Raw genomic sequence first — 72,089 nt, 5'->3', positions numbered from 1 at the left:
TGGAAGGAGAAGTGTGCTCATTGACATTTATACTGGGCCCACAACTTGTCCTTATATCCTTTCTCTTTTGCTCGCATGAATTCAAGCATAAGAGGGTTTCTAGAGAGGCATATAGGTTTCTGAATAATGATATGAAGAACCGCACTACTGCATGATATACTTCAATCAACCTTTATTACAACACAGCTCTCTAGAAACTTATTTTCCCTCTGTTTAAAACTATACTATGCTCATCTATTTAAGCTTCATTGCGGAGTCTATCTAGTGATGGTAGCTGAGTTGTTCACTACTTTGATAGTGAACTAAGAGCACAAGAGAGGGATACTAGTATAGAATTTGGTCCGAGTTCTTTTTAATCGTTGATTAAAGCCACTGTACGTTGCCAACTTCCCATAACATGCTCTTCCTCTCTGCTATGATTGTATACAGAGGGAAGTAATATTAGGATGTGGCACCTAGGTCCTTGAAGAGACTCTCATATCTCCATCAACCCACTGGCTTCTGTGTTGCGCCCCGTGTTCGTTTAAGTAATTTTTAAATATAATTAATAAAGAATTATTTTAGATTTGTCTAAACTGTGAAAGTTGCAGTTAATAACAGTGCAACACTCTGCAGTTCTGTGACACACTCCAGGGACAGAATTGTGGAGGCAGGGCCAGAAGACATATATTATTGATTGAATATACGCAGTGGTCCTTTTCAAAAAAATATTGGGCAAAAAATCTATTTGGCCTGACTGTCACTGTGCTCAGTGTTCTGGGTCCGTGTATGCTGGGTGTAGTACTTCAAGAAAATCATACGCAGCCAGCTAAGTGTTACAGCAGGCTTGCGCCAAATTATTTCCTGGCTGTGAAATCACCGCTCTGTTGCAGTTAATAACAGTGCAACACTCTGCAGTTCTGTGACACACTCCAGGGACAGAATACATATATTATTGATTGAATATACACAGTGGGCCTTTTCTAAAAAATATTGGGCAAAAAATCTATTTGGCCTGACTGTCACTGTGCTCAGTGTTCTGGGTCCGTGTGTGCTGGGTGAAGTAGTTCTACAAAATCATACGCAGCCAGCTAAGTGTTACAGCAGGCCTGCGCCAAATTATTTCCTGGCGTTCCGTAAACGAAGTCAGCCTCCAACCACAGGCCAATAAGCGGCACATTTAATTACAGCATTCTGTTTCTGCACTACTGGTAATACACCATGCTGAGGGGTAGGGGTAGGCCTATAGGACGTGGAGGCTCAAGTCAGGGTGTGGGCACAGGCCGAGCCAGTGCGGTGGCCAGGGGTAGAGGCAGGGCCAGACCGAATAATCCACCAACTGGTTCCCAAAGCGCCCCCTCGCGCCATGTCATCCTGCAGAGGTCAAGGTGCTCTACGGTGTGGCAGTTTTTCACAGAGACGCCTGACGACCAACGAACAGTGGTGTACAACCTTTGTCGCGCCAAGATCAGCTGGGGAGGCACCACCACCAGCATGCGCAGGCATATGATGGCCAAGCAACTCACAAGGTGGGACGATGCCCGTTCACTGCCTCCGGTTTGCACCACTGCCTCTCCCCCTGTGCCCCAACCTGCCACTGAGATCCAACCCCCCTCTGAGGACACAGGCAGTACCGTCTCCTGGCCTGCACCCACACCCTCACCTCCGCTGTGCTCGGCCCCATCCAGCAATGTCTCTCAGCGTAGCGTCCAGACGTCGCTAGCGCCACTGTTTGAGCGCAAGCGCAAGTACGACGCCACGCACCCGCACGCTCAAGCGTTAAACGTGCACATTGTAAAATTGATCAGCCTAGAAATGCTGCCGTATAGGCTTGTGGAAACAGAGGCTTTCAAAAGCATGATGGCGTCGGCGGCCCCGCGCTACTCGGTTCCCAGTCGCCACTGCTTTTCCCGATCTGCCGTCCCAGCCCTGCACGACCACGTCTCCCGCAACATTGTACGCGCCCTCACCAACGCGGTTACTGCCAAGGTCCACTAAACAACAGACACGTGGACAAGCACAGGCGGGCAGGGCCACTATATCTCACTGACGGCACATTGGGTGAATTTAGTGGAGGCTGGGACAGAGTCAGAGCCTGGGACCGCTCACGTCATACCCACCCCCCGAATTGCGTGCCCCAGCTCGGTGGTGGTATCTGCGGGGGTGTATGCTTCCTCCACTAAACCATCCTCCTCCTCCTCCTCCTCCTCCTCCTCCTCCTCCTCCGCAACCTCTGTCTCGCAATCAAGATGTGTCAGCAGCAGCACGTCGCCAGCAGTCGGTGTCACGCGGCGTGGCAGCACAGCGGTGGGCAAGCGTCAGCAGGCCGTGCTGAAACTACTCAGCTTAGGAGAGAAGAGGCACACGGCCCACGAACTGCTGCAGGGTCTGACAGAGCAGACCGACCGCTGGCTTGCGCCGCTGAGCCTCCAACCGGGCATGGCCGTGTGTGACAACGGCCGTAACCTGGTGGCGGCTCTGCAGCTCGGCAACCTCACGCACGTGCCATGCCTGGCCCATGTCTTTAATTTGGTGGTTCAGCGCTTTCTGAAAAGCTACCCCCACTTGTCATACCTGCTCGGAAAAGTGCGCCAGCTCTGCGCACATTTCCGCAAATCCCACACGCACACTGCCACCCTGTGGACACTGCAACATCGGTTTAATCTGCCAGTGCACCGACTGCTGTGCGACGTGCCCACACAGTGGAACTCTACGCTCCACATGTTGGCCAGACTCTATGAGCAGCGTAGAGCTATAGTGGAATAACAACTCCAACATGGGCGGCGCAGTGGGAGTCAGCCTCCTCAATTCTTTACAGAAGAGTGGGCCTGGTTGGCAGCCATCTGCCAGGTCCTTGGAAACTTTAAGGAGTCTACCCAGATGGTGAGCGGGGATGCTGCAATCATTAGTGTCACTATTCCTCTGCTATGCCTCTTGAGAAGTTCCCTGCAAAGCATAAAGGCAGACGCTTTGGAATCAGAAACGGAGGCGGGGGAAGACAGTATGTCGCTGGATAGTCAGAGCAACCTCATGTCTATATCTCAGCGCATTGAGGAGGAGGGGGAGGAGCATGAGGAGGAGGGGGAGGAGCATGAGGAGGGGGAAGAGACAGCTTGGCCCACTGCTGAGGGGACAGATGCTGCTTGCCTGTCATCCTTTCAGCGTGTATGGCCTGAGGAGGAGGAGAAGGAGGATCCTGAAAGTGATCTTCCTAGTGAGGACAGCCATGTGTTGCGTACAGGTACCCCGGCACACATGGCTGACTTCATGTTAGGATGCCTTTCTCGTGACCCTCGCGTTACACGCATTCCGGCCACTACGGATTACTGGGTGTACACACTGCTCGACCCACGGTATAAGGAGAACCTTTCCACTCTCATACCTGAAGAGGAAAGGGGTTCGAGAGTGATGCTATACCACAGGACCTTGGCGGACAAGCTGATGGTAAAATTCCCATCCGATAGCGCTAGTGGCCGAAGGCGCATTTCCGCGGCCCAGGTAGAAGGGGAGGCGCAGAGATCAGGCAGCATGTACAGCGCAGCAGGCAGGGGAACACTCTCTAAGGCCTTTGACAGCTTTATGGCTCCCCAGCAAGACTGTCACCGGTCCCCAGTCAAGGCTGAGTTGGCGGGAGTACGTAGCCGATTGCACGACCGTCCTCGGTGACGCCTCTGCCCCCTACAACTACTGAGTGTTGAAGCTGGACACGTGGCCTGAACTCGCGCTGTATGCCCTGGAGGTGCTTGCTTGTCCTGCGGCTAGCGTCTTGTCAGAGAGTGTGTTTAGTGCGGCTGGGGGAATCATCACGGATAAGCGTACCCACCTGTCAACCGACCGTGCCGACAGGCTTACACTTATCAAGATGAACAAAGCCTGGATTTCCCCGGACTTCTCTTCTCCACTAGCGGACAGCAGCGATACATAAACAATACGTAGGCTGCACCCGCGGATGGAAGCATCGTTCTCTATCACCATCCAAAACGGGGACCTTTTTGCTTCATCAATCTGTGTATAATATTCATCCTCCTCCTCCTGCTCCTCCTCCTGAAACCTGACGTAATCACGCCGAACGTGCAATTTTTCTTAGGCCCACAAGGCTCAGTCATATAATTTTTGTAAACAATTTTTATACGTTTCAATGCTCATTAAAGCGTTGAAACTTTCACCTGAACCAATTTTTATTTTAACTGGGCTGCCTCCAGGCCTAGTTACCAATTAAGCCACATTAACCAAAGCGATTAATGGGTTTCACCTGCCCTCTCGGTTGGGCATGGGCAATTTTTCTGAGGTACATTAGTACTGTTGGTACACCAATTTTTGTGGGCCCTCGCCTACAGTGTAATCCAATTATTTTTTTGCCCACCTGCATTACAGCTGACGTAACATCAGCTGTGATGGGCAATACAATGGGATATTTTTATGTACCGCCGGTGGGTTCCAGGGAGCCACCCATGCTGTGGGTCCACAGGGAGTTGTAAATGCATCTGTGTCCACTTCTAAAGAACCCCAGTCTGACTGGGGCATGCAGTGTGGGCCGAAGCCCACCTGCATTTCATCTGACGTTAGCTCTGCTGTCCAGGGCACTGCAATGGGATACATTTATGTACAGCGGGTGGGTTCCAGGGAGCCACCCATGCTGTGGGTGCACGCGGAATTCCCATTGCGGAGTTGGGGATTCCCAGTTGTACATGCCTGTGACTATTTATAAAAAAACGCGGTCTGACTGGGGCATGCAGACACCTTGACAGAATGAATAGTGTGTTGCACATAGGTTCCCCATTGCTATGCCCACGTGTGCAGCTCCAGATGGAGGTGGCACAGGATTGGATTTCTCATTGCTTCTGTACAGCATTGTGGGCTATCGCCCCGCCCCTTTTAAAGAGGGTCGCTGCCAAGCCGTGCCAACCCTCTGCAGTGTGTGCCTGCGGTTCCTCTGGCAGACGCACTTATAAATAGACATGAGTGTGGCGTGGCATGAGGGCAGCTGAAGGCTGTGCAGGGACAATTTGGTGTGCGCTGTGGACACTGGGTCGTGGAGGGATGGGGGGGGTTGGGCAGCATGTAACCCAGAAGAAGTGGCAGCGGAGTGTCATGCAGGCAGTGATTGTGCTTTGTTGGAGGTAGTGTGGTGCTTAGCTAAGGTATCCATTGCTAATGAGGGCTTTTCAGAAGTAAAAGTTGTTGGGGGGGGGCACTCTTGCCGCTATTGTGGCTTAATAGTGGGACCTGTGAACTTGAGATGTAGCCCAACATGTTGCCCCTCGCCTGCCCTATCCGTTGCTGTGTCTTTCCCATCACTTTCTTGAATTGCCCAGATTTTCACAAATGAAAACCTTAGCGAGCATCGGCGATATACAAAAATGCTCGGGTCGCCCATTGACTTCAATGGGGTTCGTTACTCGAAACGAACCCTCGAGCATTGCGAAAAGTTCGTCTCGAGTAACGAGCACCCGAGCATTTTGGTGCTTGCTCATCTCTAAACGCGAAGTATTACGTTTTTCATAGTTAGTACATATGAGAATAAAGTTAGTATGCATATAAAAAGAAAGGCACATAACTATATCTATATAAATGTATATATTCCAGTGCTTTCTTTTCTTCCTACAAGGATATATATGTATCCTTCTCAAACCCCCCTAAAAACTTAATACGGAGATCAAGCACCAGGCCTCGCACTCTCCCTCGGTCGCCTCTCCCTTGCGTCAGGGTTTCTCCACTGCCCGTAAGGCCCTACTCCTAGGAGGGGGGATCCCTACCTCACCTCAGAAGGAGGCCATGGATTCCCTGGGCTTATTTCCGGGCATCCATACCCTCTATCTGTACAAGTTAACACCCCGCAGGGTGCGCCCTCGCTCGAACCTAAGGTCTTCTGCACTATCCCTAGGCAAATGGGGATTCCACTGACAGTCCATCTTAGAAGATTGGGGCAGCGCAGTACTAGTCCATCTCTCCATTCTTATGGTAACGTACATGGTTGGCACTATCGGAACTGGCTCTTCATCTTTTTCAAACAAGGGAAACGGTGTCACATTGTCCAGTCCCTTACTCATACTCTTTTTGATCAAAGGGATAATACACATACAGGAAATTACATACCCCACCTCTTTCTGTTAAAAACATATCCAGGGCCACTCTATTTTGGAACACCATGGATGCAGTGGGCCCTAACTGGTCAGCTAACCCTTTCAAAGCATCTCTGGTGTAGTTTACAAACCTCTGCTGATTGTAATAGATATAATTCATCCAATCTACATTATTATTAACAGTGACAATAGCAAATAAGGACTCAAAACCTGCTTTAACCTGATCTCTAGAATTAATTCATCTGGCACCCCCCTTGGCACTCCTATTGCATCTATGTATACATGTGGATCAAAGTTACCACCTGGAGCGTCAACTTCTCTCTTAGCACGATGCAGTGTTGGATTCTCACCCTCAGTGTAGTCTTCATATTGCACATTTGATTGTATTAATTTGTTCTGATCCCTGAAACAGGGGGCTAGTGTACAGTAGTCAAAGGTCTGTGTTAGAGGAATTGTACCACATTATACCATGTAAAGGATATACAGGATCATGAGTTTTTGCAGTGAGAAGTGTGGATCCAAGTGGGCTTTCCTTCGAGCTTGACTGCAGTTGGGGTGGTGAGCAACATCTGGTAGGGACATTCAAACAGGGTTTCTCTCTCAAACTTTTTCACATAGACCCTGCCACCTGGTTTCAGATTGTAACACTCATCTGTAGGACCTGGGAGAAAAGCAGAGAGTACAGAATGCATTATTGACAATTCCTTGGAGAGACCTATGACAAAATTAACAAGAAAATCATTCCCCAAACTCTGATACTGTGGCATGTACCCCCCTGGGAAAAAGAAAAACTAATAGAAGACACTCAATTCAAGATTTGCCCGTTTCCTCTATTGGCTTTCGGATCTACTTTCCCACCACTCCGCGGATGGTAGGGTGTGTGAAAAGTCTGGAATATACCCAAAGCAGACATGGTGTTGCATTATTTCACCTGTGAAGTGTGTACCTTTGTTTGACTCAATCCCTCCCGTTACCTCGTCTCTGCGGATTACCTCATTCATGAGCTTCTGTGCGGTTACCTGCTTATTTACTTTGGTAACAGAGTAGGTCTTTCCAACCTGAAGAGAAATCGACAACAACAAGCACATATTCATACTTCCCAACCAGTGGGAGCTGAATGTAGCCAATTTGCAATCCCTGAAATGGGTAGAGTGGTCTAGGCAAGTGTGATGTGGCAAATTTACTTCTGCCCTGTTGCTTACGGCAAAGATCATGCAAAATTGGACAAATGATGCAGCAGCTACAGAAAACCCAGGAGCCACCCGTCCTTGTTCAAGTGTCGACATCATTGCTGCTTTGAGAGGTGCGTCTTTCCGTGCATCAGCTGGGCCATCATGGGGCACAGGGACTATGGTAGGCAAGTTCTGTTGACTGTTCACCATACACCGTCCTTTTTAGTCCATTTTTCCTTTTCTTCCTTGCTGGCTTGTAACTGTAAAGTCTTTAGCATATCAAAGTCCAAATCTTTATCAAAGTCCAAGTTGTTAGTCAAAGGCCAAAGTGTAGTCAAAGTCCAAAGTTATTGTCAAATTCTTCTTTTCTTCTTTTCTTCCACGGCTTGAGGGCAGCTACCTTTGCTGCGTGGTCTGTGATGGCGTTGCCTCTTGTTTCTCCGCTGTAGGAATTGGTGTGAGCTTTCCACTTTGTCAGGTAGAAGTAGGGCCTCCATGAGACTCTGCACCGCTGCATCATTTTTAATTGGCTGTCCTGCTGAGGTAAAAAACTGTCTGGCCTCCCATGTTGGGCCGTAATCATGAGCTATGCCAAATGCATACCGGGAGTCAGTGTAAATGTTTGCCGTCTTACCTTCTGCCACTCTACATGCCTCAGTGATGGCCTTTTTAGTTCCGCTTCTTGTACTGAGACATGCGGAGGCATTCTGCTTTTAGGACATCTTGTTGTGTGACCACTGCATATCCAGTGTGGAGTCGTCAATCACCCTGGTACCATCTATAAAAAACAACTCAAAATATGCATTGTTAACAAGGGCTTTCAGTAACTTTTTAAAACTTAAATTTTCTTGTTGCATCAATGCTAGACAATCAGGCTGATACTCTATTTCAATTTACGTCTCTCAATTTCACGTCTCTAATCCAAGGAGGGAGTAAGAATCATAGATAGCCAGAAGGAAAAGTTTTGTTTTTTCTCCTGTCCCAAACTCAGCTTTCCACGGATCCTGACAAATTATGGGACACCTACAAGACAGGCATAGGGAAATTGAATGTATCGACCATGATAATATATACGAGACCCAGATACACACCCCTGGGTCAAGCAGTATCCCCCTAGATGGAAAAAAAAAAAAAAAAAGGGGTGAAGGGTCAGCCACACATGTTAGGTGCTGTGTGCTGATGCTTTGGAAAAAACTGCCAACCGGCCACAATTTCACTGTTAATTTCTCTTGCAGAAGGCTGTAAGGCCTGGAGGCCTCCAAAGACTAACCAAGTTCTGCAGGCCATACCTGTACTTACACCCGTTGCCAAATTCCGCACCTTTCTGGGCCTTGTTTCATACTGCCGCCTATATGACAGTATTGACACAAAAGCACGAAGGACAACCACAGCCATGAGGGTGGATCCAGTGACTTGAGGAGCTCCCTCATCTGCTTTTGCGGTGGCAGCAGTACAGGCAATGGTTGACAAATCTTCTAAGTTGGTATTGGACTACCCCCTAGTGGTCCACACCCCAAATGACACCCAGAACATACTCATGCAAGTGCAACCCAAGCACTTATCTCTGGCCTATTAGATCCGACTACAATGTGCTCTTTCCTATGCCTCCCCTAATATTGCTCTGGGCTTCCCAATGTTGTAATACCTTGAATCCGGCCACTCTTCTTTTAATCAGGTATTCAGGTTCAAACGGGGGAGGGGAGGCATAGGTGATCTGAGTATGGCAGATCAGCTATTTTTTTAAATAGCATTATTGTAGTGATGTACACACTGTTAATGATGCATATTTTGAGTTTTCTTTTGTAGATGGTATCAGGGTGAGGATTGATGATTCCGAACCAGATATGCAGAGGTCACACAACAAGATGTCCTAAACGCAGAAGCTCTGCCTCCGCATGTCTCAGGGCAAGAAGCGGAACCGGAGGCCCTCACTGGGGCGTGTGGAGTGGTAGAAGGTAAGTCGGCAACTTTTTACACTGACTCCTGGAATGCATTTGGCATAGCTCATGATTATGGCCCAATATGGAAGGCCAGACAGCTTGTTATCTCAGTAGGACAGCCAATTAAGAATGGTGCAGCGGTGCAGGGTCTCATGGAAACCCTACTACTACTACCTGGCAATGGAGAATCCACACCGATTTCTACAACGGAGAAGCGAGAGATGACACCCTCGCCGACAACACAGCAAAGGCAGCGGCCCTCAAGCCGTGGAAGAAAGAAGAATAGATACTGACAGCATGAGTCAGTGATAAGACTTTGGACTTTGATAAGACTTTGGACTTTGATATGTCAAGGACTTTACAGTTACAAGTCAACGAGGAAAGAAAGCAGATGGGCTAAAATACGGGAGCGACAGCACAGGACGGCGTATGGCGAACAATCAACAGAACTTGCCTACAGAGGTCCCTGTTCCCCATGATGGCCCAGCTGGTATACAGAATCAAAAGCAGCGATGACGGCGACACTGAACAAGAATGGGTGACACCTGGGTTCTCTGTAGCTGCTGCATCATTTGTCCAGTTAGCATGATCTTTGCCATATGCGAGTCCGGACAGAAGTAAGGTGGCCATATAACACTTGCCTTGACCACTCTACCCATTTCAGAGATTGCCAATTTGACCACATTCAGCTCACACCTGTTGGGGAGTATGAATATGTGCTTGTTGTTGCTCGAGTCTTTTTCAGGTTGGAGGCCCACCCGGATACTAAGGTAAATGAGCAGATAACCACACAGAAATTCATGAATGAGGTAATCTGCAGATATGGGGTACCAGAAGTAATTGAGTCGAACAAAGGTACACACTTCACAGGTGAAATAATGCAACACATCATGTCTGTTTTGGGGTATATTCCAGGCTTTTCACACACCCTACCATCCACGGAGTAGGGGGAAAGTAGATACGAAAGGCAATAGAGAAAATGGGTAAATTTTGAATTGAGTGTCTTTCATTACTTTTTCTTTTTCTTAGGAGGATACATGCCACAGAAGCTGAATTTGGGGAATGATTTTCTTGTTAATTTTGTCATAGGCCTCTCCAAAGGAATTGTTAGTAATGCATTCTGCAGTCTCTGCTTTCCCCAGGTCCTACAGATGAGTGTCTACAGATTAATTTAATTCTAGAGATCAGGTTAAAGCAGGTTTTGATTCCTCATTTGCTTTTGTCACTGTTAATAATAATGTAGATTGGATGAATTATATCTCTTACAATGAGCAGAGGTTTGTAAACTACACCAGAGATGCTTTGCAAGGGTTAGCTAACCAGTTAGGGCCCACTGCATCCATGGCGTTCCAGAATAGAGTGGCCGTGGATATGATTTTCGCAGGAAGAGGTGGGGTATGTAATTTCCTGTACGTGTATTCTCCCTTTAATGTGACCAATGTTTCCCTTGTTTGAAAAAGATGAAGAGCCAGTTCCGATAATGCCAACCAGGTACGTTACCAGAAGAATGGAGAAATGTACCAGTACTGCACTGCGCCTGCCTCAGTCTCATAAGATGGACTGTCAGTGGACTTCCCATTTGCCTAGGGAAAGTGCAGAAGACCTTAGGTTCCGGCGAGGGCACACCCTGTGGGGTGTTAACTCGTACAGATAGAGGGTATGGATGCCCGGAAATAAGCCCAGGGAATCCATGGCCTCCTTCTGAGGTGAGGTAGGGATCCCTCCCCTTTTAGGAGTAGGGACTTACGGGCAGTGGGAAAACCCTGACGCAAGGGTGAGGCGAACTGGACGTGTTCACCATTAGGACTATCTCCAGGAGGGACATTGGTGTGGGTGAAGATTAAGGAGTCCCACGCCGTGCGTACCTGTGCACGCTATTAGTATTGTAACATTATGCTAGAGCGAGAAGAGAGGCTCCTGGTGATAGTTTTGATCTACACGTATACATTGACATCATAGGATAGCCAAGGGGGGTACCTGACAAGTTTTAAAAATTAGAGACCAAGTTAAAACTAGATTCGAGTCCATTTTCCCGATCATTAGGGTAAATAAATGTTGACTGGATTAATTATGTTTATTATAATTAACAGCGGTTTATAAATTATACTAGAGACGCCTTATAGGGACTAGTCGACCAATAGAACCTACCTCGACTACGACTTTCCAAAATAGAATGGCACTAGGTACGATTTTAGCCAAAAAAGGGAGTGTCTGTAAGATGATAGGGGAGACATGTACCTACATTCCAGACAAAACGTGACCCACAGGTAAAAACGCAGTTGCCATTAAGAAGCTGACCGCACTAACTAAAAAGAGCTAACCTTAGTCTGTTTTCCTCAGTTAGGTACCTAACAGGAGAAGGAAAAAATATAGGAAAATAAGTTTTGGAACATTGTGTATTTAGAACACTGTGATAGGGTTTTGCTAAGACTTTGCTTTATTTTATCTGCAGTGCACTCTGCTTATGTCCACACAACATGCCGGTGTTACAACGCCCCTGGTCCTGTTACCTTGCCGCCTCTGGAAAAGGGAAGTGGGAATAATCACCTTGTAGCTCTTTCCTTCCAGACTAATATATATGATAATGCACTTACTAATGAGACAGGGGTTCAGTCATATTGATCAGTAATTAGATAGTCCTGATTTTGCACTCTTGTTGATGAATCGAGGTAACGTCAAGAAGGCGGGGTTCTATACAAGTTATGCAGTGTTTACCTGAGATAGTAAAAGTCGCACCTCTCCTAACCTGATTATATTTGTCACCTTTATAGGAATCATTCTAATTTCTGTTTGTCGTTGCATACAGTGTATTCCGACCCTGATGACTGCCTGGTCCACCTGTCCCACTACGATGTCCAACAAAAAGCCCACTGTCAGCGCAACCGTCGTCATCATGGATCCAGAATGTGATGATGTCGAACCATCCTATACCCCCATGGCAGTAGTAGGCCTAGTCGTCTACAACGCAATGCGAGTCTAGGGTCAGCGGTGGGGGATTGGGGTGGGACGGAGCAGGGCGAGTTTAGTGAAACAGATAGTTTCAAGGGGGGTCTGTGGTGGAAGTCCAGTATTCCTATATTATGGATCGGTGGGCTTTGGCAGTAGACAGTTGTCAATTGAACATTCTGTATACATATTTCTGTCTTGCTACAAATATAATGTCTTGCTACAAGTTATGCAATAGGTACTTCCGCTTATATGAAATATCTGTTTTATAAAACTCTGCTGACAAAGATTGAATTTAGCAATTTAGCCCGTAACCAACATGTATAAATATATTTGACTGTCCAGCTGCATGCACTAATACGGAACTAGGAATCAGACATGGACAACCGCAGAAATTTCCCCAGCGACTTTACTGGAAACGTATGCAAATAACATGGGAGGTTTGTGCAATTTATAGTTCATGATGTAACATCCAATCATATCGAAGGAACCCCACGTGGCTCCAAGACAACCCACTCATTTCATCCTGACCCTGATGGCCAATCACAGATGACCGGAGGATGGAAGAATTGCAAGATGCTTATCCAATAATTAAACAATACGTTGTATGCATGTAATTTTTGACCTGCCCAGATGGGCGGATTTGTTAAACTCTTAAAATAGGCTACACGCCGATCATTAAAGTTAGAATTGAGGAAGCTATGCATGCTGAACATCGTGTCAGTGTGGGAACTTCTTATGCGCATTATCAATTCAGAATTAATATGGAGGGCTGTAAACATTCCAAATTGAGTAAGGCGTGGTTCCGCAAAGGAAGGTTCCTCGTCAGGCCGTAATCATGAGCTATGCCAAATGCATACCGGGAGTCAGTGTAAATGTTTGCCGTCTTACCTTCTGCCACTCTACATGCCTCAGTGATGGCCTTTTTAGTTCCGCTTCTTGTACTGAGACATGCGGAGGCATTCTGCTTTTAGGACATCTTGTTGTGTGACCACTGCATATCCAGTGTGGAGTCGTCAATCACCCTGGTACCATCTATAAAAAACAACTCAAAATATGCATTGTTAACAAGGGCTTTCAGTAACTTTTTAAAACTTAAATTTTCTTGTTGCATCAATGCTAGACAATCAGGCTGATACTCTATTTCAAAAAGATCAGAATCTTGTTGCAAAAAATTTTAAAAATGGCTGATTTGCAATATCTAGATCACCTATGCCCCCCCCCCCCCTTTGAACCAGGGTACTCATTTGGAAGAATAGTAACCGGGTTCAAGGTAGTACAGCATTGTAAAAAGATTTGATGGATGCAGATAAGGCCTGTAAGATGTGAGCACCAATAACAGAGACATAAGTTACATCAGGGCAGAATAATCTACAAACACCTATTAATATTTGAAATGTGATATCCTTTAAGCAAATTCATTATTAATCTGTTCCTGCCTGCAATGTCTTATCAAATTTGAGAGAGAGAGGAAAAAAAAACTAACACTTTTACTAGCTGCTCAAGATCCTCACCCCCTCCCTTGTGGACAAGAGGGATGAAACATTACGTCCTTTACATCATCTAGCTCCACCCCCTCGATACTGGTCGCTTGCTTCTTTTTACACAGCTTCATATTAGCTCCACAGTCTGCACGTCCACATCACAACCAAGTAAAGTCTTATGCATGGGGAGGAACTTTTATCCCCAGTCAATATCTGCATCACACATTTTACATTCATAACACGGGTCATTAACTCTCATCCATGCGCTCAAGTCTGCCCCGTCACCCCCCATTGAAGGTGCACCAGTACATACAGATGCACAGACAAAAAGTGTGACAAACATACATCAGTTGAAAAACATTGAGGTGAGTGCTATAATGTTATAAAGTACATGATTCTATTGAGATGAGATTGTGAATGAGCGCTATTTTTGACAAATTATGTGAAAAAAATTTGCTGAGTGACAGACATTCTATCTTTCTTATTTACTGAAGCTATTATATGCTATATTAAACGCTGAAGTATTTTAGTTTCTGTGACCCTGAGTTTGAGTCAAGTCTGAAAGCCCCCACCTTTGCAAAATAAATTCTTGACCTTGAAAGCTAGACACAAGCTTCAGCTTTAAGTAAACAAGCCTTCTCCTCTAAAAGCAAGCTCAGTTAACCGTTTGCACATACAGTATATACATATATACATACATATATATCCACCTATATCTATCTAGTATTATACACCTTTTCCTTTCTCTTTGCCAACAAATCACATGCTTTGTAACTTTCCTCTCGACTTTGCTTGTTCCCCATATTTCTCTCCCTACCTAACTGCCAATGTCACCTTCAATAGACACTCTCCCGACACCCTCCTGATCACTTACTGTACTTTCCAACATTTCACTTACGGATACTTTCTTAATACGTGTACATACTTAACTTTCTCTGACGGTCTCTCTCCCCTCCTCACTCCAGCACTTTCTAGCAAACCTTGGTCTTTCAAGGCACGCTTCTTGGTCCTAAAGACCTCCTCCCTGACACCATGCTGTAATCTACCATGCGGGTCGATGTCACACATTTTCATAAGTTTTCTTACATTTTACAAATTGGGACCCCTGTCTCTCCTCCATCAATTGATCCGCACGGCGGCAGCCCATAAGGGGCTCTGTCTTCTTTAATAAGATCTTACGCATATAAGAACAATAATAATAATAATAATAATAATAATAATAATAACACGCTCCATAGAGTGCATCCTTCTGACCCGAATTGTCAGCCACTTATATATGGCAAAACAACCAAAGGCATCTTCTTCTATGGAACCAGTCCCATAGAGTGCATCCCTCTCAGCTAAACCATCAACACTAAACTAAAACGGAGGGTTCCTTCGTCTATGGGACCTATCTCACAGAGTGCATCCCTCTCTGCTAAACCATCAATAACTAACTAAACTAAAACGGAGGGTTCCTTCGTCTGTGGGACCTATCTCACAGAGTGCATCCCTCTCAGCTAAACCGTCAACAACTAAATAAACCAAAACGGAGGATTCCTTCGTCTGTGAGACCAAATGAAATGAAAAGAAAAAAGAGAAGAAAAAAAATTCTGCAGATACAACAAACAACCTTCACTATTGCTAAAACACTACGGACTTCAGAGTAGAAATAGACTACAGACTAGTTCCTGGGTGAGTGATTGGTGCGCATATTACGGTCAGTGGTCCGTGACGGCAAACCCGAAGCCCACGAGTTACCGTGTAGAACTCTTAACCCAACCCGTCCGGTCACAAAACACAGAGTCCCTCCCGCAGCAAGACTCGCAGTGTAAAACACAACATAAATATATGCTGGTCTTACCTGGAGTTCTGTGAGTTGATCAGGCTCGGTTTGCAGCAGGACGGCTTCCCCGTGGCGTGGATCCGGATGGACAAGGCTGCACGGCTCCGGTTTTGTCGCCCCAGTTGGTTGCACCAATTGTCAGGGTAATTTCTGCGTACAGCACCAATCAGGCCCACCCCACTTGCCCCGCTGCCGGCGGTAAAGAGACACCACACACACGGAGGTCTGGTATAGTTCCTCACACGGGGACATGACTGCGCACTTTATTACAGATTACATGGGATCTTATACCCTTTGGTCTCATCACTAGGAATGGGTGATGGGCTCATTGGCTCAAATTCACAGCATAACCATATATGGGAAGTCCGGATTTCCGGCCTGAGACAGTGAAAGTTCAGATGCCTAGTTGAACGGTCTTCATCTTGATAAGGCATACTTGGTCTCTGGCCTATGTACAGAAAATCACGTATTTAATTAACTCCAGTGCAAAGAATCACCCACTCAATTCTAAGAAAGCGGCTAAGCATGCATTCTCCATATCTCTTTTCTCCTTTACTTTAACCTTCATCCTTCATCTAGTTTCTTTGGACATTCTTTCTCTGTTTGCCTTGCAAAGCATCTTGGCATATCTGATATAACGCGAAGTATTACGTTTTTCATAGAGTTAGTACATATGAGAATAAAGTTAGTATGCATATAAAAAGAAAGGCACATAACTATATCTATATAAATGTATATATTCCAGTGTTTTCTTTTCTACCTACAAGGACATATATGTATCCTTCTCACTCCGCCTGTCCAGGCCGCGGGGCCTACAGGCGGCTTGCCCGGGAAGACCCCGCTCTCCGAGCGGCCGGGCACCACGTTCGAGAGGTGTACGAAGCCACCTGGGGGAGGGGCAGCGGAGGCCGCCCCCCCTGAGAGCGCCTCGCAGGCTTTTGCTGAGAACCCTGTCCTAGCTGCCTGCGCGGGCAGGCGGGACCCCTAAGAGACCGGGCACAGCCCGCGGCAGCCACTGCTGAAGCCCACGGCAGTTGGCAGAGACGAGTCTTTGAAAAAATGACAGTCCAAACGCTCCAGGCGCCGACCAGGGTGGCGTACCCGGCCGGCGGGAGCTGCAGCTGCCGGGGCTCAGCCGAGTGTCAATGCAGGTCAAGAGAACCGGTATGAGGGTAATCCTGGGCCCTCCGGGCCGAGACACGGTTCCAGGAGGGCGGAAGGAGCGGGCCTGTTTCCCCTGATAGCGCCGATGGTGGTAAAATAAGGCCTCGCAAAACGTCAGGACGAACACCTTTTTTGCATATATGGGAACGAGCGGTGTGCGGTCTTTGACAAAGTGACTTTCTCAAAGTGCCGAGAAGGAGTAAGGACCGCACAGAATCGAAGTCAAAGCACCGCAGCCTCCCCTCTGCCGCCACCCTCCACCCGCTGGGGCAGAGCCACCGAACGCAAGAGATTCCCCACTCCGCCTGTCCAGGCCGCGGGGCCGACAAGCTGGCCGCCCGGGAAGACCCCCCTCCGAGATGTCGGGCCGAGGTGTAGGCAGCCGCCTCCATCACACCATCCCAGGCGAGAGTGGGTCAACGGGAGAGCCGGCGCGGCTGGGGGACCCTCGCCGCGCCCCCGTGTCCGGGGAAGGACCTCAAGGACCCTGCTCCCCGGCGAGCAGGTTCACCCTCAGCGCGTACGGCTCTCGACGATGGGGAAGGGACGCGCGGGGGCATCCCTCCCGTCCCCCGGACCCCCGCGACCGTCCGGTCGGGGGGCCGTCCAAAGTCCCGCCCCGGGCCCCTTCCGCGGACGGGCGACACCCTTCCGACTACCCTCCCGCGGGGAGGTTGGCTTCGCACAGAGGGTCTGAGGCGGAAGAAGGAGAGCGACTCTGCATTTCGGGACACCCCACGGAGCCCCCTGCGGGGGAGTACTCCGGGGGAGAAGCGTGGCGCAGGGGTGCAGCCCTTTCCCAGGCACCGTGCAACGGTGTTGGTGGGGCCGACGCCGAGAGAGAACGATTCGGGCTCTCCCGCCTCAGGGCGGCCGAGAGCGGGGCACAGGGCCCCTTTGTTTGCTGACGGTTTTCCCGAGCGCGAAGGACCCCTGCCTGTCGCCTCGGGCTCCGGCCGAGGCAGGCGGTCCAGGGCAGGGATAGGGGAAGGCGGCCCGCGGACGATGCACTTTTTCCCCGGAAGGAGCGAGGCATGAGGGGGTGTTCCACCCCCGCCGGCTGGTCTTGCTCCTTCTCCGGGCTACCCCTCGGCAGAGGAAAGCCCCCGGGTCAACGCTCCCGGGCGCCGGCGCGCGTCCCCTTCCCGCGGGGTGGAGCCCTTCCACCCCTGGCCGTCCGAGGCCCGTGCGCCTCGGGCGGCCCCCCCTTGCGAGAGAGGGAGAGAGACGGAGGATGGTGGTCCGCGACGGCGCGAGACGTCCAAGTTGTGTTTCCCACGGTGGCTACCCGATCGATCCCGCCCGGTAGCCTAGGCTTGTCCCCACTCCGCCTGTCCTGGCCGTGGGGCCGACAGGCTAGCTGGCTGCCCGGGCAGACCCCTCTCCCCGAGCGGCCGGGCGCCACGTTCAAGAGGTGTAGGAAGCCATCTTGGGGGGCTGCAGAGGCCCCCCCTCCCCTGAAAGTGCCTCCCAGGCCGAGGGAAACTGGCGGTCGAGTGTCGTAGGAAAGCGCGTGCCACGGCTGTGTCGGTCACAGGGGCCAGAGGTAGTCTGGGCAACGGCTTAGATCCGTATGAAGCTCATCCTTTCCGGCCTATTCTCGCGGCGGCTAGGCGCGCGCGAACGGCACGACGCCCCTGGTTCCAGCGAGGTGACGGCGCCCCGCACCCCACTCTCCGGGCCGAGCAGAGCGGCCTGTCTCGCACCTTGGAGCAGAGCCCACGAGCGCAAGAGTACCCGCTCCGCCTGTCCAGGCCGCGGGGCCAACAGGCTGTCTGCCCGGGTAGACCCCGCTCTCCGAGCGGCCGGGCGCCACGTTCAAGCGGTGTACGAAGCCACCTTGGGGGGCTGCGGAGGCTCCCCCCTGAGAGCGCCTCACAGGCTTTGCTGATTACCCTGTCCTAGCTGCCTGCGCGGGCAGGCGGGACCCCCAGGAGGCCGTGCACAGCCCGCGGACGCTCCAGGCGCCGGCCAGGGGGGCGGACCCGGCTGGCCGGGCCAGCGGGAGCTGCAGCTGCCGGGGCTGAGCCGAGTGTCAATGCAGGTCAAGAGAACCGGTATGAGGGTAATCCTGGGCCCTCCGTGCCGAGGCACGGTTCCAGGGAGGCGGAGGGAGCGGGCCTGTTTCCCCTGATAGCGCCGACGGCGGTAAAATAAGGCCTCGCAAAACGTCAGGACGAACACCTTTTTTGCATATATGGGAACGAGTGGTGTGCGGTCTTTGACTATTTCTCAAACTCGAAGCACCGCAGCCTCCCCTCTGCCACCACCCCGCGCCCCCTGGGGCTGAGCCACCAAGAGCAAGAGTCCCCACTCCGCCTGTGCAGGCCGCGGGGCCAACGGGCTGGCTGGCTGCCCGGGCGAGCCCCTCTGAGATGCCGGGCCGAGGCCTTCCGCACAACATCCCACGCGAGAGTGTGGGTCAACGGGAGAGCCGGCATGGCCGGGCGACCCTCGCCGCGCCCCTGTCCGGGGAAGGACCTCAAGGGCCTAGCTCCCCTACCAAGCCCCAGACAAACTCCGGCGAGCAGGTTCACCCACCGGCGTACGGCTCTCGACGATGGGGAAGGGACGCGCGTGGGCGACCCCCTTCCGACTACCCTCCCACGGGGAGGTTGGCTTCGCACAGACGGTCCGAGGCGTAAGAAGGCGAGCGATCCTGCGTCAAGATACCTCGCGGAGCCCCCTGTGGGCGGAGTACTCCGGGGGACGCGTGGCTCAGGGATGCAGCCCTTTCCCAGGCACCATGCGAGAGAGAACGACCCGGGCTCTCCCGCCTCAGGGCGGCCGAGAGTGGGGCGTGGCCCTCTATGTTTTGGTGACGGTTTTCCTGAGCGCGAAGGACCCCCGCCTGTCCCCTCGGGCTTCGGCCGAGGCGGGCAGTCCGGAGCGGCGGGGATAGGGGACGGCGGCCCGCAGACGAATGTGTTTTCCCCGGAGAGCGAGACAGTGGGGCGTGTGGCATCCCCGCCGCCCGTGCTCGCTCCATCACCGGGCTGCCCCTCTGGGGGGAGGAAAGCCCCGGGTCAACGCTCCCGCGTCCGGGCACCAGCGCGCGTATCCTTCCCGCTGGTGGTGGAGCCCTTCCACCCCCGGCCGCCCGAGGCCCGTGCGCCTCGGGCGGCGATCCTCCGAGAGAGAGAGGGGGGCGGTGGAGCGGTCCCCGTCGGCTCCCCTCGGCGGCTACCTGGTTGATCCTGCCAGTAGCATATGCTTGTCTCAAAGATTAAGCCATGCACGTGTAAGTACACATGGCCGGTACAGTGAAACTGCGAATGGCTCATTAGATCAGTTATGGTTCCTTTGATCGCTCCAAACCAGTTACTCGGATAACTGTGGTAATTCTAGAGCTAATACATGCCGACGAGCGCTGACCCCCAGGGATGCGTGCATTTATCAGACCAAAACCAATCCGGGTGTGGCCCAAGGGGGCGCCGCACGCGGGGGCCTCCCCAACCCCCCCCCCCCCCCGCCCGCCCGCCTTGGCAACTCTAGATAACCTCAGGCAGATCGCACCGCCCTCCTGTGGCGGCTACGATCCATTCGGACGTCTGCCCTATCAACTTTCGATGGTATTTTCTGCGCCTACCATGGTGACCACGGGTAACGGGGAATCAGGGTTCGATTCCGGAGAGGGAGCCTGAGAAACGGCTACCACATCCAAGGAAGGCAGCAGGCGCGCAAATTACCCACTCCCGACTCGGGGAGGTAGTGACGAAAAGTAACAATATAGGACTCTTTCGAGGCCCTGTAATTGGAATGAGCACACTTTAAATCCTTTAACGAGGATCCATTGGAGGGCAAGTCTGGTGCCAGCAGCCGCGGTAATTCCAGCTGCTGGTGCTTGTGGGAGTGTCCAGAGTCAGTTGGAGCAGGAGCTCAGTGCGAGAGGACGTCTGTATCTCCCTCTCCTCGGAGAACCGGAGGGCGAGCCAAGTGGAGCTCCAGCCTGGAGTAGCCACCATCTCCTGGGGGGGACCAGCCAGGGATGGTGAGGAGCTACTGGTCCCAGAAACCCAAGATATGTCGGGTGGCCAGACCGCACGGCCATGCCTGACAGGCATTCAAAATCTGCCTGCGGAGAAAGACGGGAAGGCGTGGAGGGCAAGTCCTGCGCACTTCTCGGGATCGGAGAGCGGGTCCGGGGGCGAGGACAATGGTGACGGGAAAGTTACCCCCCCTCTAGCACCCCAGGGTACTACACCCGTATGCACCACTGGGAAACAGGTGAAACCGCAAATTAAGGAGGTTATACTGCCAGGGATTTTGGCAAAACCCCAGGGGCTGCCAGCGCAAAACAGTGAGGGGCGGAGTAAAGAGGGGGACCCCGCAGGTACACCCCTCAAGAAGCCTCTGCAGGACAGCAGCAAGCATGGAGAGGTAAAAACAACAGGAGAAGTAAAAGCAACAGGTAAAGTAAAACCAGAAAGAGAGGAGACTTACCAGTCGCCGGCCAAGGAGAGGAGAGGCTCTGGAGGGGTGACCAAGCCATGCTCAGTGGTGGTCTTCAGAGTCCAGAAGTCAGATAAAGAAGTCCCAGGTGGGTCTACGGATCCACAGCCAGCTGGAGTAATCAAGCCGGCCGATGCAATCAAGGCAGTCAACTGGGCAGCACCATCGCAGGGGGGCGTGGCCCCGGAGGCTTCGGACGTCGCGGTGACGTCAGATGGAGGCACAACCTCGGGAAGCGTTGTGGTGACGCCGCAGGGAGGGGTGGCCTCGCAGGTCGCTGCGGTGGCGTCACAGGGAGGCGTGGCCCCGCGGGACGTCGCAGTGACGTCAGGGGGAAGCACGGCCTCGGGAGGCGTTGCGGTGACGCCGAAGGGGGCGTGGCCTCGCGGGACGTCGCCGTGACGTCGCGGGGAAGCGCGGCCTTGGGGGGCGTGGTCTCGCAAGCGGGTGCTGCGGCAGCATCGCTGAGGGGCGTGGCCTCTGGGAGTGGCGGCGCGGTGTCGTCACGGGGAGGTGTGGCAGCGGTGTCGCAGGGGGTCGCGCCTCCTCAGGGCAAGTATGGCAGCAAACCAGAGCACCGGGGGGGCCAGAAGAAGGACGGGGTGGCGGCACCCCTTAAGGCAGTCAGCGGCGCCGTGCCGTCGCAAGGAAAGGCAAGTGTGGAAGGTGGAGTGGGCGGGGCAGCGGTGCCCCAAGCCAAGTCTGGTGAAGTGGCTGCGGTGCCATCCCACAGCAGGGAAAGCCCAGCAGTGGTGCTGGAGGTCAACAGGGAGGGTGCGGCGGCAGCACCAGTGTCGGAGAGTGTCGTTCCACAGACCGACACGGATTCTGATTCGAGCATCCCCCCCGGCAACAGTGCCCAAGCGAAAGATCGGATAAGGAGTGGGGCGCAGAGGAGGGGGCAGGAGGCTTCCTGATGTCTTTGATCCAGGTCATCGAGTCCCCGATAAGGGATCCCAACAGGATGGTCTTCGGCAACGACATGCCTGAGGAGGACTTCAAAATTAAAGCAACAAAGGGTAAGAAAACCCAAAAGGCAATACAACAGGAGATTTTGGTCTTTGGGCCACTGGCCCAGAGTACTGCAGCAGCTGGCCAGCCGGCCCCCGTGCCACCTTCTCAGGGGACCACTGTGGAGGGGGCGGTAGGGGAGGTTGTGATGGATGTGGAAGTGAATGCTGGAGGGATGGGGGAGGAGGCAAACATGGAGTCAGGTACTAAGGGGGAGGCGGGTAAGGGAAAGAGTGTGCGGAGGGCGAGTGTAGGTAAAGTCAAAGCTGGAATGAGTGGAGCTGGAGTGAGTGGGGCTGGAGTGAGTGTGGGGGAGCGGCAGCGCCTGTGGCTGGTCCGTCAGCTCCCCCGGTGACTCCTGGCACCCGCAGTTACGCTGGTGTGGTCTCTGGGGGAGCGGTGGGTCCCTTGTCTGGGGGCGCTAGTTCGGACCCTAGCTGCATACTCCTCGACGGACTACAGCGGGGTGCCCCCTTTGTCACAGTAGGGGGGGTGCGGGTCGACACAAACCCATGGGTGCAACGTTTCAGGTTAGCGGCTTTCCGAGAGGACGTGGGAGGCTGGTCACTCCCTACAAGCTGGCAGAATGGTGATAGGAGGAATGTGGCCCGTCTTATATGGATCGGCAATGAGGGGTGTCCATCGAGGGGGACAGTAGTCGAGCTGCTCCTTGGGATGAGCTTCAAGGTGGAGGACATCTTCGCCTTGATACATCCTCATAACACCAAAGAGTTCGACATCAGCTTTGTAAAACCAGAGGGGCTGGAGCTCTTCTGGTCCAATTACATGCTGGTGAAGGACCAGCCCGTCTGGCGGGACTTTAGGGTGGAGGCAGTGTCCCGCCAGGACACCACGAAGAAAGTGACCATTCTTATTCGTAATGAGTCTCTTTCTTGCCACGTAATCCATACGTGGCTGGCCAGATTCGGTACAGTTCTGGGGTATGGTAGCAAGATCAGGAATGATCATGGCATTTGGTCAGGCGCATGGTCGTTCATGTTCAAATTGAACAGATCTGGTCATTCAGTCTCTCACATACCCTCCTCAGCATACCTGGGGAGGGACAGGATACTAGCTTTCTACCAGGGGCAGCCGAAAGTCTGTCACCGGTGCGGCGACCTTACCCACTTCAGCGCGGCCTGTAACACCTTGGTCTGCGCTCGCTGTGGGGGGGTGGGCCACCCTGCCGCATCGTTTCGGACAATTAGGTGCCACCTGTGTGGTGAAACTAGTCACCCATTCACCCGCTGCCCTCTGGCTCGGGCTGATGCCGCCCCGCCCACGGTGGGGACCCCGGTTTTTGGGTTCTCTGCAGGGGAGGGGACGAGCGGAGGCGCAGGCCAAGGGGGTTCAGTGAGCGAGAACAGACCCCGCCCAGTTAGTCGCGACAAGCGCAGAGTGGCCCGTGCGGGTGTGAGGGCTCCGCCTCCACCAGGGAAGGTGTCCCTGAGCCTCGCGCCCAAAGGGCGTCCTGTTTCCGAGACTCCTGCGAGACCTCTGCAGGAGAGCGAGCTGAATGAGGAAGTTAAGAGAATAGAGGCGGAGGAGGCGGCTTCCGGTCCTGCAAGTTCCCATCCAAGTGAAGACAGTGTGGATGAGGGTGGCCAGGACTGGACACAGAACAAGAGAAAGAAGCGCCGGAGGAAGGTCGGGCTTCCCTCCTCGGTTAAGCCAAAAAAAGCCCAAACCCCAACAAAAAACCAAATGCCAAAGGAAAGCGTGGCCGGCTCCCCCCTGGAGGAGTCAAACCGCTTCCAGGCCCTGGAGAATGTCGACGAGACAGGCTCACTCCTGCCCGCCCCAGTGGACGGGGAGGGGGTAAATCCTGTCCTGCCGGCGCCAAAAACAACTGGCGGACAGGGCCCGGCAAGAGCAGTATGCGCCCCCCCCCCCTCGTCGGCGGAGTCGGTCCCTGCTGAGGGAGGGGGGGATAGGGAACCCCCAGACAAAGGCGACCCATCCTCAGGGGGGGAGGGCCAGGGTCTGGGAAGGACATGTCAGTGTGTCTCAAACGGGGGGCGGAGGGAGGTGGGGACACTGTGTTGGTGGAGGGAGGTGGGAAGAGGAAGGCCGTCTAACTTTAATCACTCCTTATGGCGGCACTCTCCCCGTTGACACTGGCAAGTATTAATGTTGCCAGCATAATGTCTGATACGGCAAGATTTATGGCTTTGATTTTCTCGGCCGTGTTGAAGCCGACATTTTATTTTTGCAAGAGACCAGGTTAACTGACCTCGGCTTATTACATAAAGCAAAGACAGAGTGGAGGCACGGACCATCCTACTGGTCTCTTGCGGCCGAGCCGTATAGCGGGGTGGCAGTCCTTTTTAAGACTGCAAATGTCACATGCCGACGAGTGATCGAAGTAGAAATGGGTAGGTGTCTGGTGTTAGACGTCCTTGTGGAGGGGCAGGAGCTCCGGCTCATTAATATCTACGGTCCCCAAACCAAATTTGAGAGGAAAGACCTCTTCACAAGGATTAAACCCTATCTTTTTTCAGGTCGACTGGTGGTCTTTGGCGGGGACTTCAACAACGTCAGGGGGCCCTCAGATAGGCCAACCTGTCTCTGGCGCCTCCCCTATGACAGCGTCGCGTTGAATAGCATAGTGAGTGAGGCCCGCCTGGAGGATGTCCACGTTCGAGGCACCACAGGCGGCATGGTGTTCACATATCATCGAGGTAGCTGTAGGTCTAGAATAGACAGGTTTTATGTTAAGGAGGAGGCTATCTCGACGCCTCTCGAGGTGACCGAGGTGGAATTCTCCCATCACTGTTTAATTTTCTTTACTCTGAATGTTTCAGAAACTCCTCAGGCAGGAAGGGGGTTATGGAAGCTGAATCCGGCCCTCATGGAAGAAGAAGCGGTGAGACAGTACTTCGAGGATTTCCTTCAGAGCCAGATTCCACTCATGGGCCTCTGCAATAGTAAGTCAGAGTAGTGTGAGGTCTTCAAAAAGAGGGCTGCAAAATTCTTCCGTGAGCTATCCAGCCTCAGGGCCCTGACTTTGTACCTAGTGTACCAGGGCCTGAGGAGGAAGCTAGAGAAACTCGTCTCCACTGGGGGCGACCGTACGGAACTCACCAGAGTGAAATCTCTGCTCAGAAGCTGCCAGTACGATAGGCACACATCTTTAGTTCTGGAGAGGGACTTCGGGAAGTTCCGCTCGCCCGACCCCTACAGGAACTGTAAGATGTCAGTGAGAAGTAAGTTGGTGACGGGTCTGATAGATGGTACAGGATCTCTGAGGAGGTCCAGTTCAGAGATTCTGGAGATCGTTAGATCCTTCTACTCGGAGCTCCTGGCAGAGAAGGATCTGGACAAAGATGGAGTCTCTAGTTTCCTGACCCAAGCCATCTCAGAGGAGGGGGTGGTCTCCGGGTTGCACGTTTTGACAGAACCCATCACGGCAGAGGAAGTGAGACTGGCCTTTGATGGGCTCCGGCCCAAGAAAACGCCAGGTCCGAACGGCTTAACGTCTGAGTTCTACAAAACTTTTAAGGAGCAATTGGCTCCCCTATTGGCCGAGATTTTTAACGACTGCCTATCCTCGGGCAAGTTGCCGGAGTCAATGAGGAAGTCAGCCCTGATAGTTCTGTCAAAGGGTAAAGATTCGTCCCGTATTGAGAATTGGAGGCCCATAGCTCTTCTCAACACGGACCGGAAAGTTCTGGCTAAGATTCTTTTCAGCCGGCTTGTGCGCTTTGCACCGAACCTCCTTTCAACGGACCAGCATTGCTCTGTCCCTGGCCAAAGCACGGTAGGTGCTGTCTGTTGTGTCCGGGAGGCCGTGGAGCAGAGTAGGGCTGGGAACTGGAAGGGGTTCTTGCTGTCCCTGGATCAGAGAAAGGCTTTTGACAAGGTTAACCACGAGTATCTCTGGTTGGTCTTTCTGCGCTATGGTCTACCGATGGGGTTTGTGGAATGGTTAAAGATCTTGTACAGAGGGGCTGAGAGTTTCCCGCTCGTGAACGGTTGGGTTGGGCGCCCCTTTTCGATAGGGTCTGGTGTCCGCCAGGGCTGTCCCTTGAGCCCCCTGCTATACGCGTTTACGATCGACCCCTTTTTAAGGCGGTTAGGGAGCGGACCGGTGGTGGGGGTCAGGGCGGGTCTGGTAGGGCCGGGTCCGGCCTTGAAGGTGGTGGCCTACGCCGATGATGTCACGATTTTCGTCTCCTCCCAGGGGGAGGCGGAGGGCGTGGTGTCGGAGGTGGTCAGGTATTCGGAGGCTTCCGGATCCCAAGTCAACTGGGAAAAGTGTGAGAGTCTCTGGCTGGGGGAGGGAGCGCCTGATTTTAGGCTCCCGGACACCCTCCCAGCTCCCCAAGAGAGTGCCAAAATTCTAGGCATCCGTTTTGACCTGGGTGATTACCCCACCAAAAACTGGGAAGGTAGACTGAAGGATGTCAGCCAGAAGGTCGACCAGTGGAAGGGATGGTCTTTGTCCCTGAGAGAAAGGGTGAGCCTTGTCAAAACTTTCCTGCTCCCCTTGTTAAAGGGGTTCTGACATGAAAAAAAAAAATTGTACTCACCTTGCCTGGCCTGGCCCGATCGCCAGGCATGTCCCCTCCAGCCGGCATCTTCTTCTGTGCCTTTAAAGCAGAGCAGGAGCGGTCAAAAAGACCGCTTCCTGCTCTGGTCCGTCCGTCAGGCACTTCCGAGGTCAACGGACGGACCGCCACAGCAAGCACGTCACAAGCAGTGCTTGCTGTGGGCGGCCCGTCCGTCCGGCTGAACTCCGGAGTGCTGCGCATGCGCAGTGGAGACGCAGCCCGTCCTGACTCCTGTCAGAGGGCACTTCTCCACTGCGCATGCGCGCGATCCCGGAGCGGCGCGGCTGCTGGAGGAAGAAGACTGCCTGCCGGGAGGCATACTAGCACTTTCTGCTTAGGTTAAGCAGCGCTGCTGATTAGAGCCACCTGATTGGCTCTTCGGCACCACGTGACTGCACAGCGTGCACCAATCAGGTGGCTCTAGTCAGGCTGCTTAACCTAAGCAGAAAGTGCTAATATGCTGCCGGGAGATGACCCCCCGATGTCAACAACAACAGGAGACAAGGTAAGTATAAGATTTTTATGCTTTAGCAGCCATTAACCCATGGGTTCCCTGGGTCCATTAGGCAGACCAGGGAACAATGGCTGCTAAAGCATAAAAAAATTATTCATGTCAGAACCCCTTTAATTTATTTGGGCAGCGTCTGTGTCTTGCCAGAGCCTTACTGGACACGGGTCTACAGCCTGTTTTTCCAACTGTTATGGGGAAACAGGCTGAACCTAGTCAAACGGGAGATCACATATCGACCAAGGAGACTAGGGGGTTTGGCTATGGTGAACCCTGTGGTGTTTCTCGTAAACACATTCCTTAAAGCCAACGTAGCCAACTTCTGGAACACAGGAAGGGCACCCTGGTGGGTAGTCTCCGCCAAAGGATGGTTTGGGCCATTTTTCCAGGAATGGGAGACTGGAGGGCGTGTGAAGGATTTCCGCATGCCACACGGACACCTCCCGGCTTACGTTGCTCCGGTTCTGAAACTGATACGTCGGTGGGGTTTGGGGGTGGGGGAGATCAGATCCCTGACGAGGCAATGACTCGACAGACGCGTCTTGATCGCCCACTTTCAGAAACCACTGGCTTTCAAGGACTGCCCAGGTAAGGACCTGGAGGGGGGGCTGCTGCTTTTGAACTCAACACGGGTCCCCCAGAAATTTTGGGATCTGGCCTGGCGCTCCTTCCATGGGAAGTTGTATGTGAGGGACAACTTGAAGTACAGGAACGCGGATGACAGGTTCTGTCCCCGCGAGCAATGTGCCTCCCAAGTGGAGACCATGGAGCATTTCCTGCTTCATTGCCCCTACAATGCAGAGGTTTACAAACAGGTGGGGGCTTCCTTCGGCTGGCCTCGGCTAGCCGCCCTCTCCTACCCTGAGTGGGCGTATGGGGCATTCAGAAACCTGGAGGGCAAGGACCGCTGCACGTTATACCTAGTTAGCTTAGTGGTTAGGTACTACACGTGGCACGCACGCTGTTTAGTGTCGACGCGGCAGAAAGTCCTCCCTGAAGACACGGTATGTAGGGACATCCTTGGCGACCTGGGAAAGTTGCGCTCCAGAGAGTCGGGGGACCGAAGCACGCCGGATGGAAGGTGGAGGGGTTTCCACTTTCCAGTGCCGTAGGTTCCACGCTCTCTCCTTCCCGGTGGATGGCTGTTACCCCTTTTCCTGCACATGACAGATTTTTGTTTTTCAAAGCAGGTACATGCGCATAGGGTTTTCGGACATCTGCCCTGGTGCCTCAAAGGGTAATGTATGGTTTTTCATGTATAGCTATGCCTTATAAAAGAAATGTTATGTTTGTTCTGGGTTTTATTTAGGTATATAGGGAAATATGTTATACCTTTGTTGGATTTTCTTCCTTTTTTTTCCCCCTTTCGGAAAGGGAAAAAAAAAAAATTTTCTAGCAAAACCTGAGGTGACGGTTTGCTAGCTTGGTGCAGTTTTTCTTTTGAGGGGTGTTCAAAATTTTTCTTTTCTAGCTGAACCAGAGGTGACGGTTTGCTAGCTTGGTGTAGTTTTCTTTGAGGGGGATTAAAAAAAAATAAAAAAAATAAAAAATAAAAAATAAAATGTTTTCGCACATGTAATATTCTTTTTTGCGTTTGCACGTTTAAGGTTCTGTACAAACAAACTTCAGTATATATGTAAAGGGATTGTGGGGGTGAGGGGCGGACCCGACATAGGGGTAGCTACCGCAGGGCATTTCCGCCCTGCCAAAAGGTAATGTCTGCTGAGTGAATGGTGTTATAATTTTCTTTCTATCCATTTCTCCACATGCGTTCCGCACGGGGGCCCGGCGAAGAAAAAGATAATGCGGCTAGTAACATCACAGCTGGACACCACAAGTGGTTATAAGGAGAAGGACACGATGAGCTTCAAGCAAGTTTTGCTTAAATTCCTGTGTTAGTTTTCTTTGTCAGAGATATGACCAGTTTATGGTCTGTAAAGTTTTGTAAATTTTCTAATAAAAAAGAGTTCCAGCTGCTGGTGCTTGTGGGTGTGTCCTGACACAGTTGGAGCAGGAGCTCAGTGTGAGAGGACATCAGCATCTCTCTCTCCTTGGAGAACCGGAGGTCGAGAGAAGTGGAGCTCCAGCCAGGAGCAGCCACCATCTCCTGGTGGGGAGCTACTGGTCCCAGAAACCCAAGGTACGTCGGGTGGCCAGACCGCACGGCCATGCCTGCCAGGCATTCAAGATCTGCCTGCGGAGAGAGACGGGAAAATGTGGAGGGCAAGTCCAGCGCACTTCTCGGGGTCGGAGAGCGGGTCCGGGAGCGAGGACAACGGGGACGGGAGAGTTACCCCCCCTCCAGCACCCCAGGGTACTACACCCGCATGCACCCCGGGGAAACAGGTTAAACTACAGATGAAGGAGGTGGTACAGCCAGGGATCTTGGCAAAACCCCAGGGGCTACCAGTGCAAACCAGCGGGGGGCGGAGAAAGGAGGGTGACCCCGCTGGTACGCCCCCCAAGAAGCCTATACAGGGCAGCAAGCAAGGTGAAGTAAAAACCAGCAGAGGAGACATACCAGTCGCCAGCAAAGGAGAGGAGAGGCTCTGGAGGTGTGATCAAACCGTGCTCAGTGGTTGTTTTCAGAGTTCAGAAGCCTGATAAGGAAATCTCGGGTGTGACCACGGATCCACAGCCAGCTGATACAATCAAGCCAGTTGATAGTCAAGCCAGCGGCACCATCGCAGGGGGGTGTGGCCCCAGAGGCATCGGGCGTCGCGGTGACGCCGCAGGGAGACGTGGCCTCGCGGGTCGCCGCGGTGACGTCACAGGGAGGCGTGGCCCCGCAGGCGGGTGCTGCGGCAGCATTGCAGGGGGCCTCTGAGTGGCGGCGCGGTGTCGTCACGGGGGGGGCGTGGCCCCGCAGGGAGGTGCGGCAGCGGTGTCGCAGGGGGTCATGCCCTCTCAGGGCAAGTGCAGCAGTAAACCAGAGTCCCAGGGGGGCCAGAGGAAGGACGGGGTGGCGGCACTCCTTAAGGCAGTCAGCGGCGCCGTGCCGTCGAAAGAGAAGGCGGTTGCAGAGGTCGGAGTGGGCAGGGCAGCGGTGCCCCAAGCCAAGTCTGGTGGAGTGGCTGCGGCGCCACCTCACAGCAGGAAGAGCCCAGCATCGGTGCTGGGGGACAACAGGAAGGGTGCACCAGAGCTGGAGAGTCGTTGCACAGGGGCAGGGGGCGGCCCCCCCAGGCGCGAGGGGAGGAGCCACAGACCGACACAGATTCTGATGCGAGCATCACCCCCCGGCAACAGAGCCCAAGTGAGGGGCCGGATAAGGAGTCAGGCGCAGAGGAGGGAGCAGGAGGATACCTGATGTCCTTAATCCAAGTCATCGAGTCCCCGATAAAGGATCCCAACAAGATGGTTTTCGGCGACGATATGCCAGAGGAGGACTTCAAAATCAAAGAGAAGGGTAAGAAAACCCCAATGCAGCAGGAGATTTTGGTTTTCGGGCCACTAGCCCGGGGTACAGCAGCAGCTGGCCAGCCGGCCCCCGTGCCACCTACTCAGGGGAGCGCTGTGGAGGGGGCGGTGGGGGAAGTTGTGATGGATGTGGAGGTGAATGCTGGTGGGATGGGGGTGGAGGTACGCGTGGAGTCAGGTACTAAGGGGGTGGAGGGTAAGGGAAAGAGTGTGCGGAGGGCGAGTGTAGGTAAAGTCAAAACAGGAATGAGTGGGACTGGAGTTAGTGGGGCTGGAGCGGCAGCACCTGTGGCGGGTCCGTCGGCTCCCCCGGGGACTCCCAGCACCCACAGTTACGCTGGAGTGGTCTCTGGGGGAGCGGTGGGTCCTTTGTCTGGGGGCGCTAGTTCGGACCCAAGCCGCATACTCCTCGACGGACTACAGAGAGGTGCCCCCTTTGTCACAGTAGGGGGGGTGCGGGTCGACACGAACCCGTGGGTGCGGCGTTTCGGGTTATCAGCTTTCCGAGAGGATGTGGGAGGCTGGTCACTCCCTACAAGCGGGCAGAATGGTGGGAGGAATGTGGCCCGTCTTATATGGATCGGCAGTGAGATGTGTCCATCGAGGGGGACAGTTGTTGAGCTGCTCCTTGGGATGAGCTTCAAGGTGGAGGACATCTTCGCCTTGATACATCCTCACACTACCAAAGAGTTCGACATCAGTTTTGTAAAACCAGAGGGGCTGGAGCTCTTCTGGTCCAATTACATGCTGGTGAAGGACCAGCCCATCTGGCGGGACTTTAGGGTGGAGGCAGTGTCCCGCCAGGACACCACGAAGAAAGTGACCATTCTTATTCGTAATGAGTCCCTTTCTTGCCACGTAATCCATACGTGGCTGGCCAGGTTCGGAACAGTTCTGGGGTATGGTAGTAAGATCAGGGACGAACACGGCATTTGGTCAGGCGCATGGTCGTTCATGGTAAAGTTGAACAGATCTGGTCCATCGGTTTCTTACATACCCTCCTCAGCACACCTGGGGAGGGACAGGATCCTAGCTTTTTACCAAGGGCAACCGAAAGTCTGTCACCGGTGCGGCGACCCTACCCACTTCAGCGCGGCCTGTGACACCTTGGTCTGCGCTCGCTGTGGGGGGGTGGGCCACCCTGCCGCATCGTGTCGAACAATTAGGTGTCACCTGTGTGGTGAGACTGGTCACCCATTCAGCCGCTGCCCTCTGGCTCGGGCTGACGCCGCCCCGCCCACGGTGGGGACCCCGGTCTTTGGGTTCTCTGCAGGGGAGGGGACGAGCGGAGGCGCAGGCCAAGGGGGTTCAGTGAGCGAAAACAGACCCCGCCCAGTTAGTCGCGACAAGCGCAGGGTAGCCCGTGTGGGTGCGAGGGCTCCGCCTCCCCCAGGGAAGGTGTCCCTGAGCCTCGCGCCCAAAGGGTGTCCTGTTTCCGAGACTCCTGCGAGACCTCTGCAGGAGAGCGAGCTGAATGAGGAGGTTAGGAGAATAGAGGCAGAGGAGGCGGCTTCCAGTCCTGCAAGTTCCCATCCAAGTGAAGACAGTGTGGATGAGGGTGGCCAGGATTGGACACAGAACAAGAGAAAGAGGCGCCGGAGGAAGGTCGGGCCTTCCTCCTCGGTTATACCAAAAAAAATCCAAACCCCAACGAAAAACCAAATCCCAAAGGAAAGCGTGGCCGGCTCCCCCCTGGAGGAGTCAAACCGCTTCCAGGCCCTGGAGAATGTCAGCGAGACAGGCTCACTCCTGCCCGCCCCAGTGGACGGGGAGGGGGTAAATACTGTCCCGCCGGCGCCAAAAACAACTGGCGGACAGGGCCCGGGAAGAGCAGTATGCGCCCCCCCCCCCCCCCCCCCCCCGTCGACGGAGTCGGTCCCTGCCGAGGGAGGGGGGATAGGGAACCCCCAGACAAAGGCGACCCATCCTCAGAGGGGGGAGGGCCAGGGGCTGGGATGGATATGTCGGTGTGCCTCAAACCAGGGGCGAAGGGAGGTGGGGACACTGTTGCTGGAGGGAGGTGGGAAGAGGAAGGCCGTCTAACTTTAATCACTCCTTAAGGCGGCACTCTCCCCGTTGACACTGGCAAGTATTAATGTTGCCAGCATAATGTCTGATACGGCAAGATTTATGGCCTTTGATTTTCTCGGCCGCGTTGAAGCCGACATTTTATTTTTGCAAGAGACCAGGTTAACTGACCTCGGTTTGATACACAAAGCAAAGAGAGATTGGAGGCACGGACCATCCTACTGGTCTCTTGCGGCCGAGCTGTATAGCGGGGTGGCAGTCCTTTTTAAGACTGCAAATGTCACATGCCGACGAGTGATCGAAGTAGAAATGGGTAGGTGTCTGCTGGTGTTAGAGGTCCTTGTGGAGGGGCAGGAGCTCCGGATCATTAATGTCTACGGTCCTCAAACCAAGTTCGAGTGGAAAGACCTCTTCACAAGGATTAAACCCTATCTTTTTTCAGGTCGACTGGTGGTCTTTGGCGGGGACTTCAACAACGTCACGTGGTCCTCAGATAGGGGAGGCACCAGAGACAGGTTGGCCTATGACAGCGTCACGTTGAATAGCATAGTGAGTGAGGCCCGCCTGGAGGATGTCCACGTTCGAGGCACCTCAGGCGGCATGGTGTTCACATATCATCGAGGTAGCTGTAGGTCTAGAATAGATAGGTTTTATGTTAAGGAGGAGGCCATCTCGACGCCTCTCGAGGTGACCGAGGTGGAATTCTCTGACCACTGTTTGATTTCTTTTTCTCTGAATGTTTCAGAAACTCCTCAGGCTGGAAGGGGCTTATGGAAGCTGAATCCGGCCCTCATGGAAGAAGTGGTGAGACAGTACTTCGAGGATTTCCTTCAGACCCAGATTCCACTCATGGCCCTCTGCAATAGTAAGTCAGAGTGGTGGGAGGTCTTCAAAAAGAGGGCTGCAAAATTCTTCCGTGAGCTATCCAGCCTCAGGGCCCTGACTTTGTACCGAGTGTACCAGGGCCTGAGGAGGAAGCTAGAGAAACTCGTCTCCACTGGGGGCGACCGTACGGAAGTCACCAGAGTGAAATCTCTGCTCAGGAGGTGCCAGTACGATAGGCATACATATTTGGTTCTGGAGAGGGATTTCGGGAAGTTCCACTCGCCCGACCCTTAAGGGACTGTAAGATGTCAGTGAGAAGTAAGTTGGTGACGGGACTGATGGATGGTACAGGATCCCTGAAGAGGTCCAGTTCAGAGATCCTGGAGATCGTCAGATCCTTCTACTTGGAGCTCCTGGCAGAGAGGGATCTGGACAAAGATGGAGTCTCTAGTTTCCTGACCCAAACCATCTCGGAGGAGGGGGTGGTCTCCGGGTTGCACGTTTTGACAGAACCTATCACGGCAGAGGAAGTGAGACTGGCCTTTGATGGGCTTCGGCCCAAGAAAACGCCAGGTCCGGATGGCTTAACGTCCGAGTTTTACAAGACTTTTGAGGAGCAGTTGGCTCCCCTATTGGCCGAGATTTTTAACGACTGCCTATCCTCGGGCAGGTTGCCGGAGTCAATGAGGAAGTCAGCCTTGATTGTCCTGTCAAAGGGTAAAGATTCGTCCCGTATTGAGAATTGGAGGCCCATAGCTCTTCTCAACACGGCCCGGAAGGTTCTGGCTAAGATTCTTTTCAGCCGGCTCGTGCCTTTTGCACCGAACCTCCTTTCGGCAGACCAGCATTGCTCTGTCCCTGGCCGAAGCACGTTAGGTGCTGTCTATTGTGCCCGGGAGGCCGTGGAGCAGAGTAGGGCTGGGAACTGGAAGGGGTTTCTGCTGTCCCTGGATTAGAGAAAGGCTTTTGACAGGGTTAACCACGAGTATCTCTGGTTGGTCCTTCTGCGCTATGGTCTACCGATGGGGTTTGTGGAATCGTTAAAAATCTTGTACAGAGGGGCTGAGAGTTTCCCGCTTGTGAACGGTTGGGTTGGGCGCCCCTTTTCGGTAGGGTCTGGTGTCCGCCAGGGCTGTCCCTTGAGCCCCCTACTATACGCGTTCGCGATCGACCCCTTTTTAAGGCGGTTAGGGAGCGGACCGGTGGTGGGGGTCAGGGCGGGTCTGGTAGGGCCGGGTCCGGCCTTGAAGGTGGTGGCCTACGCCGATGATGTCACGATTTTCGCCTCCTCCCAGGGGAAGGCGGAGGCCGTGGTGTCGGAGGTGGCCAGGTATTCGGAGGCTTCCGGATCCCAAGTCAACTGGGAAAAGTGCGAGAGTCTCTGGCTGGGGGAGGGAGCGCCTGATTCTAGGCTCCCGGACACCCTCCCAGCTCCCCAAGAGAGCGCCAAAATTCTGGGCATCCGTTTCGACCTGGGTGATTACCCCACCAAAAACTGGGAAGGTAGACTGAAGGATGTCAGCCAGAAGGTCGACCAGTGGAAGGGATGGTCTTTGTCCCTAAGAGAAAGGGTGAGCCTTGTCAAAACTTTCCTGCTCCCCTTGTTAATTTATTTGGGCAGCATCTGTGTCTTGCCAGAGCCTTTCTGGACACGGGTCTACAGCCTGTTTTTCCAAATGTAATGGGGAAACAGGCTGAACCTAGTCAAACGGGAGATCACATATCGACCAAGGAGACTTGAGGGTTTCGCTATGGTGAACCCTGTGGTGTTTCTCGTAAACACATTTTTCAAAACCAACATGGCCAACTTCTGGATTACAGGAAGGGCTCCGTGGTGGGTAGTCTTCGCTAAAGGATGGTTTGGGCCGTTCTTCCAGGAATGGGAGACTGGAGGGCGTGTGAAGGATTTCCGCACGCCACACGGACACCTCCCGGCTTACGTTGCTCCGGTTCTGAAATTGATACGTCGGTCGGGTCTGGGGGTGGGGGAGATCAGATCCCTGACGAGGCAATGTCTCGACAGGCGCGTCTTGATTGCCCACTTTCAGAAACCACTGGCCCTCAAGGACTGCCCAGGTAAGGACCTGGAGGGGGGCTGCTGCTTTTGAACTCAACACGGGTCCCCCAGAAGTTTTGGGATCTGGCCTGGCGCTCCTTCCATGGGAAGTTGTATGTAAGGGACAACTTGAAGTACAGAAACGCGGATGACAGGTTCTGTCCCCGCGAGCAATGTGCCTCCCTAGTGGAGACCATGGAGCATTTCCTGCTTCATTGCCCCTACAATGCAGAGGTTTACAAACAGGTGGGGGCTTCCATCGGCTGGCCTCGGCTAGCTGCCCTCTCCTACCCTGAGTGGGCGTATGGGGCATTCAGATACCTGGAGGGCAAGGACCGCTGCACGTTATACCTAGTTAGCTTAGTGGTTAGGTATTACACGTGGCACGCACGATGTTTAGTTTCGACGCGGCAGAAAGTCCTCCCTGTAGACACGGTATGTAGGGACATCCTTGGTGACCTGGGAAAGTTGCGCTCCAGAGAGTCGGAGGACCGAGGCACGCCGGATGGAAGGTGGAGGGGTTTCCACTTTCCAGTGCCGTAGGTTCCACGCTCTCTCCTCCCCAGTGGAGGGCTGTTACCCCTTTCCCTGCACATAACAGATTTTTGTTTTCCAAAGCAGGTACGTGCGCATAGGGTTTTCGGACATCTGCCCTGGTGCCTCAAGGGGGTAATGTATGGTTCTCATGTATAGTTATGCTCTGTAAAAGAAATGTTATGCTTGTTCTGGGGTTTATGTAGGTGTATGGGGAAAACATGTTCTACCATTTAGTTGGATTTTCTTCTTTTCTCCTTCCCCTTTTGGGGAAAAAAAATAAATAAAATTTCCGTACATATAATTTTTCGTTTGTACGTTTAATATTCTGTACATACAATTTCAGTATATATGTAAAGGGGTTTATGGGGGTGAGGGGCGGACCCGACATAGGGGTAGCTGCCGCAGGGCATTTCCTCCCTCCCTTAGAAAGTAATGTTTGCTGGGTGAATGGTGTTACAATTTCCTTTCCTTCCTTTCTCCACATGCGTTCTGCACAGGGGCCCGGCGAAGAAAAGGATAAGTACACGGCTAGTAACATCACAGCTGGACACCATACGTGGTTATAAAGAGAAGGACGTAATGGGCTTCAAGCAGTTTGCTTAATTTCCTGTGTTAGTTTTGTCAGATATATGATCAGTTTATGGTTTGTAACGTTTTTGTATTTTTCTAATAAAAAAGACTTCCAGCTCCAATAGCGTATATTAAAGTTGCTGCAGTTAAAAAGCTCGTAGTTGAATCTTGGGATCGAGCTGGCGGTCCGCCGCGAGTCGAGCTTACCGCCTGCCCCAGCCCCTCCCTTTCGGCGCCCCTCCGATGCTCTTGACTGAGTGTCCCGGCGGGCCCAAAGCGTTTACTTTGAAAAAATTTGAGTGTTCAAAGCAGGCCGGTCGCCTGAATGCTTCAGCTAGGAATGATGGAATAGGACCCCGGTTGTATTTTGTTGGTTTTCGGAACTGGGGCCATGGATAAGAGGGACGGCCGGGGGCATTCATATTGTGCCGCTAGAGGTGAAATTCTTGGACCGGCGCAAGACGAACCAAAGCGAAAGCATTTGCCAAGAATGTTTTCATTAATCAAGAACGAAAGTCGGAGGTTTGAAGACTATCAGATACCGTCGTAGTTCCGACCATAAACTATGCCGACTGGTGATCCGGCGGCGTTATTCCCATGACCCGCCGAGCAGCCTTCGGGAAACCAAAGTCTTTAGGTTCGGGGGGGGGAGTATGGTTGCAAAGCTGAAACCAAATAATTGACGGAAGGGCACCACCACCATTTTGGCACATGGGCACACACTAAGCGGAAAACCTGCAGAGTCATACCGACCACCTGGAACTCCAGCCCGGCCAGCGCGTCCCCTTCCCGTGGGGTGGAACCCTCGCCGGAGGGCCTTCCACCCCTAGCCGCTCCAGGCCCGTGAGCGTCGGGCAGCCCCCCCATTCCGAGAGAGGGGGAGAGAGAGACGGAGGACGGTGGCCCGCGAGGCGTCCCATTCGGCGGCTACCTGGTCAATCCTGCCAGAAGCATATGCTTAATCAGTGACTTAGCCATGAGGCCTTGTTTTTTGTGGTACGAGTCGTATCTTCTGTTGGTACTAGAGATAAGTGAGTATACTCGCTAAGGCACATTACTCGATCAAGTAGTGCCATAGCCGAGTATCTCCCTGCTCGTCTCTAAAGATTCGGGGGGGGGGGGGGGGGGGGCAGGGAGCGTCGGGGAGGAACGGAGGGGAGATCTCTCTCTCCCGCTCCTCCCCCCCACCCCCCACACACACACACAACTGACCTGTCACCCGCGCCAGCCCCTGAATTTTTAGAAACGAGCGGGGAGATACTCGGCTAAGGCACTACTCGCTCATCTCTAATTGGTACCAATTTGGGGTACATAAAGGAAGGTAAAAAAAAAAATCCTCTATTACATGTACATAGGACACTATGGTAATCAAATACATGCAACTTATCCTCATATATCCCATCTAGTGATAACACTGCACATTTTATATCATTTTATATGAACCTGGGTGACAACCAATATGATTGTTATATCTGCCAGTGGGTTGTCACACAGCTCTTCTAGAGTGGATAGAATACAACCTGTTCCTTGCTTCTAGGAAGCGTGAGACACAACTGCTGCGAGGGTCAGAGCTGCACAGGCTTCACTACAGACAGACTTAGGGCTGAATGATAAACTTTATTCTGCCTGCAGCCTCCACAAGGGGGAGCTCACGGTATACAGATTCTAATTAACTCAAAATAGTATTCCAAGGTGGACATTCCCTTTAGACCACAGTTTAAGAGCATGAGGGTTGTACCTCCTTCAGGCCCTTCTTATCTATCTCATTTACATACTGAATCACCAGATTGGACACCATAAGAGACGTGGCAGGAGCGAAGTCCGACAGCAGCTCCTGTAAACATGACACCAAACAGGTTACAAACCTCAAAAGGCTATATTTGAGTATCATCTTCCCCGATAGACCCATTGGAATTGGTGATGAGGGTCCCTTTTTTGGCGCTGTGTTTTGGGGGGCAGAGGGGTGGAAGGACACAACTTGGAGCAGAATTTACGACATTCTGGATGTATCAAAATCCGACAGTTTCTGCACTTCATGGCCATTTTCCCATACCCGGTCTTATGCCTGCAGACGGAGCACTGCTCAGCCTGGATCACCTGCAGACAATTCAGTATGGCAATAAAGAGGAATACAAAATAAATTCTGCACTTGCCACAAAATGAAAAGGTGTGTAATCACCCATGAACACCATATTTGTACTCCAGAGCTGCACTCCCTGTTCTGCTGGTGGAGTCTGTGTACTGTGTACATATATTACTTATACTGCAATGATGCCAAATGACATCCTGTACTGATGCTGAGTTACATCCTGTATTATACTCCAGAGCTGCACTCACTATTCTGCTGATGGAGTCACTGTATACATACATTACTTATCCTGTACTGATCCTGAGTTACATCCTCCAGAGCTGCATTCACAATCCTGCTGGTTATCATTGGAAACAGGCTATTATTGTATGGTTATAGGTTTCAAGACTTCACTAACTAGAATGCAGATAACCATAAAAAGCAGGGAATGCTGGGAGATTTCTGAAGTGATTCAGCTTTCTATGTAGCTCACCTCTGTATATAACTAGTACGTCGCTGCTACACATAAACCAGGAAGAAAAGACAAGTTTACCGTTGGCGGTCATGAATCGCTCAAAGCAATTTTGCATACAGTAAGGGCATGCTCACCTTGCATGGATAGACACCGTACTGCGGGGCGAACAAGGTTTATTTGCGCCTCTCCCCATGTCACTGTATGGTTTGCACACACTGGATACGTTTATTTGCATCACTGGATGGCAAGTGTTTTCCATTGATTTCAATGGCAGACCTCACATCGCACGAAATGTGAGAGTCATGTGATGCAGAGTCAGGTGAACGCCAAAAGACGGAACATGCAAAGATAGTCAGGGAGGCGCTTCAACTAGTTAACTGGGGGGTGTCGCTGGGTGGTCAGAATAAGTGAATAAAAATAAAGTTTAAAGGAAATAAAATAAAATGGGACTTACCCGGTGTATGGTGGAAACCCCTGTGGAGAGGGGTCCCACCAACACCTCCTAGTCCAAGTTTGCTTGTCAGACCTCTCAAGGGTCTTACTCCTCTGGTGTCGACCTGGTTCCTGAGTTGTTGGAGTCTGCTGCAGAGCTTCTGTGTCCAATAGTAGATTGGACCCACGGAAACGTGATGACGATGAAAAAAGTTTGAAAAAAATGCTCTTGCGCCGTCTCAACAAACAACTGGAGTTGACAATGTAATATTGTCTAAAAGATTTAATAAAGTACAACGCATTTCGTCGCGCAAAAGCGACTTTATCAAGTACATAAAACATAACATAACAATGCATCCTTATATAGGGACTTACATGTATGTAATGATGTTCCTAAGGTGGATAACCGGGTGTAAGCAGCCCACATGACCTCCACGTCATGTGTGCCACGTCAGCTCAATAGTTGCCATAAATACCATTATTTTTTATTTAAAAAAAAAAGTACTATACCTTATAATTCAATATTATTTATATTCTTCTATTTACACATAAAAATAATTAATTTCTACAAGCCGCTTAACTATTAATGTACTAATACTTCCGCCAGACTCTACATCAGCGGCCCTATTAATTTACATTGGGAAATATATTACCAAAATATTATGCTATTTTGCATTTTGTATCTTTTAACAAATGTTCTAATATTCTACAATATTTTATTTATGTATTTGCACACAATTATTAATGTAACCGTAGGCAGGTTGTGCTCTGCTATATTTTACTTCAATGCACTAATTTTTGCCTGTATATACCTTTCACACCTAGCTATACATATCAGTGTACAAAGAAATCCCTCGTTCCCTTCACTACATACCTGTAGGACATCTGAAGGTTGCACCAGTCTCCATGGCAACGCGGCACTATGCAACCACGCTGGGAGTATAGGACGATGCTGACGTACCTACGTCACCACGCCATCCCACGGCGTCGGTCGCCATAGTAACACACAGTAACACATCTACAGACACTAGCGCTACCATGCGTCCTCACGTCACCGGCGTCATGACGTAACCCCGCGTCATGACGTTCTGACGCCGGTCGCCATAGTAATATACCAACATACACTAGCGCTACCATGTGTCCTCACGTCACCGGCGTCATGACGTAACCCCGCGTCATGACGCTCTGCACTTCTATGCCGGTAATCCATACCGGAGCCCATAATACATCTAAACAACCGCCCGCATCATAACTATATATATAGTTAGATAGCGGTATAGACGTAAAGCTAAAAAACTTCATGTATACATATGGCCACTCGGGTCACGTGATCACCACGTACCCGGAAGTAGTTTCAGTTTCATTTTCCACCGGCAACTATTGAGCTGACGTGGCACACATGACGTGGAGGTCATGTGGGCTGCTTACACCCGGTTATCCACCTTAGGAACATCATTACATACATGTAAGTCCCTATATAAGGATGCATTGTTATGTTATGTTTTATGTACTTGATAAAGTCGCTTTTGCGCGACGAAACGCGTTGTACTTTATTAAATCTTTTAGACAATATTACATTGTCAACTCCAGTTGTTGAGACGGCGCAAGAGCATTTTTTTCAAACTTTTTTCATTGTCAAAAGACGGAACATGCGATCTTCATCCTCGCAGCACCGCTGCAAGGAAAAAACAAGTAAAAATGACATAGGTCATGTGAGTACGCCCTGAGGGTGTATACACACCGGCAATTTGTATGCGTAATTTCTGAGCACTGCGAAATCCACAGAAATTGCACATGAAAAGAACCCCTTATGTTAGATATTTGTACGTGGCTGGATGCTGCAAGATAGAAAAACAATCGCAGTTTGTCAATGTTTGGGCGATTCTGTTCACGAATCACCCATTATTCCTCATGGGAAAGAGAAAATAAGGTTGCATTGGGCTTGTATATAGATGTGAGTACAATGCAATTCTTGTATTTTTACTATTGAAACACGCAATACGCTGAGTTATTCTCACAAAACGCATCGAACTCGCATGAAAAATTGCTTGTTTGCAAGTGTGATATCAGAGTTTCTCGGGCCGATATTGCACTCACCTGTGTGAATACAGCCTTAGGGCTTATTCAGGCGACCGCATCCACAAAAATACTTGCCGTAGCATAACGTATTTGCACGTGAATGAGGTTTATTTGCGTGCATCTGCGCATATTACTGTGCTTTTTGCGCACACAGGGCCAGTTCACATGCACCCATGGATTGAGGCCAATTTGGGTAATGAGGTCCAGGTGTGCTCTTATCCCTACATTCTGCGCAGTGTTCTTTTACGCTTCGCCTTGCGTATTTGCGCACCTCCCATAAACTTTGGGAGGCTTTGCTACGTGAAAAGGTCCTACTTTTTTCCGCGTGCGAAGTGTGTGTGCAAAGCACGCTCATGAGAATGAACCCTTTGCAATCAATAGATTCTACTCTCTGTGGTTAATGCACGCAGATTTTGCGCACGCAACCACCCATGCAAACACGGCCGGGTGCAGAAGCCCTTACAAGTGTTTTAGTCTTTGAACCAGTTCCTTTATGTTTGTGTAGGGATGATGCTAGTCAATCACTTTCACAGAGTGGCCCAAAGTTAACCCTTTGCAATCCAATTTTTAATTCAGGATTTCCTAGTGGGGTTTCTCTTTCTGCCATTATACAATGGCGCCATCTGCTGGCTAGAGCCAGTACTGTGGTATATGACATGCCGAAGAGGCCCCAACAACAGAGCGGGCAGTAATCTACAGTAAGAATACCCTGCCAGACGTCTTCCAACATCGGAGCTGTACAGCCTTCAATCAGAATGTCTTTAGACGTCAGACAGTGGATTGGAAAGGGTTAAAACTTGCATGCAGTGGAAAATGTCCTTAAAGGTGTGCTATAGTATAAAAAACGATCCTACAGGTTGTGTGCGGTATTGCAGTTTAGTTCCATATACTTCAAAAGAACAGCAGTGTCTTACCGGAAACAATCAGCTGACGGAATTGGCACAGTTTCTGGAAGAGAGCGCCACGTTTTGCTTTAAGGGCGCCATTTATGTCATATCAACAGGCTTTTCCATAAACGTACCCCAACCCATCAAAGGAAAAACGGCAAGCAGAGGCCTCCTCTTCTACTGGCTGTAGGTTTAGAATAAAAGTGAGTAAGGCTGGTTTTACATCTTCGATGGATCCCCCTTTCACCGCAGATCTCGCTCAAAATACCGGAAGACAAAAGCATTCATGCAGCACATTTCCTTCCATCTAAAAGCTGTGCAGAATCCGAACAGACCCCATTATAGTCAATGGGTCCATTCGGCAGTGTCCGGTTCCATCCTGAGCCGGAGCCGTTCTGCTGCAAGGATTCCCCTTTCCTGCTCCCCGAGCGCAGATGTGAGACCACCCTAATACAAAACTGCAGGACAAGAATATACAAGCTTCACCAATAGTCTTGATAAAGACAACAAAAATTCTACCATATTGCATGTACAGCTCCTATGCAGACCTATGTGTTTCCATGGTAACAGACTACAAACACTGTGTAGTCTGATCCTGGGGCCAAGTCTAGGTACCACATAGAAAAAAAAAGGTCTCCATTGGAGCTGTATACACAGAACGGTAGAAGGCTTTTAAATCATTATTTGCGAACTGGCTTCTACTTGTGTAGAAGAGAAGGCCAACGGGTATCTTGAGCCCAACGAGGAGCAGCATCCTCTGTACGGCACCTCATTTATACGCTCAGCACCTCAACAGCGCCACTTGTAAACCTCCACCGCTGCTCTGCACGCACAATTTACTTTGAAGTCGCAAATCAATTTCTTCGTCTTTCAAAACACCTCTCGTCCCCATTTTAAAAAGGAGAAGAAGAAAAAAAAACCCTGTTCCCGACACAACAGTGTTCTACAAGACCGGAGAACCAACGAGAAGCAGGAAATGTGTCAAATCCTTTTATCTCACCAACCTCGGCTTACTGACCTGTAAATAGAGGATTACAGCACACAACATCCCGCCTTTATCCTTTCTCAACGATCACAATGGAGGCAGAATGGCGTGCCTGGCGCCAGCGCTCACTACGGTGTGCTGCAATTCAAAGCCCATTTACCCATAAAATAAAAGCCATTAGATACAAGTCTAAGTCATCGTCTTCTCTGCAGTTCATATAAAGATGGGTAGCAACAAATGGACTAATCCAGCTTTCCCACAAAACAAACAAAGCTACATTCACATCCACGTTCTGCGCCTCCATTCAGAGGTTCTGTTGCAGATGCGGCATGAAATACCGAATGGTGAATGGAAACTAAAATAGACCAAATCATAATCAATAGGGTCCATTTGGTGCCATTCGGTTCTGTCATAAACCGGGTCTGTTCAGCTAAGGGGTTCCCCAATTTTGCTCCGGAGCAGAAAAACGGAATCCCTAAAGACAGTTGTGAACATAGCCTAAGGCCTCCTTCCCACAAATAGATTTCCGCCGCGTAGTTCACGGCGAAAATCCGCTGCGTTGCCCGCAGCTATTAGGTTCTATTGAACCTAATAGCTCAGGGCACACGGTGCGGAATTCCACCGCAGAATTCCGCACCATGAAATCTCCCGTTTTCACCCGCGGCATGCTCTATTTGCCACGGGTGTACGCGCTGATGGCTTCCATTGCAGTCAATGGAAGCCGTCCGTTCACGCTATCTCCTGCTGTAACACAGCGGAAGATAGTGTGAAAACGCTTTCCCGCCTACCGCCGCCGCGTCATATGATGCGGCCGGCCGCGTCATGTGACACTGTTGTCGTGTCATGTGACGCGGCCGGCCGCGTCATGTGACACTGTTGTCGTGTCATGTGACGCGGCGGCGGTGGGTGGGGAAGCGTGATGCGGGAGCGAAGACGCCCAATCCGCTGGTAAGTATGGGGTCTCTGGGGGGCGCCGTGACGGGCTTCACCGCGGAATATTCCGCGGTGGAGCCCGTCACGCTTGTGTGCAGCCAGCCTAAGACTAGGTTTTCTTTATGGGAACGTTGGGCAACAACACACATCCACCATTGGAGCCTTCACATAGATCCAGCTTTCCCAGAAACACAGATAAACTTTGCTACATCTGTAAAGTGTAACTTGACTGATAAGATAGTTGCAGAAAGGTAACGTAAGCCATTGTTCTCTTATCTTAACCCAACTGCGGCACAGAAAAATCATAATGCATTAAAAAAAAGTCAAGTTAAACCTTGCTACATCTGTATATGGCTGTTTTCATCTGGCTTATGAGAAAGCTGGGCAAAAACCAACACAACCATCATTTAAACTCTCAAAAGAGACCACTAAACAACTTTTCCAGGAACATAAAAATCCTATTCCAGGACTCATCAGTGTGCAGTAGGTTTCTGACTTTGCTGGGCAGGCCTCTCATGAGCCAAGTCTAGAGATGAGCGAGCGTACTCGTCCGAGCTTGATACTCGTTCGAGTATTAGGGTGTTCGAGATGCTCGTTACTCGAGACGAGCACCACGCGATGTTCGAGTTACTTTCACTTTCATCTCTGAGACGTTAGCGCGCTTTTCTGGCCAATAGAAAGACATGGAAGGCATTAGAACTTCCTCCTGTGATGTTCCAGCCCTATACCACCCCCCTGCAGCGAGTGGCTGGGGAGATCAAGTGATACCCGAGTATTAAAATCTGCCCCGCCCGCGGCTTGCCACAGATGCATTCTGACAGAGATCAGGGACAGTGCTGCTGATGCTGCTACTGCTATAGGGAGAGTGTTAGGAGTTATATTAGGCTTCAAGAACCCCAACGGTCCTTCTTAGGGCCACATCTGACCGTGTGCAGTACTGTTGAGGCTGCTGTGAGCAGTGTTGCACTTTTTTTTTTTTTTGTATATCAGGCGTGCAGAGCATTGCGTCCTCAGTATGCAGTCATTGTACAGAGTATAGGGCCAGTACTGGTGAGGCAGGGACAGTGGTACAGGGAAAGAGATATACAGGCTATATAGGCAGTCGGCTTTTTCAAAAAAATTGGGGAAAAAAAGTATATTTGGGCTGCCTGTGACAGTCTTCAGTGTACTGCGTGTCTGCTGGGGATAGTAGTCCTAATTAATACGCAGCTAAGCGTTACAGCAGGCTTGACTGCTTCTGAGCTGTGAATTCTACTAGCTGAGTCATACGCACCTACGTCACAGTGCAGGCGTGCTCAAAATTGTTTGCTGGCTCTGCTGTCTCCGTTACATCACCGCCGTCATCCCGCCAGAGGGAAACAGTATACATAATATACGCTGCCTACAGTATCTGTCTGCTGTACCAGATCAGCATTTTAAAAAATAGAAGCAAAATACTTAAGGCTGAGCTGGAATAGGGTTTTCTCCAGCAGGCTTCAGGGTATTCTGCAGCTTTCCTAATTGTGTGGAAGCAGTATGCGCACACTGACCAAGTCAAACACAAGGTATGGATCTCATGTTAAAAATGGCTCTTCTGGGAGAGACGTCCAGACAGGCCTTTTTATTGAAAAAGGATAACACCTGCCCTTTATGGGCGTTTAACAGATTACATCAGTAACATATATATATTCTTATTCGCTAGATTATATAGAATCTCCCGCCTCCCTACCCACCCTTCCTCACGTCCGCCATAGTATGGACTTTGTCTTCTTTAGCATGCAGACAGCCTTAAGGAATTCTGTGTAGTTGACAAATCATTTGTTTAACTAGCTTGTGTGAGGAGTGGAAGGGGGCCTAGGTAAACACTCAGTATTGAACACAGGATATACACATAACACTATAGCCCTTAACTCTTAGAGGTCTCTTGTGCAATCCCTATGTACTTAGCTAACATTAGATCAGACATCCTTCACCATCCCATTGTCTAGTAAATACTATGATTAGATTGTGTGTCGATCAAACTCCAGAGCTAAAAGTCATTACAACAGCATAACACATTAGTTTATATAAATCAATAGACATTTTATATTAATCATGATGTCTACTACAATCCCCCCTTGAAATGTCTATTCTCTAACTTTCCCTAGTAATTCCACAATCATCTGCGGGTGACCCTCCTTGGGGTCCCAAATCTAGGCAGGCCCATCGAGCATACCAAAGTAAGCTCTCCAAGCCAACCACGGGTTCTTCACAGCCCTTGCGACTGGACCACAGCTAGCCTGGGTCCCCCGTAGTCACCGACTCGTAATTCCAAGGAGGGTGGTCTGACCCTATAACTGGAGCGCGTTGTAGGTTGGATTTAGAGTCTTCAAGGGGGTGTAGGACTTATCCACTCCATCTGGGGATGCATCCAGTAAACTCATTGTGGGAGTGGCTTTTTCAACAGCAGTTTCACAGGTCTTTTTGACACAGGGGACAACACAGCAGGCTAGAATAGAAAAGATAATCAGTACACATAGAACAGCAATGCCTATCTGCACCAGAATTCTCTGCCACCCACTCATCCATGAAAAGTACTGGTCCCAAGGGTCAGTTATCCCTGAGTTTCTTTTTAATTCTTCCGATAGTGCGGTCAACTTTTTAATGGCAACTGTGACTTTACCCGTGGGTCCTATATTGTCTGGGATGTAGGTACAACAAGTCTCCCCTATCATCTTACAGACACCCCCCTTCTCAGCTAAAATCATGTCTAAGGCCATTCTATTTTGAAAAGTCATAGTCGAGGCAGGTCCTAATTGGTCAGCTAGTCCCTGTAAAGCATCTCTGGTGTAATTTATAAATCGCTGCTGATTATAATAAATATAATTAATCCAGTCAACGTTTTTATTTACCGTAATGATTGGGAAAATGGACTCGAATCCAGCTTTAACTTGGTCTCTAGCTTTATACTTGTCAGGTACCCCCTTTGGCTGTCCTATGACGTCAATGTACACGTGTAAATCGAAACTACCGCCAGGAGCCTCTCGTCTCACTCTATGATAACTATTGGGGGTAACCTCATTATCCTCAACGTTATCTGACAGGATGTGGAGGGGCATAAGGGCTTTTGCTAAGGCACACTCCCCTGTCCAATTTCCTTCCAGACGGGTCCTCAACCTCATGTCTCCACAAAGCCAGTAGACGTCTCCTAAGGACTGGACCTGATTCTGCGTCCATTCCCCTCCCAGTGTACTGTAGGAGGAGCAATACCCGTTGGTGAAGTTCCCCAAAAATCTCCCCCCTTGTCGGTTTGCATAGCAGGTGTAGTTTCCGGGGTAGATTGTAATACTCTCCCCGGGGCGAGGCACTTGGGTGATTATGGGGTATTCCTTTTTCCACTTCTCACAAACAGTGTGATTGGTGGAAACGTTCGTGAAGAGACTAAGGAAACACTTTTCAACATCTACAGGGAGATTCAGTGGGACCGTCCCCAAGTGCGGTCGGGCACTACCGCACACGTAACAGTTAGACTTGTTGCTCTTGTTGGCATTGTACCTCATCCACTCTAACCAGAGATTCTGGTCAGAGTAGCCAGTCTCTACTGTCATGACGTCTTCAAAGGTAGGGTCGGCTATGGCCATCATGTTCGTCAAGGTCTTCATTTGGGGGCGCAGGGGGTTAAATATAGGCACAGGGCTAGGTGAAGGCCTCCATTCGGGAGCATCTACCATATCCCTTATTTTAAACATCCCTAAGGGATCTGTCCTCCCGTACCGGTATGTCCCCAAACAATAAGTCCCCTCGTCTCCCGGGCTTGGATTTTCTATGGTTAGTGTAAGAACCATATTAAAGCCAAGCAACATGATGAGTTCAGCCTTCCAGTTCCCACTATCCTTATTATTTTTAAGGAGGGTCATACGACTAATTAGGGATTTCCCGCTCTTATCTTTTTTATTTAAGGCACTTCGCGGTTTATAGGACCAGTCTGTTCCTGTGTTCCATCCCACTGATCCCCAATAGCGACAGTCTTCTCCCCAGACGTTATCAGTAACACAAATATATTGAATTCCCCGGGTGTACAAGTCATATAGCCAGCTGGATCGGGCTAAATCCGGCCCATGGTGGGGTTTTGTTTTTAGACACGGGACCACAGTACAATAGTCGAAGGAATATGTGGCCACCTGAGTGTTGGATGAGTTATACCAAAAGGTAACAGTACCCTCATATTCCTCCGACCAAGGATTCCAGTTGCCACCCTCCTCTCTCGTGATTACTGCTCGAGACCCACCTCCCACTCTGACGAGTCCCAACCAGAATAATGTCCACAGCATGACTAGACCTGGTCTCCCAGATCTGGAACTTTCTTACAGTGGGAAGCGTGGATCCAGGTGGGTCTTCCAGCTAGTTTCACAGCTGTGGCAGTAGTCAGAAGCACCTGGTAGGGACCATCAAATTGAGGCTCGAGGGAGTGCTTCCTGAGGAACTTCTTGACATACACCCAATCCCCAGGCTTCAACGTATGGGTCCCGGTGTCCGCCTCTGGATCTGGAATGGAAGAGAACACCTGTGCATGGACCCTGGTTAGTTCTTTGGCAAGGGAAGTCACATACTTAGTCAACACATCAGATTGCAGTTGTAACTGTTGGGGGTAGTAACAACCTAACCTTGGGGCTGACCCAAACAGGATTTCATAGGGAGATAGTGCGTCATCCCCCCTGGGTGTATATCTCACACTGAACAGGGCTATTGGGAGACAGTCTGTCCAGGGTAGCCCTGTTTCCTGCGTCATTTTGAGCATTTTGCTCTTTAGTGTGCCATTAAGTCTCTCTACCTTTCCACTACTCTGGGGGTGGTAAGGTGTATGAAACAGCAGACTGCTACCAAGGGCCTGCCAAATTTCTTTGGTGATGTTTGCAGTGAACGCTGGACCTTGGTCACTTTCGATGACCTCTGGGATTCCGAACCTGCAGACGAGTTCTGAGAGTAGTTTCTTAGCAGTAGTCTTCGCAGTCATATTGCTCACTGCGTATGCTTCTGGCCAGCCGGAGAAGACATCTACTACTACTAGGGCGTATTCGTATCGCCCGCTCTTTGGCATTTGGATGTGGTCAATCTGGATCCGTTGAAAGGGATACATGGGTCTGGCAAAGTGTTTTGCAGGAACCCTCTCCATACGTCCTGGGTTACATTCCGCACAAGTAACGCACGACTTACAGTATCGGTCAGTCAGAACTGAGATTCCAGGGGCCACGTAGTACTTCTGAATGAGGGCGTTCATCAGCATTTTGGATAAATGCGTGGGTCCATGAGCCCATTGTACCACTGCCGGGTACAGAGATCTTGGAAGACAGGGTTTCCTTGAGATTTGATACAGCCCTCTTCTGTCTTTGGTAGCCCCCTTATCTTCCCAGATTTTCAGCTCTTCTGGCGTAACTCTCGCCTGTGCTTCTGAAAGACTTCTTACATCTGGGGTGGTAGACACTTCTGGTCCCGTCCGAGCGACCATTTCCATTGGCTGATCCTCCACCCGAGTCTCACTTCCTTCGTCTGGACCTGCTGCTGCTTCTTTAGCTGCCTTGTCAGCTAGATAGTTCCCTCTAGCTTCTGGTGAATTTAACTTTCCGTGAGCCTTGACTTACCTACAGCCACTTGGGTAGGTAGAAGTAGCACATCCATCAGTTCTCCGATAGCCTCATGATGTTTCACTGGAGTACCAGCTGTCGTCAGGAATCCCCTGGTTTTCCATATTAGTCCAAAGTCGTGTGCCACTCCAAGAGCATACCTGGAGTCCGTGTAGATATTTGCAGTCTTCCCTTTGGCCAATTTACAGGCTGAAATCAGGGCTTGCAGTTCTGCTTCTTGTGCAGACATCGTTGAAGGCAGTCTCTGAGCTTGGAGGATGGTGTCTTCCGTAGTGATTGCATACCCCGTGTGAAACCTTCCCTTGCTGTCCACGTACCTGGAACCGTCAATAAAAATTGTAAGTTCGGGATTCTGCAGTGGGGTATCTAGGACAGTAGGTAGGTGTGAGGTTTGTTGTTTCATGAGCTCAAAGCAATCATGTTCGGGCACCCCCGGATCATTTGTTTCTTTTTCCTCTTCTGACTCTACACCCCCCTCAGGAAGTGGGAGGAGAGTGGAGGGGTTGAGTATATGGCATCGGCGTAGAGTCACATTATCCGGAAGGAGGAGCAAACATTGCAGTCTGAGGTGTCTTGCTGCCGAAAGATGTTTTGGTTGCATTTGATTGAGGATGGCCGTAATGTCATGAGGAGCTTGAACAATCAAAGCGTGTCCCAAAACAAGGTCCGAGGTTTTGTCCAACAGGACCTGAGCAGCAAAAACGGCCCTTAGGCAGGAGGGCCCTCCTCGGGCTACTGTGTCTAGCTGTGCAGAGTAGTAGCCAACTGGCCTCATTCTGGGGCCGTGAGATTGGGCAAGGACACCCGTCGCATGTCCCTGCCGTTCGCTGACAAAAAGGTGGAAGTCCTTGTTATAGTCCGGCAGGCCCAATGCAGGGGCTGTGGAGATGGCTGTCTTCAAAAGATAGAAACTTTCAAGCGCCTCTGGTCCTAGAAGAAATGGATCCGTCTTTAAAGCATCGTACAGAGGTTGCATCAGTAGAGAGGCTTCTGGGATCCATGATCTGCAGTAGGAGATTAGGCCAAGGAAAGCCTGTAATGCCCGCGCGGAGTTTGGCACTTGTATCCTCTGGACTGCCAGTATCCGTTCGTGGGTGAGGTGCCTGGCCCCCTGTGTGATGCAGTGACCAAGGAAAACCACCGAAGTGGAGCACCACTGGAGCTTGGATAGAGATGCTTTGCAACCTTGGTCGGCCAGGAAGTAAAGCAGGCTTTCCGACGCCGCCTCATCTGTGGGGAGGTCATCAGCGCACAGCAAGAGGTCATCAACATATTGTAGGAGAACCACCGTAGTGTGTTCAGATTGCCATGGTGCGAGGATAGATGCAATGGCTTTCGCGAACTGACTTGGAGAATTCTGGGCCCCCTGAGGCATCACGCTCCATGTATATTGCCGGCCATCATGGGTGAAGGTGAAGAGAAATTGGCAGGACGGGTCCAACGGGATGCTGAAGAAGGCATTTGCAAGATCCACGACTGTGAAGTATGTGGCGGTGGGCGGTACCCCCGCCAACAGGGTATGTGGATTAGGCACAAGGGGTGTGTCCAAAATGGTGGCCTCGTTCACTGCTCGGAGGTCCTGCACCATACGGTATTTCACCGGCATCCCCTTGGGTGTCTTCTTTACTGGAAACAATGGGGTGTTGCAGGGAGATTCACAGGGTATGAGTGCCCCATTTTCCAAGAGTGCCTTCACTTGCCCTGCGATAGCCTGTGAGACGGCAATCTTGAGTGGATACTGCGGCCGACGTGGTAGGCTGGCTCCAGGTTTTAGTTTAACTACCACAGGTGGCACTCGGAGTTTACCGATGTCTTCCGGGCCTTTGGACCACAGATTATCTGGAATTCGCTGGAGGACATCGGCCGACACTGTATTAGGGTTTTCCGTGCTGACTGCAAGGAGTAAAGGTTCTGATGCCAGAATCATCGTATCTTCTTCCGACAAAGGCGATGATACCTTTATTCCTCCATCCTCGGTATAGGTGATGGTGGCTTGTAGCTTGGATAGCAGGTCTGCTCCCAGCAGGTTTAGCGGAGATGTCTTGTGGATCACAAACCGTGCTAACACATTAGGGAGAGAGCCAATCCGTAGGGGTTTTGAAAGACGGTGAGAGGTAGGACGTCCTTCTATGCCCATGGTCAAGATTTCGACATTGTCCAGCAGGGTCTTGAAAGGGAAATCCGCTTCCTTAATCACACTTCTGGCTGCACCTGTGTCCAGGAGGAAGGTAGTGGGATGGCCTGCAATGGAGAGGGTAACCTGGGCTTGTGGACCCGGCAGATCAATGTTGGTATCCCGCTGAGACATGGCCATAATGGACGCAGGCTTGCCACTGTCCTATTGTAGAAGGTCAGTGGCTGGAGGAGGTGGGGGAGGAAGTTGTTCTTTGGTACTTTGGCCGGAACGTCGCCTTCTTGGAGCGCGGCAGTCACGGCGGAGGTGTCTAGGGCGACCACAATTGTAGCATGTACGCAGATCTGGTTGTCCAGGCTGTGGCACCCGAAATCTCTGCAGGGATGGGTCCTCTGCCAGCATTGCAAGTGTGTGTCCTTTTCCTTCTAGCCCCTTTGCTACCAGTAACAGCGTATCCATGGACAATGTCTTGTATTCCGGACGAGATGTGATGAGGCCTTTCCGTATGGGTTCACGAAGTCCTGACACAAAGGCAGATGAAAGCATTTGGGCATGCGCTTTGGTTTGCGTGGAGAAGCCTAGGTCATTAAACAACTGTATCAGGCGAGTGTGGTACTTCTCCACAGATTCCCCCTTTTCCTGGGTGACGTCTTGGATGGTGGTCGCTTGATCTGCAAGACGATCCTGGGCCCATACCTTGATCTGTTCACAGAACTGGATACCGGATTCATATGTAACGTCGCTCTCCACCTTCAGTGGGTCCAGGTGCTTTTCAATCACTGGCCAGTAGGTGTCTCCTGCTTTAACTTCAGTAAGGGCTTGGAGGTCCTTCCAGGTAGCACTAAAATTCTTCTGAATTTGCACCAGTCTCCGGTAAAAAGGCATTGGCTGTCTCTCCGGGTCAGGGAGACTGGTGTTAAGGGTAGACGCCTGAGTGGGAGTAAAAGAAACGTACAACACAGGAGCATCGGCTGGAAGCCGGACTCCTGCGGACTTGGGAGGCTGTTGGCTGTGGGCTAAACGTGCGGGCCCTGGCATCCGGGCCCGCTGGTCTCCACTTGCGTTAATGAAGTATTCAAGGCGGTCCTGCACACTTCGGATATCTCTCTGTACTCCTTGGAACTCCCCCAGGAGGCTACGGGCTACATTGGCACTAGCGGGGGATGGATCTGCCCATGGATGGAGTCCGTAGCCAGGGGCAACGCTCGGGGAACCATCTTCCCCTAACATCATGAGGGGAAGGCTGCCAGAATTGAAATGGTTAGCTTGTTCTACAGTGCCTTCTAGGGATAGAGGCACAGTGTTGGATGGCACATGAAAAGAGCCATCTGCATGTAGCACTGGATACAGGGATGTCAGAGAATTAGGATTCCCGGGTGTAGCAAGATGGCTGCCTGAGGAAGGGGCGGGGCCAGGTGAGGCAAGATGGCTGCCAGAGGAAGGGGCGGGGCCAGGTGAGGCAAGGTGGCTGCCAGAGGAACGGGCGGGGCCAGGTGAGGCAAGATGGCCGCCGGAGGAAGGGGCAGGGCCAGGTGAGGCAAGATGGCCGCCAGAGGAAGGGGCGGGGCCAGGTGAGGCAAGATGGCCGCCAGAGGAAGGGGCGGGGCCAGGTGAGGCAAGATGGCCGCCGGAGGAAGGGGCAGGGCCAGGTGAGGCAAGATGGCCGCCAGAGGAAGGGGCGGGGCCAGGTGAGGCAAGATGGCTACCGGAGGAAGGGGCAGGGCCAGGTGAGGCAAGATGGCCGCCAGAGGAAGGGGCGGGGCCAGGTCCTGTCCCTGATGGGGAGGGACCGAAAGTGATGTTACCGACACTAGAAGTGGACACAAAGGAAGAAGTAACATCACGGTAGGGGCGGGGCGCCCCACAATTACTGCAGACCTCACGACATGTGGGATTTTGAACATTACAAACAAGGCAAGTCCAGCAGGGATGGCCGCCATCATAGGGAGGGGGTATAGTGGACACAAAGGCATTGCACTGTTCGTGATACAAGTAATACACATCCCCCCCCTCCTTCACCTCCTCCTCCACCCAACTCTGCTCGTGTATCCCTTTTGCTACTCTATACCATGCCTCAGCAGACTGCAGCACCCCCCTATCTGCCAGAGCCCCCTTTTTGTCCTTCAAAACTTTCCTCCATTGTTCTGGCTGTAATCTACCACCCCTAATCTTCTCCCATCCTGCAACTTTTCTGATCCTCTCCCATTGTTCAGCAAACTCTGCTCCCTCCCTTTCAGCAACCAAATCACAAGCTCTATGACCTTTGTCCTTGCTCACTTTGTTCCCCATTTTCTAAACAACCTGCGTCTATGCCTAACCTTCTCAATCTGCTCAACTCTATCCTACCTACCAAGTCTATCCTATCCGAAGTTTCTGGACACAGTAATGTTCCTCTTGTAAAATCTGCTTTCTTCAAATCCTTCCAATATAACCCCTCTTTCCCACTCAGATCACAATGCACATTAATTCTATAACACCGAACAAACGGTACAGACGGGATTACTGGAGAATACCCACAACGGCTCAAGGTATATGGCTCACCTACCTTAGCAACAGCCCACCCTCCACTTGTAATCCCCAACAACACTCCCTGAACACAGTTTGGACAGGACATTTAACTATACAGAGACTGACGATTATATTCAGTGACCAAAGACCTCAACAGTATCCGGAGCCGTCAGCCGTCACAACGCACGGCTAAAATTCCCACGTATTCCTCCCTTTGTACAAGAGCATATACCGAGCTCAATCATACAAAAATGAATACGCGTTTTCCAAATTTACCTGCCCGCTCTCCAAGCGTATTAGAGCAACCGTGCCCTATTACCTAGGGGAGCGTGGCCCTCGGGCGTGCACCCTCAAAGCGTATAGGAACACAGACTATGTCCTGCTATACACTCGAGTCCGCCCCTCTACACACAAAAGGTTAATCCTCACAGAATTTGTCTCTTGGTCTTAGGTACACAGTCTTTAACCGTCTCAAGACACAACAGCAACAGCATACAGAATACCCCTAGACAGGTAACATGGTGGTTTTTCGGGTGGACAGAACTAGAGTTATTACCTGTCTTTCAGTGAAGGTCTAGTCTGGATCAGATACAGGCAGATTTAGCAGTTAGAAATCAGTTTTGACACAGGTAGATAAAGCAATCTTACCGTGTTCTGTAGTTTTTGGGCCCCTGAGTTCCGCGTGCTATCTGCCTGTCTCTATACGTTCCAGGCTGTGACCTCACAGATCCACCGCTCACCAAGAGACAACACTGAGCTGGAATAGGGTTTTCTCCAGCAGGCTTCAGGGTATTCTGCAGCTTTCCTAATTGTGTGGAAGCAGTATGCGCACACTGACCAAGTCAAACACAAGGTATGAATCTCATGTTAAAAATGGCTCTTCTGGGAGAGACGTCCAGACAGGCCTTTTTATTGAAAAAGGATAACACCTGCCCTTTATGGGCGTTTAACAGATTACATCAGTAACATATATTCTTATTCGCTAGATTACCGTATATACCGGCGTATAAGACGACTTTTGAACCCCGAAAAATCTGCTCTGCAGTCGGGGGTCGTCTTATGCGCCGGTAATACAAAAAAAAAAGTGAAAAAAAAAAAATTTATTACTCACCTCCCACGGCGTTCTGTCGCGCTCCGGCAGGATGTCGCTCGCTCCGGCAGGCTGTCGCTCGCTCCTCGTCCCCGCCGCAGCATAGCTTTCTGAATGCGGGGCTTGAAATCCCCGCTTCCAGAAAGCTAATACACACGCCGGCAGCCACGACATCATTGAATGGCTGTGATTGGCTAAAGCACACGTGGCTTCAGCCAATCACACTCATTCAATGACATCATTGAATGGGTGTGATTGCTAACACGTGCGCCTTCAGCCAATCACAGCCATTCAATGCTGTCATGGCTGCCGGCGTGTGTATTAGCTTTCTGGAAGCGGGGATTTCAAGCCCCGCATTCAGAAAGCTATGCTGCGGCGGGGACGAGGAGCGAGCGACAGCCTGCCGGAGCGAGCGACATCCTGCCGGAGCGCGACAGAACGCCGTGGGAGGTGAGTAATAAATTTTTTTTTTTTTCTCCACTGTATACCGGCGTATAAGGTGACAGTTGGGGGGTCGTCTTATACGCCCCGTCGCCTTATACGCCGGTATATACGGTATATAGAATCTCCCGCCTCCCTACCCACCCTTCCTCACGTCCGCCATAGTATGGACTTTGTCTTCTTTAGCATGCAGACAGCCTTAAGGAATTCTGTGTAGTTGACAAATCATTTGTTTAACTAGCTTGTGTGAGGAGTGGAAGGGGGCCTAGGTAAACACTCAGTATTGAACACAGGATATACACATAACACTATAGCCCTTAACTCTTAGAGGTCTCTTGTGCAATCCCTATGTACTTAGCTAACATTAGATCAGACATCCTTCACCATCCCATTGTCTAGTAAATATTATGATTAGATTGTGTGTCGATCAAACTCCAGAGCTAAAAGTCATTACAACAGCATAACACATTAGTTTATATAAATCAATAGACATTTTATATTAATCATGATGTCTACTACACGGCCTACTGGTGGCTTTGGCCACTTGACTGCTTCTGCGCTGTGAATTCCACTAGCTGAGTCATACGCACCTACGTCACAGTGCAGGTGTGCGCAAAATTGTTTCCCGGCTCTGCTGTCTCCGTTACATCACCGCTTTCATGCCGCCAGAGGAAAACAGTATACATAATATACGCTGCCTACAGTATCTGTCTGCTGTACCAGCTCAGCATTTTAAAAAAATAGAAGCAAAATACTTAAAGCCTACTAGTGGCCTTTGACCACTTGACTGCTTCTGCGCTGTGAATTCCACTAGCTGAGTCATACGCACCTACGTTACAGTGCAGGCGTGCACAAAATTGTTTCCTGGTTCTGCTGTGCGTTCCGTAAGTGAAGTCAGCCTCCAACCACAGGCCACTAAGCGGCACATTTAATTACAGCGTTCTGTTTCTGCTCTACTCGTAATACACCATGCTGAGGGGTAGGGGTAGGCCTAGAGGACATGGACGCAGGCGAGGACACAGAGGCCCAAGTCAGGGTGTGGGCACAGGCCGAGCTCCTGATCCTGGTGTATCGCAGCCGACTGCTGCGGGATTAGGAGAGAGGCAAATTTCAGGGGTCCCCAGATTCATCTCGCAATTAATGGGTCCACGCGGTAGACCTTTTGTTAGAAAATGAGCAGTGTGAGCAGGTCCTGTCGTGGATGGCAGAAAGTGCATCCAGCAATCTATCGTCCACACAGACTTCTACGCCATCCACTGCTGCAACTCTGAATCCTCTGGCTGCTGCTCCTCCTTCCTCCCAGCCTCCTCACTCCATTACAATGACACATTCTGAGGAGCAGGCAGACTCCCAGGAACTGTTCTCGGGCCCCTGCCCAGAATGGGCAGCAATGGTTCCTCTCCCACCGGAGGAGTTTGTCGTGACCGATGCCCAACCTTTGGAAAGTTCCCGGGGTCTGGGGGATGAGGCTGGGGACTTCCGGCAACTGTCTCAAGAGCTTTCAGTGGGTGAGGAGGACGAAGACGATGAGACACAGTCGTCTATCAGTGAGGTAGTAGTAAGGGCAGTAAGTCTGAGGGAGGAGCGCACACAGGATTCGGAGGAAGAGCAGATGGACGATGAGGTGACTGACCCCACCTGGTTTGCTAAGCCTACTGAGGACAGGTCTTCAGAAGGGGAGGCAAGTGCAGCAGCAGGGCAGGTTGGAAGAGGCAGTGCGGTGGCCAGGGGTAGAGACAGGGCCAGACCGAATAATCCACCAACTGTTTCCCAAAGCACCCCCTCGCGCCATGCCACCCTGCAGAGGCCGAGGTGCTCAAGGTGTGGCAGTTTTTCACTGAGAGTGCAGATGACCGACGACCGACGAACTGTGGTGTGCAAGGTTTGTCATGCCAAGATCAGCCGTGGAGCCACCACCACCAGCATGCGCAGACATATGATGGCCAAGCACCCCACAAGGTGGGACGAAGGCCGTTCACCGCCTCCGGTTTGCACCACTGCCTCTCCCCCTGTACCCCAACCTGCCACTGAGATCCAACCCCCCTCTCAGGACACAGGCACTACCGTCTCCCAGCCTGCACCCATACCCTCACCTCCGCTGTGCTCGGCCCCATCCAGCAATGTCTCTCAGCGCAGCGTCCAGACGTCACTAGCGCAACTGTTTGAGCGCAAGCACAAGTACGCCGCCACGCACCTGCACGCTCAAGAGTTAAACGTGCACATGGCCAAATTGATCAGCCTGGAGATGCTGCCGTATAGGCTTGTGGAAACAGAGGCTTTCAAAAACATGATGGCGGCAGCGGCCCCGCGCTACTCGGTTCCCAGTCGCCACTACTTTTCCCGATGTGCCGTCCCAGCCCTGCACGACCACATCTCCCGCAACATTGTACGCGCCCTCACCAACGCGGTTACTGCCAAGGTCCACTTAACAATGGACATGTGGACAAGCACAGGCGGGCAGGGCCACTATATCTCCCTGATAGCACATTGGGTGAATTTAGTGGAGGCTGGGACCGAGTCAGAGCCTGGGAACGCTCACGTCCTACCCACCCCCAGAATTGCGGGCCCCAGCTCGGTGCTGGTATCTGCGGCGGTGTATGCTTCCTCCACTAAACCACCCTCCTCCTCCTACGCAACCTCTGTCTCGCAATCAAGATGTGTCAGCAGCAGCACGTCACCACCAGTCAGTGTCGCGCGGGATGGCAGCACAGCGGTGGGCAAGCGCCAGCAGGCCGTGCTGAAACTACTCTGCTTAGGAGAGAAGAGGCACACGGCCCACGAACTGCTGCAGGGTCTGACAGAGCAGACCGACCGCTGGCTTTCGCCGCTGAGCCTACAACGGGGCATGGTCGTGTGTGACAACGGCCGTAACCTGGTGGCGGCTCTACAGCTCGGCAGCCTCACGCACGTGCCATGCCTGGCCCACATCTTTAATTTGGTGGTTCACTGCTTTCTGAAAAGCTACCCACGCTTGTCAGACCTGCTCGGAAAGGTGCGCTGGCTCAGTGCACATTTCCGCAAGTCCAAGACGGACGCTGCCACCCTGCGGACCCTGCAACATCGGTTTAATCTGCCAGTGCACCGACTGCTGTGCGACATGCCCACTCGGTGGAACTCTACGCTCCACATGTTGGCTAGGCTCTATGAGCAGCGTAGAGCTATAGTGGAATACCAACTCCAACATGGGCGGCGTAGTGGGAGTCAGCCTCTTCAATTCTTTACAGAAGAGTGGGCCTGGTTGGCAGACATCGGCCAGGTCCTTGGAAACTTTGAGGAGTCTACCCAGATGGTGAGCGGCGATGCTGCAATCATTAGCGTCACCATTCCTCTGCTATGCCTCTTGAGAAGTTCCCTGCAAAGCATAAAGGCAGACGCTTTGCACTCGGAAATGGAGGAGGGGGAAGACAATATGTCGCTGGATAGTCAGAGCACCCTCATGTCTATATCTCAGTGCATTGAGGAGGAGGAGGAGGGGGCGAGCATGAGGAGGAGGGGGAAGAAACAGTTTGGCCGACTGCTGAGGGTACCCATGCTGCTTGCCTGTCATCCTTTCAGAGTGTGTGGCCTGAGGAGGAGGAGGATCCTGAAAGTGATCTTCCTAGTGAGGACAGCCATGTGTTACGTACAGGTACCCTGGCACACATGGCGGACTTGATGTTAGGATGCCTTTCTCGTGACCCTCGCGTTACACGCATTCTGGCCACTACGGATTTCTGGGTGTACACACTGCTCGACCCACGGTATAAGGAGAACCTTTCCACTCTCATACCCAAAGAGGAAAGGAGTTCGAGAGTGATGCTATACCACAGGACCCTGGCGGACAAACTGATGGTAAAATTCCCATCCGACAGCGCTAGTGGCAAAAGGCGCAGTTCCGAGGGCCAGGTAGCAGGGGAGGCACGGAGATCAGGCAGCATGTACAGCGCAGGCAGGGGAACATTCTCCACGGCTTTTGCCAGCTTCATGGCTCCCCAGCAAGACTGTGTCACCGCTCCCCAGTCAAGGCTGAGTCGGCAGGAGCACTGTAAAAGGATGGTGAGGGAGTACGTAGCCGATCACACGACCGTCCTCCGTGATGCCTCTGCCCCCTACAACTACTGGGTGTCGAAGCTGGACACGTGGCTGTATGCCCTGGAGGTGCTTGCTTGTCCTGCGGCTAGCGTCTTGTCAGAGAGGGTGTTTAGTGCGGCTGGGGGAATCATCACGGATAAGCGTACCCGCCTGTCAACTGACAGTGCCAACAGGCTTACACTCATAAAGATGAACAAAGCCTGGATTTCCCAGAAACAGAGCCTCCTGTCCGGGCACTGACATCAGGTAGAGGTAAGGAGGCTGGAAGTGGTGTCTGTGACCCCCTCCACTGCACTGAAGCCCCGGGAGCACAGAGTGCGGTCACTACACAAGTGCTGCTGCAGGCAAACTCACTCAAGATAAGTGAGCTTCACACAGCAGGGAGGCTGACAGGAGGGAGACTGGGGCTGACTGCTGTGAGGGAGAGCAAGTGAAAGTGCACTGCCATTAAGACCTGCAAAGCAGGCTTGATAAGATAAGCTCCAACGCTCCCCGCTGCCCCCTCCTCCTCCCCCCTTCTCACAGAAGTATGCTGAGAAGCCCCCCCTTCTCACAGAAGTGTGCTGAGAAGCACTGAGTCTATCACACTCAGGACCCTGAGAGCAGACACAACCACAGCATTTACAGAGGAGTCAGCAGCTAGGAGAGAGGGGAGAATAAGAAAGCAGTGAATAAAAGAATATCATAAAGATTAAAACAAGAGGAGGAATAGAATGGACAAACTGCTTACTTTATAACAAGGTGCAGGCTGACATTGGAGAGAGAGATCAGTCTCTGTGTGGAAGCCTTCCCCAACCCCCTTGTTTGTCACCCTAGCCACTGTACAAGGCAACAGCATAAGAATCAACAACATGATAAGGCTCATCAATTAGATCTGTGGGGGGCGTGGCCTAACCTGCAGGCAGAACAGACGTGCTGATCCAGGGTCCCTCAGCTGGGAAGAAGAAATCAGCACTCCTTGGCTCTTCCAAACCCTCAGACGACTTGCTACACCAGACAAGAGAGTATTATACTCTGAAAAAGAAAAAAAAAAGAAAAACAAAACAAAGACACCATAATACTCTCCGCCATCGCGGTCCCGGAGGCTCTTGGTCCATTTGAGACCCAGCTTCATTACAAACCCCCCCCCCCCCCAAAAAAAAAAAACAAAAAAGGAGCCAAAAACACCCTCCTCAGGGAGAAATAATGCAGTAATCAACATGCACAAGTAATCATCCTGCGACGACCACCGAGACAAAGAGATTCTAGCGTAGCTTAAACATAAACAAAGAAAAGATGTTCAAACCTGGAAGGGATAAGTGCAGAGACGCTGAAGACACACGAAAAGAAGCAAAAGCCAATCAGAAATAGATAAATACTTTAAAAAAAGACATTTCTCTCCAGCTGCACAAAAATTAAAATTATGCGCAAACCCCCGGATCAAGACGCAACAGACTCCGACGCTGAGTGTGCATCAGTAAACTCTGACCAGGGCGAAGACCAAGACCGAGGTCCGATCTCCCGATCCTTTCTTAAAAAGATTTTGACGCAGTCGCTCTCACCAGTCCTTAAAGATCTTGCCGATATCAAATCCGAAGTAAAGCATATTGGACGTAAAGTAGAGGACCTTGAAACCTCCTACCAAGAATTAACTCAACATAGTGAAGCAGTCCAAAAAAATCTTCTAACCCAAAAAGAACACCTAAATCAAGCCCTTTTGATGGTAGAAGATCAAGAAAACAGAAGTAGGAGAAAGAATATTAGACTGAGAGGCGTACCTGAATCTATATCAAATGAAGCCCTTAAATCAACCGCCATGCAGATTTACCAATCCCTGCTAGGTAAAGAAAGGTCAGACAACATAGTAATCGAGCGCATCCACAGAGCTCTCCGCCCACGACCCACACCATCGGCTCCCCCTTGGGATGTGATCTGAGGACTACTGAGCAACGTGGACACAGCTGCTATTCTTCAAAAATCAAGAGAGACATCAGAGATTCTTTTCGAAAATAACAAAATCCAACTCTTCCAGGACTTAGCTCCCAGCACTCTGGCCAAGAGACGCATTCTAAAACCCCTCACAGACGCCATGAGAGCAAAGAAATTACCCGTTAAGTGGCTCTACCCCTTCGGTCTGGCCACTTTTAAAGAAGGACAGCAGATCACGATTAGATCCCCAGAAGACCTGGAAGCTACATGGAAAAAGATGGGAATCCCTCCCATAGAGATCACCTCCTGGATGCCCGTCCACATACAACAACAGATACCTCAACTCTCAAGAACAGAGGGATGGAACCTCAAATCAAAAGCCAAGATGCCCAGAAAAACCTGAATCCTGCCTGATGCGAGTTTGGGAATCTCTCATAACTCCCCTGGTGAGTAACTACGACTCAAGATCGAGATACTACACGGGAGTATCCTACTTTCAAAAGTTTATTACGATCCCCTCGCTTGTATTTCTTCTTTTTTCTCTCCTTTTTCTTTTTCTAATTTACCATCTCTACCAGTCACCGGTCAAGACAGAGATTGAAAGTCTACAGAGGAGAATTTTTCAAGCAAGGAGAGACACTGTACTTCTAACGGACCGGGTGACCAACAGAACTGTGAGTTGGGGGTACCCCCGCTACACTCACCCCTGAACGGGAAAGACTTACCTCGCTAGGCGGGAGGATTGTTTGGCCTTCCTCTCGCTGAGATCCCTAGGTCCTGATTGGACATAAATCCTCTATACTCTGGAGGTCGGGGCCCTGGTGAGAGGGATGCATACACCTTAGCGAGCACTGGTACCCGCCTTCTGGACTTTGTCTTGTTGACTAGGAGAGGGTTAGCAGATAACCCCCTTAATTACACATACGTCAGCTCGAATCTTCAGTACAATACGATATTATAGTTCTAACCAAGTCTCGTGGCATGCTCGAAGGTTATGGAGTGTGCCCACCCACCCCCCGTTTACATGAGCAGGGAGAGGAGCCCTCACTGGCCCCCTCTATTTAAGGCGCAAAAAAAGGCGCTGAGAGGTTCTTACCCCCGATGTGGACCTTTCTCTGCTCGATTTCTACAATGTTCTACTTGCCGTCTTTTGAGGCAAGTAGTGTATATAGTTCTTTTTTTCACTCTCAACGAGCTGACCTGCCAATTAATACTACTGTCTGTGAGCAAATTAAGACACATCAACCATCTGACATACACTCAACATGGCTAACATTAAATACACATCCTTCAATGTCAGAGGCATGAATACACCTCAAAAAAGGAGCCAAATATTCTCTTTATTACAAAAATTTAAATCAGAACTAGTGTTCCTCCAGGAGACTCACCTAAGACACAATCACATACCCAAACTCCCATCCCAAATTTACAATCAATGGTTCCACAGTACATACTCCTCAGCTTCTAGAGGGGTCTCCATTGCGATTGGGAAAAATATTCCATTCACCCCCACACTCCAAATAACCGACCCTAGAGGCAGATACATCTTTTTAAAAGGCACAATAGCCAATAGTAAAATATCCTTTGCAAACTTATATGCACCAAATCAAAATCAGATCCCGTGGCTAATCCGCACCCTGGGTAAATTTTCAGAACTAGCAGAAAGCCTGATGGTTGTAGGAGGTGACTTTAATGTTGCAATAGACCCCTCCAGAGACACTACCTCATCTGTGCAAACAATTCCACACAGACAAATCCGCAAACTAAAAAACACTCTAACAGAAATGAATCTCCACGACGCCTGGAGAATTCTACACCCTGAAGATAGAGAATATACTTATTTCTCCCACGTTCATTCAACTTATCACAGAATAGATTACCTGTTAATTTCTGGGAAACACATTCAATCTGTTAGGGAGGCCGTTATCAGTCCCACTACAATCTCCGATCACGCACCAATATCTCTATCAGCACCAACACATAATCTCCCCCTCAGAGAGTGGTCCTGGCGACTAAACAACACATTAATAAGCAACGAAAAACACTGTTCCGAACTTTCCAGTAAACTCGAAGAATTCTTTGAAATAAACAGCACCCCAGACATCTCCCCCCCCCCCCCCCCCCCCCGATCCTTTGGGAATCACATAATGCATTTATCAGAGGAGAATTAATAGCCCTGGGATCAGCGGTTAAAAAGCAGCGGGATAAGGAAATAGACTCCCTGTTAGCGCAGATCGCAAGCCTTGAGAATTTACACAGAAGCTCCTTAAATAAAGATACTCTCCAGGACTTGAAGGATCTTAGAGAAAAACTCAAAAATAGCCTTAATATAAAAGCTGCAAAAACCCTTCTTTCCTCCAAATATAAGATCTACATGCTTGGAGACAAAGGCTCTAAAACAATGTCAAAACTAATAAAAAAAACAAAAAGAAAAAACTTTTATCTACAAAATAAAAATGAAACTAAACAACACTGCAACTTCAACAAAGGAAATTGCCAAGGAGTTCGAGGAATTCTACAAAGACCTATATAACCTTTCCATTGATAACTTAATGGAAGACAACAACCATATCGCTAAATCTCAGACTACCTACACTAACTGAAGAGGACAAACTGACTCTACTTAACCCTATCACTATCTCCGAAGTAGAAAAAGTACTCAATTCCATACCAAATGGAAAAAGCCCAGGTCCAGACGGCCTACCAATAAACTACTACTAAACATTCTCCAGACAACTACTACCAAAATTCACGAGTTTATGTAATTCCCTCCTTTCGGGTTCGGGTCTCCCCAAACAAGCTCTGGAAGCTTTCATTACCCTGATGCCAAAAGAGGGTAAAGACTCAGAGCAATGCAGCAACTATCGCCCCATATCGCTACTAAACGTAGACCTTAAAATCTGGGCACAAATCCTGGCCCAACGCATATCCCTGCTCCTAGATAAGCTTACACATCCAGATCAAGCGGGCTTTGTCCCACACAGAGAAGGAAAATTCAACACATCTCGCATTATAATCCACTACGCCAGAAACAACAAAATACCACTAGTACTATTAGGGACTAATGCCGAAAAGGCATTCGATAGGTTAAGTTGGAACTTCATGGAAAACACGCTAATAAAATTTGGCTTTCCCAATCAATTTATTAAAGCCATTCTCACTCTTTACTCAAACCCATCAGCTAGAATTCAAGTAAATGGAACCCTCTCAAATCCTTTTCCGATTACGAATGGGACTAGGCAGGGCTGCCCATTATCCCCCACTTTATTTGTTTTAGTAAAGGAGACCCTTCTACAGCAAATCAGACAAAATCCCAACATCCAAGGTCTGAAAGTAGGAAATACCACTCATACTACAGCTGCATTCGCAGATGACCTACTCATACTAATGACCAACCCAAAAACAGCCTTTCCAGAAATATCTAAAATTTTTGAACAATTCGGCAAGATATCAAATTTTAAAGTAAACCTTGGAAAATCAGAAGCCTTAAATATATCTACCCCAACCAACATAATTACGCCCTTACAGAAACAATACCCTTTCAAATGGCCCATTTCTAATATTAAGTATTTGGGTATTTCTCTTACCGCGAACCCCTCCCAACTTTTCAAAGCAAACTATATCCCCCTTCTCAAGAAGGTGGAAAGCCAACTGCAACACTTCAATGTTCCCTTGATATCTTGGATGGGAAGGAAAAATTTAATATCCACCTACATTCTCCCATACATCCTATACACTCTGCGGACGGTCCCAATAGATGTTCCCCATCATTTATTTACCAAACTACATCAACTTTTTACAAGCTTCATTTGGAACAAACGCAAACCCCGCTTGGCACTCATGTATCTAAATAAAAAAAAAGCACAGGGAGGCTTCGGACTTCCGAATATATCCCACTACTACAAAGCAATACATATCGACAGATGGTTATCTCTAGTAGATAATAAAATAGAGATGAGCGAACGTGTTCTTCCGAGCTTGATATTCGTGCGAATATTAGGGTGTTCGGGATGTTCGTTATTCGTAACGAACACCATGCGGTGTTCTGGTTACTTTCACTTCCTTCCCTGAGAGGTTAGCGCGCTTTTCTGGCCAATTGAAAGACAGGGAAGGCATTACAACTTTCCCCTGTGACATTCAAGCCCTATACCACCCCCCTGCTGTGAGTGGTTGGGAAGATCAGGTGTCACCCGAACATAAAAGTCGGCCCCTCCCGCGGTTCGCCTCAGATGCCGTGTGAGTTAGATGAGGGACAGTGCTGTTTGTACCGGAGCTGCTGTAGGGAAAGAATTGGTAGTTAGTGTAGGCTTCAAGACCCCCCAAAGGTCCTTATTAGGGCCACTGATAGCTGTGTGTTGGCTGCTGTTAGCAGTGGCAATTTTTTTTTTTCTCAAAATCGGCTCTGCAGAGCGTTGCACCTGGCATTAGGGACAGAAGTGCTGCATAGCCAGGGAGAGTGTTAGGAGTGAGTGTAGCCTTCAAGAACCTCAACGGTCCTTTCTAGGGCCATATTTATCCGTGTGCAGTACTGTCCAGGCTGCTGTTAGCTGTGCTGCATTTTTTTTTTGCTTCTCAATCGCCTCTGCAGACCATTGCACCCTCCATTGATACTGCAGGGAAAGAATTGTATAGGCAGGGCCACAACACAGTTATTATTCATTGAATATACGCAGTGCTGCCTTTTGGTGCAAAAAAACGGAAAATAATTCTATTTGTCCTGCCTCTGTCCGTCCTAACGCCGGTGGACACATGTCGGCTGCGTGTGCAACCTGTAAAAATCAGACGCACCCAGCTACGTTTTACTCCTGGCCTTGCCATTTGCTTTCCTTAATTGGGAAAAAAAATACCTGCTCTGCCACAGTTAATAACTCTGCTACCCTCACGTTCTGTGACACATTAGCAGGAAAACAGCACAGTTATTAAACTTCTCATGTTCATAGAATATACGCAGTGCTGCCTTTTGGTGCAAAAAAACGGAAAATAATTCTATTTGTCCTGCCTCTGTCCGTCCTAACGCCGGTGGACACGTGTCGGCTGCGTGTGCAACCTGTAAAAATCAGACGCACCCAGCTACGTTTTACTCCTGGTTTTGCCATTTGCTTTCCTTAATTGGGAAAAAAAATACCTGCTCTGCCACAGTTAATAACTCTGCTACCCTCACGTTCTGTGACACATTAGCAGGAAAACAGCACAGTTATTAAACTTAGATTATTCATTCACTAGAGGCAGTGGGGCCTTTCGTTTTCAAAAAACGGAAAAAATTATATTTGGTCTGCAGTCTTGCGGCAATTTATTAGCTGCCTGTGAAATCAAATCACTGGTAATACAGCATGCTGAGGGGTAGGGGTAGTCCTAGAGGACGTGGACGCGGCCGAGGACACGGAGGGCCAAGTCAGGGTGTGGGCACAGGCCAAGCTCCTGATCCAGGTGTGTCGCAGCCGACTGCTGCGCGATTAGGAGAGAGGCACGTTTCTGGTGTCCCCACATTCATCGCCCAATTAATGGGTCCACGCGGGAGACGGTTATTAGAAAATGAGCAGTGTGAGCAGGTCCTGTCCTGGATGGCAGAAAGTGCTTCGAGCAACCTATCGTCTACCCGCAGTTCTGCGCCGTCCACTGCTGCCAATCCGAATCCTCTGTCTGCTGCTCCTCCTTCCTCCCAGCCTCCTCACTCCACTACAATAACACCTGCTCAGGAGCGGGAACACTCCCAGGAACTGTTCTCGGGCCCCTGCTTAGATTTGGCAGCAGAGGTTCCTCTCCCACCAGAGGAGTTTATCGTCACTGATGCCCAACCATTCGAAAGTTCCCGGGGTCCGGGGGAAGAGGCTGGGGACTTCCGCCAACTGTCTCAACAACTTTCTGTGGGTGAGGAGGACGATGACGATCAGACACAGTTGTCTTGCAGTGAGGTAGTAGTAAGGGCAGTAAGTCCGAGGGAGCAGCGCACAGAGGATTCGGAGGAAGAGCAGCAGGACGATGAGGTGACTGACCCCACCTGGTGTGCAACGCTTACTCAGGAGGACAGGTCTTCAGAGGGGGAGTAAAGGGCATCAGCAGGGCAGGTTGCAAGAGGCAGTGCGGTGGCCAGGGGTAGAGGCAGGGCCAGACCGAATAATCCACCAAGTGTTTCCCAAAGCGCCCCCTCGCGCCATGCCACCCTGCAGAGGCCGAGGTGCTCTAAGGTCTGGCAGTTTTTCACAGAGACGCCTGACGACCGACGAACAGTGGTGTGCAACCTTTGTCGCGCAAAGCTCAGCCGGGGAGCCAACACCAACAGCCTCACCACCACCACCATGCGCAGACATATGATGGCCAAGCACCCCACAAGGTGGGACGAAGGCCGCTCAGCGCCTCCGGTTTGCACCCCTGCCTCTCCCCCTGTGCCCCAACCTGCCACTGAGATGCAACCCCCCTCTCAGGACACAGGCACTACCGTCTCCTGGCCTGCACCCACACCCTCACCTCCGCTGTCCTCGGCCCCATCCAGCAGTGTAGTTCAGCGCACCATTCCAGCCGTCGCTTGCGCAACTGTTGGAGCGCAAGCGCAAGTACGCCGCCACGCACCCGCACGCTCAAACGTTAACCATCCGCATAGCAAAATTCATCAGCCTTGAGATGCTGCCGTATAGGGTTGTGGAAACGGAGTCCTTCAAAAGCATCATGGAGGCGGCGGCCCCGCGCTACTCAGTTCCCAGTCGCCACTACTTTTCCCGATGTGCCGTCCCAGCCCTGCACGACCACGTCTCCCGCAACATTGTACGCGCCCTCACCAACGCGGTTACTGCCACGGTCCACTTAACTACGGACACGTGGACAAGCACAGGCGGGCAGGGCCACTACATCTCCCTGACGGCACATTGGGTGAATTTAGTGGAGGCTGGGACAGAGTCAGAGCCTGGGACCGCTCATGTCCTACCCACCCCCAGAATTGCGGGCCCCAGCTCGGTGGTGGTATCTGCGGAGGTGTATGCTTCCTCCACTAAAGCACCCTCCTCCTCCTCCTCCTCTGTCTCGCAATCAAGATGTGTTAGCAGCAGCATGTCGCCAGCAGTCGGTGTCGCGCGGTGTGGCAGCACAGCGGTGGGCAAGCGTCAGCAGGCCATGCTGAAACTACTCAGCTTAGGCGGTAAGAGGCACACGGCCCACAAACTGCTGCAGGGTCTGACACAGCAGACCAACCGCTGGCTTGCGCCGCTGAGCCTCCAACCGGGCATGGTCGTGTGTGACAACGGCCGTAACCTGGTAGCGGCTCTGCAGCTCGGCAGCCTCACGCACGTGCCATGCCTGGCCCACGTCTTTAATTTGGTGGTTCAGCGCTTTCTGAAAAGCTACCCACGCTTGTCAGACCTGCTCGTAAAGGCGCGCCGGCTCTGCGCACATTTCCGCAAGTCCCACACGGACGCTGCCACCCTGCGCACCCTGCAACATCACTTTAAGCTGCCAGTGCACCGACTGCTGTGCGACGTGCCCACACGGTGGAACTCTATGCTCCACATGTTGGCCAGGCTCTATGAACAACGTAGAGCTATAGTCGAATACCAACTCCAACATGGGCGGCGCAGTGGGAGTCAGCCTCCTCAATTCCTTTCAGAAGAGTGGGCCTGGTTGGCAGACATCTGCCATGTCCTTGGTAATTTTGAGGAGTCTACCCAGGTGGTGAGCGGCGATGCTACAATCATTAGCGTCACCATTCCTCTGCTATGCATCTTGAGAAATTCCCTGCAAACCATAAAGGCAGCTGCTTTGCGCTCGGAAACGGGGGCGGGGGAAGACAGTATGCCGCTGGATAGTCAGGGCACCCTCCTGTCTATTTCTCAGCGCGTACAGGAGGAGGAGGATGAGGGGGAAGAGACAGCTTGGGCCGCTGCTGACGGTTCACCGGCTGATTGCCTGTCATCCTTTCAGCGTGTATGGCCTGAGGAGGAGGAGGAGGAGGATCCTGAAAGTGATCTTCCTAGTGAAGACAGCCATGTGTTGCGTACAGGTACCCTGGCACACATGGCTGGCTTCATGTTAGGATGCCTTTCTCGTGACCCTCGCGTTGCACGCATTCTGGCCACGACGGATTACTGGGTGTACACACTGCTCGATCCACGGTATAAGGAGAACCTGCCCACTCTGATTCCCGAAGAGGAAAGGGGTTCGAGAGTGTTGCTATACCACAGGACCCTTGCGGACAAGCTGATGGTAAAATTCCCAGCCGACAGCGCTAGTGGCAGAAGGCGCAGTACCGAGGGCAAGGTAGCAGGGGATGTGCGTAGATCGAGCAGCATGTACATCCCAGGCAGTGCAACAGTCTGTAAGGGCCTGGCCAGCTTTATGGCTCCCCACCAAGACTGTGTCACCGCTCCCCAGTCACGGCTGAGTCGGCGGGAGCACTGTAAAAGGATGGTGAGGGAGTACGTAGCGGATCGCACGACCATCCTTGGTGACGCCTCTGCCCCCTACAACTACTGGGTGTCGAAGCTGGACACGTGGCCTGAACTAGCGCTGTATGCCCTGGAGGTGCTTGCTTGTCCTGCGGCTAGCGTCTTGTCGGAGAGGGTGTTTAGTGCGGCTGGGGGAATCATCACAGATAAGCGTAGCCGCTTGTCAACCGACAGTGCCGACAGGCTAACACTCATCAAGATGAACAAAGGCTGGATTTCGCCAGACTTCTGTTCTCCACCAGCGGACAGCAGCGATACGTAAGCAATACGTAGGCTGCACCCGCGGATGGAAGCTACGTTCTCTCTCACCATCCAAAACGGGGACATTTCTGCTTCATCAATCTGTGTCTAATATTCCTCCTCCTCCTCCTGCTCCTCCTCCTGAAACCTCACGTAATCACGCTGAACGGGCAATTTTTCTTAGGGCCACAAGGCTCACTCATAATTTTTCTAAACAATTTTTATATGTTTCAATGCTCTTAAAAGCGTTGAAACTTTAACTTTAACCAATTTTTAGTTAAACTGGGCTGCCTCCAGGCCTAGTTACCACTTAAGCCACATTAACCAAAGCGATTAATGGGTTTCACCTGCCCTCTTGGTTGGCCATGGCCAATTTTTTTGATGTACATTAGTACTGTTGATACAGCAATTTTTGTGGGCCCTCGCCTACAGTGTAATCAAATGAATTTTTAGCCCACCTGCATTACAGCTGACGTTACATCCGCTGTGTTGGGCAATGCAATGTGATATTTCTGTGTACCGCCGGTGGCTTCCTGGCACCCACCCATGCTGTGGGTCCACAGGGAATTATAAATGCATCTGATTCCACTTGTAAAGAACCCCAGTCTGACTGGGGCATGCAGTGTAGGCCGAAGCCCACCTGTATTAAGCACAACATTACTACCTCAGCTGTGTTGGGCAATGCAATGTGATATTTCTGTGTACCGCCGGTGGCTTCCTGGCACCCACCCATGCTGTGGGTCCACAGGGAATTATAAATGCATCTGATTCCACTTGTAAAGAACCCCAGTCAGACTGGGGCATGCAGTGTGGGCCGAAGCCCAACTGCATTAAGCACGACATTACTACCTCAGCTGTGTTGGGCAATGCAATGGGATATTTTTGTGTATCGCCGGTGGGTTCCAGGGAGCCACCCATGCTGTCGGTCGACAGGGACTTCACAATAGGGAGTTGTACCTGCCTGTGTCTATGAATTAAAAAGCCCGGTCTGACTGGGGCATGCAGAGACACCTTGACAGAATGAATAGTGTGTGACACATAGGTTCCCCATTGCTATGCCCACGTGTGCAGCTCCTGATGGCGGTGGCACAGGATTCTATTTCTCATTGCTTATGTACAGCATTGTGGGCTATCGCCCCGCCCCTTTTAAAGAGGGTCGCTGCCTAGCCATGCCAACCCTCTGCAGTGTGTGCCTGCGGTTCCTCGTCATGGCAGACGCACTTCTAAATAGACATGAGGGTGGTGTGGCATGA

Source organism: Eleutherodactylus coqui, chromosome 8 (assembly GCF_035609145.1).
Source record: "Eleutherodactylus coqui strain aEleCoq1 chromosome 8, aEleCoq1.hap1, whole genome shotgun sequence".
Lineage (NCBI taxonomy): Eukaryota > Metazoa > Chordata > Amphibia > Anura > Eleutherodactylidae > Eleutherodactylus > Eleutherodactylus coqui.
Note: the sequence above shows the minus strand (reverse complement) of the source record.